Source organism: Petromyzon marinus, chromosome 65 (genome assembly GCF_048934315.1).
Source record: "Petromyzon marinus isolate PM22_M1 ecotype Great Lakes invasive population chromosome 65, UKy_Petmar_22M1.pri1.0, whole genome shotgun sequence".
NCBI classification, from domain to species: Eukaryota; Metazoa; Chordata; class Hyperoartia; order Petromyzontiformes; family Petromyzontidae; genus Petromyzon; species Petromyzon marinus.
The window spans coordinates 3,038,413-3,110,015 of NC_133731.1; the positions used below are offsets into that span (position 1 = coordinate 3,038,413).

At 49.1% G+C, this 71,603-nt stretch overlaps 2 protein-coding genes across 5 annotated transcripts; both read right to left on the reverse strand.

Moving 5' to 3' along the window:
• Positions 1-418: 418 nt before the first annotated feature.
• Positions 419-8,667, reverse strand: LOC142906463 (uncharacterized). Of its 4 annotated transcripts, none has more exons than XM_076054241.1 (2): positions 2,994-8,667; positions 419-2,963 (listed from the first exon to the last, which is right to left on the reverse strand). In XM_076054241.1, exon 1 carries the CDS (start codon positions 8,665-8,667, stop codon positions 7,519-7,521), a length of 1,149 nt encoding a protein of 382 aa, XP_075910356.1. In that variant the 3' UTR covers positions 419-2,963; positions 2,994-7,518. The 4 variants fall into 4 exon arrangements, with proteins under 4 accessions (XP_075910356.1, XP_075910355.1, XP_075910357.1 ...); XM_076054240.1 differs by having other exon boundaries at positions 419-2,481; positions 2,627-8,667; XM_076054242.1 differs by having other exon boundaries at positions 419-2,194; positions 2,253-8,667.
• LOC116956421 (uncharacterized) lies at positions 419-37,743 on the reverse strand. Its single transcript, XM_076054244.1, has 5 exons — positions 36,985-37,743; positions 17,373-17,928; positions 11,152-13,316; positions 10,844-10,967; positions 419-10,396 (listed from the first exon to the last, which is right to left on the reverse strand). The coding sequence occupies exons 2-5, from the start codon at positions 17,473-17,475 to the stop codon at positions 10,287-10,289; spliced, it is 2,502 nt and encodes an 833-aa protein (XP_075910359.1). The 5' UTR covers positions 17,476-17,928; positions 36,985-37,743; the 3' UTR covers positions 419-10,286.
• Positions 37,744-71,603: the final 33,860 nt, after the last annotated feature.

Genomic DNA, 71,603 nt, shown 5'->3' on the forward strand with positions numbered 1-71,603 from the left:
ATGATTTTCATTCTTTCGTGGGCAATGTATCGCGTAGCGTAGTGGGGAGCGGCGGTGCGACGATTATCTGAACCGGTCCTGGGGCCTCCCCCTAGGTCGACTCAGCCTCACGTGGGAACCCCGGCGAACATCGCCACTGGGAAGACAAAGGCGGCCGGGCGTGGTGCTGGCCACGTCCACCCAGCGCGTGTGCCACAGTGCAGGCCCCTTCGTAGGTACTGCTCGCTGACAGCACTTGCCCCAAGCAGTCCGTCAAGACTATACGGGAGGGGGGGAGAGGCGGGGAATCTTCGTCTTTGTACCGTGGCATTCTGAATACATTTGGCTCACGATGTACCCTTGGGCCAGCGGATTCATTAACGCAGATTTCATTGATGTGTTCGTCACACACACAGACACACACGCAGACAAACGCACGCAAATTTTGCAAATATATTTTCGTTTCCTTCACATCTCTTCACTTTGCCACACACACACACACAATTTAAATAATAACCCATTGATTTATCCGTTTCGGGTTTACGATATTCTGCGGATTATAAAGATGATCTGCAAAGCAAGACTCCACCTAAACCGACCGATCCGCGACCACCCCCTTGGCCAACGAAGCTGCTCCCATTCATGAGATGCACCCCGAATAGAAGTCGCACAAGTCTGGTCTCAAAACAGAAAGTGAGGCCGTCCATAAATGACGTCACGAGATTTTTGACGATCTTTCACTCACCCCCACCCCCTCCATCGTCACACTGCGTCACAAAAAGTCAGACACCCCCCCCCCAACACACTCCTCAAATATGACGTCACAAAGCTCTGCCCCATCCACGCCCCCCCCCCAAAAAATATATAAAACATGCTTCAAATCGCTTTAAACTATTGTCACATTGTAGTGCGTGTTTAATGTGGCGCTGCACTCTGACGTTGTAGGAGAAAACATTTATGAACAAGTCTATTTAAATTTCGATTGAAAGCTTTCGTGACTGCAGGGATTCATCTTCTTTGGTTCTTTCGGTAAAGTCACCACCACGTAGAATGAGAATAAAATAATAAATTGATAAAATAAAATAACACAATAAAATTCTCACGACGTTTCGGCCACAACAAAGTCTATTGAGTTAAGTAGAACGTGACGTCTATATTTATTTGATGTGACGTCACATTTATTTGATGTGACGTCACATTCCTCACCCCCGGCCCCCTTCCTCGTCACACATCGTCACAAATGTCTGACCCCGCCCCCCGCCCCCCCAGGTGCGTGACGTCATTTATAGACGGCACCAAAGACAAAGGTCACCCCCGCCCCGCATGTAGCCTCTCACAGCCCCTAGGGGCAAGTGCTGCTAGCGAGTAGCAGCACCCGATGAAGGCTACCGGCACTGTGGCACACGAGGGGGGGGGTGGTTGGTGGTTGGCGAGCACCACGCCCGGCCGCCTTTGTCTCCCCATCGCTGATGTTCTTGCATGCCACACTCATTTAAGGCCGAGTCGACCTAGCGGAGGGGGGGGGGGCGGGGGGGCCAAGGAACCGGATCAGATAATCCCCCACCAGATGTTAACTACCTCGCCTGGTACGCGGGAGGTCGTGGGTCCCATTGAGACCCTGATGCCTGCTGCATATTTGGAATCTGCGTCTCTCTCCGTGGCCACGTGGACTTTTCTCCCAGATGACGATTGCTGTGGTTGTCCCACCTGATGACGATTGCTGTGGTTGTCTCACAGCTGATGACGATTGCTGTGGTTGCCTCCCGCTATAAAATGTCCACACGATGACGAGGATGACGACGAGGATGATGATGATGATGTCGATGAAAGCCGACGTTTTGTGGAACAGCTATCATGTTGTGAATTGTGGGCAGGTCGCGTCAAATAAACGAGCTCATGCATAGTTCAGTGGTGGTGGCCTTACGCCTGCTAAAATAAATATATATTTTTTAATGGTTTATTAATGCTCGCCGGTTCTTTCGGTAAAGTCACGTGGGTAGAAAAATAACAGATCACGACAGCAGGAAAAAAACTGCTGACGCAAGCGCGAGATTTTCTTGCTGTGGCTGTCTCGCCTGATGACGATTACTGTGGCTGTCTCGCCTGATGACGATTACTGTGGCTGTCTCGCCTGATGACGATTGCTGTGGTTGTCTCGCCTGATGACGATTGCTGTGGTTGTCTCGCCTGATGACGATTGCTGTGGTTGTCCCACCTGATGACGATTGCTGTGGTTGTCTCACAGCTGATGACGATTGCTGTGGTTGTCCCACCTGATGACGATTGCTGTGGTTGTCTCGCCTGATGACGATTGCTGTGGTTGTCCCCACGTGATGACGATTGCTGTGGTTGTCCCCACGTGATGACGATTGCTGTGGTTGTCTCACAGCTGATGACGATTACTGCGGCTGTCCCACCTGATGACGATTGCTGTGGTTGTCTCGCCTGATGACGATTGCTGTGGTTGTCCCCACGTGATGACGATTGCTGTGGTTGTCTCGCCTGATTACGATTGCTGTGGTTGTCCCCACGTGATGACGATTGCTGTGGTTGTCCCCACGTGATGACGATTGCTGTGGTTGTCCCCACGTGATGACGATTGCTGTGGTTGTCTCACAGCTGATGACGATTACTGCGGCTGTCCCACCTGATGACGATTGCTGTGGTTGTCCCACCTGATGACGATTGCTGTGGTTGTCCCACCTGATGACGATTGCTGTGGTTGTCCCACGTGATGACGATTGCTGTGGTTGTCCCGCCTGATGACGATTGCTGTGGTTGTCCCAACTGATGACGATTGCTGTGCTTGTCCCCACGTGATGACGATTGCTGTGGTTCTCTCGCCTGATGACGATTGCTGTGGTTGTCCCACCTGATGACGATTGCTGTGGTTGTCCCACCTGATGACGATTGCTGTGGTTGTCCCACCTGATGACGATTGCTGTGGTTGTCCCACCTGATGACGATTGCTGTGGTTGTCCCACCTGATGACGATTGCTGTGGTTGTCCCACACCTGATGACGAGTGCTGCGGCTGTCTCGCCCGATGACGATTGCTTGCGTTGCGATCGAAACGCCACGATCTATTATTATTATTATTTTCCTACCCACGCGACTTCGCCGAAAGCACCACAGAGCGTGGATTCCTGCGGCCACGAAAGCTTCCAATCAAGAATTGAATTAGCGGCCGTGAGCGGCAAGTGGAACTCGGGGTAGCCGCAGTGCGCCAACCACTGCACCACCGCTCCCCACGATGCGACTCCCGCAAGAGACCCCGGCGGAGGGCAGAGCCCATTCTCGAATCCCTCCCCTCACTCTCGCCCCACGACGAAAACGCCCACGGCAACAAACGGCGGACGACGAGGAGGAGGAGGAGGAAGAGGCGGAGGAGGAGGAGGGAGGAGGAGGAGGAGGGAGGAGGAGGAGGAGGAGGAGGAGGGAGGAGGAGGAGGAGGAGGGAGGAGGAGGAGGAAGAGGAGGAAAAGGCAACCTCCTCCAAAAAAAAAGTCACGAAACATTGACGTACATTTCACACACATATATATAAAATATCTCTCTCGCTCTCTCTCTATAGAGATATATATCAGTGATTGTCATAACTCGAAAGCTAAAGCAGATTTTTTTCGTTTAAAAAGCCTCGACAGAGCGGGGTGCAAGCGGTGCGCGTTAGGGGGGGGGGCGGGGAGGGGGGTACGGGGGGGTACGGGGGGGGGGGCTTGCCACGAGACGCGGCCACAGGGCACCCGGCAACATTGCTGGGACGAGGCGGGGGGGGGGGGGGTCTCATCCAGCAGCGGAGTTGACGGGGGGACGGTCGGCTCACGTGCGGGGTTTAACAAGGGGGGGAGGGGGGGGGATGTTGTACAGCACTGACGAGGCGTCCTCCCGTAGAGACGGCGACGAGGCCGTCCGGCCATCGGAGACACGAGCACGGACACACGGCTAGAGTCAGAGAGTCAGAGAGCACTGGGGGGGGGGGGGGGGGTGGTGAGGGGGGTTCGTGGATGTTGTGTTTCGCAATGCACGTGGACCGCAGCGTCGGCATCGCCATCATCATTGTCACCATCGCCATCATTGTCAGCATCGCCATCATCATCGTCATCGCCATCATCATCGTCATCGCCATCATCATCGTCATCGCCATCATCATTGTCACCATCGCCATCATTGTCAGCATCGCCATCATCATTGTTACCATCGCCATCATCATCGTCATCGCCATCATCATCGTCATCGCCATCATCATCGTCAGCATCACCATCATCATCGTAATCGCCATCATCGTCGTCATCGCCATCATTATTGCCATCATCGCCATCACCACCACCATCGCCATCACCACCACCATCGCCATCACCACCATCACCATCGCCACCACCACCACCACCATCGCCATCACCACCATCACCACCACCATCGCCACCACCACCACCACCATCGCCACCACCACCATCGCCACCACCATCGCCACCACCATCGCCATCACCATCACCACCACCATCGCCATCACCACCACCATCACCACCACCACCATCACCACCACCATCGCCACCACCACCACCATTGCCATCACCACCACCATCGCCATCACCACCATCACCACCACCACCATCACCACCACCATCACCACCACCCACGATGGACAGATCGGGGGCCCGCAAGCAATAGCGGCGGTTAGTCAGTCCACTGGCACGTGTCGTCACTTCCACTTCCCTGTAGTGCTCCAATATGCTAAAGTAGTGGCCACATTATGGTCGTCTATTGTATCGTGTGTAGTGTATCATGTATTATAGTGTAGTGTATAGTGTATTGGATAGTGTATCATGTATTATATAGTAGTGTATAGTGTAGTGTATAGTGTATTGTAGTGTAGTGTATAATGTATTATATAGTATAGTGTAGTGTATAGTAGTATAGTGTAGTGTATCGTGTGTAGTGTATCATGTATTATAGTGTAGTGTATAGTAATGTAGTGTATAATGTACTATATAGTGTAGTGTATAGTAGTATAGTGTAGTGTATCGTGTGTAGTGTATCATGTATTATAGTGTAGTGTATAGTAGTGTAGTGTATTGTAATGTAGTGTATAATGTATTATATAGTGTAGTGTATAGTGTATAGTAGTGTAGTGTATTATATAGTGGTGTAGTGTATAGTGTATTGTATAGTAGTGTATAGTGTATTATATAGTGTAGTGTATCATTTATTATATAAGTGTAGTGTATAGTGTATTATATAGTAGTGTAGTGTATAGTGTGTTATATAGTAGTGTAGTGTATTATATAGTGTATTGTATAATGTATTATATAGTAGTGTAGTGTATCATTTATTATATAGTAGTGTAGTGTACAGTGTATATAGTGTAGGGTATTATATAGTAGTGTAGTGTATAATGTATTATATAGTAGTGTAGTGTATCATGTATTATATAGTAGTGTAGTGTATAGTGTATATAGTGCAGTGTATTATATAGTAGTGTAGTGTATAATGTATTATATAGTAGTGTAGTGTATAGTGTATTGTATAGTAGTGTAGTGTATTGTATAGTAGTGGTGTATAATGCATTTTATAGTAGTGTATAATGTATTATATAGTAGTGTAGTGTATAATGTATTATACAGTAATGTAGTGTCTCATGTATTATATAGTAATGTAGTGTATAATGTATTATACAGTAGTTTAGTGTATAATGTATATAGTAGTGTAGTGTATAATGTATTATATAGTAGTGTAGTGTATAATGTATTATATAGTGTGTAGTGTATCATGTATTATATAGTGTAGTGTATAGTGTATTGTGTCGTGTGTAGTGTATAATGTATTATATAGTGTAGTGTATAGTGTATTATATAGTAGTGTAGTGTATAGTGTATTGTATAGTAGTGTAGTGTATAATGTATTATATAGTAGTGATGTATAATGTATTGTATAGTAGTGTAGTGTATAATATATTATATAGTACTGTATAGTGTATTATATAGTTTAGTGTAGTGTATAATGTATTATATAGTAGTGTATAGTGTATTATATAGTAGTGTAGTGTATCATGCAGTGCAGGGGGTCCCCAACCCCCGGGCCTGTTAGAAACCGGGCCGCACAGCAGCAGCAGCACGAGGAGGTGAGAGTGGTGAAGTCCGATCACGTGGCCCGGCCCCCCGTTATTTTATTATTTACCACTTCCATCCGCGCCTCTTTCCCAGTGCACTGCGCACTCAGTCTCAGTCACGTGGTGTTGGTAAGCCCGCAAGCTGCTAACCCCCCAGTAGCCACGATGAGTCAAAGACAAACGTCGCTGGAGAGCTCCCTTTGAAAAGGGGGAAAGACCCAATGATGACTCCCCCCTCCTGGTCCGTGAACAAATTTATCTTCCACGAAACCGGTCCCTGGTGCCCAAAAAGGTTGGGGACCGCTGATTTTGTAGCGTATAGCGAAGTGTATAATAATATAGTGTAGTGTATTAGTTAGTAGATAGTAGTGTAGTTTATAGTGTGGTGTATAATAATGTGGTGTCTGGGGTAGTGTATAGCATTGAGTAAAATAGCATAGTGCAAAATAGTGTATAATTGTGTAGTGTATAGTGTATTGTATATTAGAGGTGAATAGTGTAGTGTATATAAGTGTAGTATATAGAGCAGTGTATGAGAGTGTCGTGTTTAATAGTGTAGCGTATAATAGTGGTGTATAATAGTGCAGTGTATTATAGCATCGTGTATAATACTGTCGTGTATACTAAACGGTGTAGAGTGTCGTGTATAATAGCGTAGTACATAGTGTAGTGCATAATAGCGTAGTGTATAATACCGTGGTACGTTATAGTGCTGTGTACAACAGTGTAGTGTATAATCGTGTAGTGTATAGTGCAGTGTATCATCATCACTGTAGTAGTAGTAGTAGGTGCGTCCACTGCACGTTGCGTCATTTGTTGTTTCCACTGCCCTCTTCCCCGTCTTGCGGTGCCAACACGTCCAAGCAGTGACCACAAAACTTTCTGCCACCGATCTCCTGCGATGTCGTCGTCATTGTCAAGCCGTTCCCTGTAGAAGGTCTTCCATTCCCCCCACCCCCCCCCCCCCCCGAATAACATCAACAACTTTGAATCGCCGGTGTTGTTGTCCATCCCACAACAGGGACACCCCTCTACTTACGAACCTTCGACTTAGGAACTTTCAGAGACGCGAACAAACCTGCAACCGTATTGTTGAGTTGAGCGTTCGGACCGAGAGTCGTAAGTTCAACCCGCCGCAGAACAGATGGCGCTGGTGGCATCTACATCTGCAGAACGTGTAGAACCAGTGACATCTACATCTGCAGAACGTGAAGAACCAGTGGCATCTACATCTGCAGAACGTGAAGAAGCAGTGGCATCTACATCTACAGAACGTGCAGAACCAGTGGCATTTACATCTGCAGAACGTGAAGAACCAGTGGCATCTACATCTGCAGAACGTGAAGAACCAGTGGCATCTACATCTGCAGAACGTAAAGAACCAGTGGCATTTACATCTGCAGAACGTGAAGAACCAGTGGCATCTACATCTCCTTAACGTGAAGAACCAGTGGCATCTACATCTGCAGAACGTGAAGAACCAGTGGCATTTACATCTACAGAACGTGAAGAACCAGTGGCATCTACATCTGCAGAACGTGACGAACCAGTGGCATTTACATCTGCAGAATGTGAAGAACCAGTAGCATTTACATCTGCAGAACGTGAAGAACCAGTGGCATTTACATCTACAGAACGTGAAGAACCAGTGGCATCTACATCTGCAGAACGTGAAGAACCAGTGGCATCTACATCTGCAGAACGTGAAGAACCAGTGGCATCTACATCTACAGAACGTGAAGAACCAGTGGCATTTACATCTGCAGAACGTGAAGAACCAGTGGCATCTACATCTACAGAACGTGAAGAACCAGTGGCATTTACATCTGCAGAACGTGAAGAACCAGTGGCATTTACATCTACAGAACGTGAAGAACCAGTGGCATCTACATCTGCAGAACGTGACGAACCAGTGGCATTTACATCTGCAGAATGTGAAGAACCAGTAGCATTTACATCTGCAGAACGTGAAGAACCAGTGGCATTTACATCTACAGAACGTGAAGAACCAGTGGCATCTACATCTGCAGAACGTGAAGAACCAGTGGCATCTACATCTGCAGAACGTGAAGAACCAGTGGCATTTACATCTGCAGAATGTGAAGAACCAGTAGCATTTACATCTGCAGAACGTGAAGAACCAGTGGCATTTACATCTACAGAACGTGAAGAACCAGTGGCATCTACATCTGCAGAACGTGAAGAACCAGTGGCATCTACATCTGCAGAACGTAAAGAACCAGTGGCATTTACATCTACAGAACGTGAAGAACCAGTGGCATTTACATCTACAGAACGTGAAGAACCAGTGGCATTTACATCTACAGAACGTGAAGAACCAGTGGCATTTACATCTGCAGAACGTAAAGAACCAATGGCATCTACATCTGCAGAACGTGAAGAACCAGTGGCATCTACATCTGCAGAACACGAAGAACCAGTGGCATCTACATCTGCAGAACGTGAAGAACCAGTGGCATCTACATCTGCAGAACGTGAAGAACCAGTGGCATCTACATCTGCAGAACGTGAAGAACCAGTGGCATCTACATCTAGAGGAGATTTTACAACTTTTAACGACATTCCCCTGCGTTTAGTGTACACGCCGTACAACACGTTAGGAATCGACAGGATCGACTTACGAACACAGACCTCTGGAACCTAACTCGTTCGTAAAGTAGAGAAGTCCGTGTATGTGTGTGTGTCCAAATCGCTCCAGTTTCCTTCTCGTCACCGCCCGCGTGCATGCAACATCATCACCATCATCATCAGGTCGTTTTCTTCTTCTACGTTGCAACCTCTTTCTTACCCCGACGTCGATTAAATCTTTGGGTCCAGCTCAGATGCGGCAGCAATCCTTCCGCGGCAATGACGCTCCGAGCGGCGACATCCTTATCGCCGCCCGTCTGTTGCAACGTCCAAGTCACGCAGGCGTACACAGCTGCTGCTGAACGTTCCTAAGACGTTCGCTTTGGTCTCGTAGCCGACTTGCTCGCTTCTCCAGCTGCGGGAGAATCCTGCGGCCCGCCCCCTTTCGCCTCCGAGATCGTCGCTGCTCCCGTTGCCCGAACGTCAGCGTGGAATTTGGGAGAACCGCTCTTTTCTGACGTGGACGCTTATGGTCCACGCACCACAGAACGGTGAGCAGAAGCGGCCATCACAGAGCTACTTCCGAGATGGCTTTCTTCTTCAAGTGAGCACTCTGGTCCACGCAGAACGGCCCGCGGAACAGCCCGCGGAAGCGTATATCACAGAGCTGTGTCTGAGATGGCTCCTTCTAAAAGTGCCGCTCTGGTGCACGAAGAACGGCCCACAGAAGCGGATGTCACAGAGCAACGTCTGAGATGGCTCCTTCCAAAAGTGACGCTCTGGTCCACGCGGAACGGCCCGCAGAAGCGGACATCACACAGCTGCCTCCGAGATCCATCCATCTTCTTCTTCAAACCGCCGCCTCCGATCCACACAGCCAGGAGAGGGCAGCACCTCCTGACCCGCTCTGCCGTATCCCGTCTCGCGCGGCGGGAGAGCCGACCCTCTTATGTTTTTTTTATCCTCAGGAGGAGTTCAGCCGAATTTGAGCGCGGAACCGAAATTGCCCGCGGTCGTCGCTGTTCCATTGCAGTCAGTGGTGACCGGCCTGAGACATCCAACTCACGACACCTGAGAACCCGGTTTAATCACAGCTTTAGTGCGAGTCTATGGGTCTCTGTGCGAGCCTATGGGTCTCTGCATGAGTCTATGGGTCTCTGCGTGAGTTTATGGGTCTCTGCGTGAGTCTATGGGTCTCTGTGCGAGTCTATGGGTCTCTGTGCGAGTCTATGGGTCTCTGTGCGAGTCTGTCTCTTTGTGCGAGTCTATGGGTCTCTGCATAAGTTTATGGGTCTCTGCGTGAGTCTATGGGTATCTGCGTGAGTCTATGGGTCTCTACGTGAGTCTATGGCTCTCTGTGCGAATCAATGGCTCTCTGCGTGAGTCTATGGGTTTATGCGCGAGTCTATGGGTCTCTGTGCGAGTCCATGGCTCTCTGTGTGAGCCACCACCGCCACCGCCAAAACGGCCGCCGCTACCACCACCACCACCACCACTGAAGGCCGATCGACGCAGGACAATGAACTCCACCCTCAGCGCTCCCTGGCAGTGAGGGCGGTAGGGGGGGGGGGGTCTTCGCCTCCGTGACGTCGCACGTCACAAGTCGCACGACGTCACACGTAGATGCCATCCGGGTTGGCGTAGTGGGGGTTCTGGAGGGCCCGGGGATTCGAGGGGAGGGGCCGTGCGGGCGGAGGGCGTCGCGGGGGCTCCGTCGCGTCGCCTGCGGGAGTTGGGGGGGGGGGCAGGGGGGGGCGGGGGGGGGCGGGAGACACAAAGGCAGAGATGGCGCTCCCCCCCCATGTCAGATGCCGGGGGGGGGGGCACGAAGGGTGGGAAGCTTCGCGAGCCGGGACTACGACCGCAGCGGTGCCCCCCACTTCTCCCTCCTGACTCCGCCCCCCCCCCCTTTGTCTCCCCAATACAGCGATGCGGCATTCACTTATTCAGCCCCCCAGATTACTGTTGCCCCTCCCGCACCACCCACCCACCCAGGCTACGACCGGGCCTATCCCAACCCCGCCTTGTCAATGCCTCTTTGTTTTACTCTCATCGGAAGTACACCGCCACCACCGCCACCACCGCCACCACCGCCACCATCACCTCCGCCTGCCACCCTGTGCCACCCTCCTGCCACCCTGTGCCACCCTCCTGCCACCCACGTGCCTACCTGCGTGATTGTCACTGGCGTCGGCTGGCAGGGTGGACACCTTGACGCCCGTCTGCAGGATGAAGTGTTGCAGGTTCACCTGGCGCAGCTCCTTGTTCAGCAGCTCCAGCTCCTGCTCCTTTTCCTGCGGGAGCGAGGGGGCACAGCGGGCGCGGTGGGCGAGGGCACGGAGGGCGAGGGCACGGAGGGCAAGAGAGACGATGAGTGGGCGAGTCGAGTCGAGTTGATTTTGTCGAGCGACGTGAGACGCCTGGGGCACCCGGGTACCGCCGCATACCTGGGGACCCCCCCCCCTGCCCCCCGCGTACCTGCATGCACTTGTTGGCCTCCTGCATGGACGCCTCCACCGCCCTCAGGGCCCCCTCCAGCCTCCGCGCCTCCTGGATGCGCGCCGAAATCCTGCGGTGGAGACGTGCGATCTCCGCTCCCAGCACCGCGCCCTCCCCCTCCTCTCCCTCCCCCTCCTCCTCTCCCTCCTCCCCCTCCTCCTCCTCCCCCCCATCCCCCTCCTCCTCCTCGCTGCCAGCCGGGACACCGGCGCCACCGCCCAAGCCCGTTCGGTTCCCTCCAGCCGCGTTCGCTCCGGACGCTCCGTTGGAAACCGCGGAAACTTCCGGGTCGTCGCCGACGACGACGACGCCGCCGCCGCCGTCGCCGCCATCGACGTCGTCGTCGTCGTCGTCGTCGTCACGGCGACGCCGCCGACGCCGCCGTTGCCGCTCGTGCCGGATGCGGGCTCGCAGGAGGCCGGCCCGGTCGGCGCAGGCCGCCAGCCGGCGCTCGCACTCCAGCGCCCCCTCCGTGACGGTGGAGAGACCCGCGAGGAGCGACCTCTCCCTCTCCCCCTCCCCCTCCCCCTCCACCCCCTCCACCCCCCCCACCTCCTCCTCCGCCTCGTCGATCTCCCGCGAGATTCGAGCGATCTGCTCCTCCAGCTGCCTCGCCGCTCGGTCGTCGCCCTGCTCCTCCTCCGCCTCTGCCTCCTCCTCCGCCTCTGCCTCCTCCTCCGCCTCTGCCTCCTGCTCGCCGTCCTCCTCCCCCGGGGGTCGAGGCTCCGGGTCGGGCCGCGGCAAGTGCCGGGCGCCGCCGCGGCCTCGCGACGCCGCCGCTCCCTCCGAGCCGGCGTCGCCCACGCGCCGCTCCCGCCGCTCCCGCCGAGCGTCGGCCATCGTCGCCCTTCCATCCTCCTCGTCGGCGGGGTTGCCCACGAACGCCAACCGAGTGTCGCCCTCGCCTCCTGATTGTCCACCTCCTGCTCCTCCTCCTGCTCCTCCTCCTCCTGCTCCTGCTCCTCCACCATCGCCTCCCGCGAGTTTCCGCTCCCAGTGGCGGACGTCCGAGCTCACGGCCTCGATCCGCGCCTCCAGCGCCGCCACCGTCCGCTGCTGCAGCTGCGTCAGCCTCAGCAGCTTCACCTCCTCCTCCTCTTCCTCCTCCTCCTCCTCCTCCTCCGACTCCTTCCCGCCCCGCCACTGCCGCTGGCACCGCCGCTGCTCCCCCTGCGAGGCTGCGGTGAAACCCGCGGTGAACCCCGGGGTGAAACCCGCGGTGAACCCCGGGGTGAAACCCGCGGTGAACCCCGGGGTGAACCCCGCGGCACCGCCAGTGAAGGTGAGCGACTTGCGCTTCCCCTGGCCGCGCGCCGAGCGGCGGAGGAAGGCCCCGTCGGCACGCCCGCACTCGGCCTCATCCCTCTCGCTCCGGCGCTCTCCTCCTCCTCCTCCACCTCCTCCTCCACCTCCTCCTCCTCTTCCCCTGTCGTCCCCGGCCTCCTCCCCCTCTTCGTTGCCGTTCCTCCTCTCCGGCGGGGCGCGCTCCTTCAGTCCCCCACCGCAGCGTCCGTCACGATTTCCGCCCCAAACCCTTTGGAGATCGTCACCGCCACCTCCTCCTCCTCCTCCTCGTCCTCCTCCTCCTCCTCCTGATCCTCCTCCTGCTGCTCCCGCGCTTGCCGCGGCCCGCGACAAGACGGTCAGCGGCCCCCTCCCGCGGCCCTCCCCGACGGCCGACGTCTCCCGCGGGCACCGGAGGTTCGCGCGGTCGCCTCGGGCCTCCCCGCCGCCGCCGCTCGCCGACCGCTCCGCCTCCTCCTCCTCCTCCCCCACCTCCTCCTCCACCTCCTCCGCCTCCTCCTCTTCCGCCGCCGCCGCCGCGTTGGCGACGCGGCGTCCCCGCTCCCACGTCGACGACGTCGGCGACGGCGGCGACGGCCGGAACTTGGCCCGGGGCGGGAGGCTTTGCCTGCAGAAGAAGGCCCGCTCGGGGGGGGGCCTCCTCGCCGCCGCGGGGACGTAGCCGGCGCCGTCGGAGGTGGGGCGCTCGCCCAGGCTGGGCCCCGTGCGCCGCAGGACCAGCGTCACGTCGCCCGCGTACTGGCCCCAGCGGGCGAGGGCGGCGAGCGGGCGCTCGTCGGGAGCCAGAGCCCGCTCGGAGCCCTTCCACCGCTCCACGAGGGCGTAGCGGCCGGCGCGGCCTGCAGCCGCCCACGGGGCGGAGAGAGGGGGGGGAGGGGGGAGATGCACCGATGACCGGGACTCACCGATTATTGACCAGAGAGACTCACCGATAACGACCGAGACTCACCCATTATTGACCAGTGAGACTCACCGATTATTGACCGGAGAGACTCACCGATTATTGACCAGAGAGGCTCACCGATAACGACCGAGACTCACCCATTATTGACCAGTGAGACTCACCGATTATTGACCAGAGAGACTCACCGATTATTGACCAGAGAGGCTCACCGATAACGACCGAGACTCACCCATTATTGACCAGTGAGACTCACCGATTATTGACCAGAGAGACTCACCGATTATTGACCAGTGAGACTCACTGATAACCGGGACTCACCGATTATTGAGCAGTGAGACTCACCGATTATTAACTAGAGAGACTCACAGAATATTGACCAGTGAGACTCACCGATCATTGACCAGTGAGACTCACTGATTATTGACCAGAGAGACTCACCAATTATTAACCAGTGAGACTCACCGATTATTAACCAGAGAGACTCACCGATAACCGGGACTCACCGATTATTGACCAGAGAGACTCACCGATTATTGACCAGAGAGACTCACCGATTATTGACCAGTAAGTCTCACCGATTATTGACCAGTGAGACTCACCGATTATTGACCAGTAAGACTCACCGATAACCGGGCCTCACCGATTATTAACCAGTGAGACTCACCGATTACTAACCAGAGAGACTCACCGATAACCGGGACTCACCGATTATTGACCAGTGAGACTCATCGATTATTGACCAGTAAGACTCACCGATAACCGGGACTCACCGATTATTAACCAGTGAGTCTCACTGATTATGGACCAGTGAGACTCACCAATTGTTGACCAGTGAGACTCACCGATTATTGACCAGGGAGACTCACCGATTATTGACCAGGGAGACTCACCGATTATTGACCAGTGAGACTCACCGATTATTGAGCAGTTAGACTCACCGATTATTGACCAGAGAGACTCACCGATTATTGACCAGAGAGACTCACCGATTATTGACCAGTGAGACTCACCGATTATTGACCAGGGAGACCCACCGATTATTGACCAGGGAGACTCACCGATTATTGACCAGGGAAACTCACCGATTATTAACCAGAGAGACTCACTGATAACCGGGACTCACCGATTATTAACCAGTGAGACTCACAGATTATTGACCAGTAAGACTCACCCATAACCGGGACTCACCGATTATTAACCAGTGAGACCCACCGATTATTTACCAGTAAGACTCACCGATAACCGGGACTCACCAATTATTAACCAGTGAGACTCACAGATTATTGACCAGAAAGACTCATAGATAACCGGGACTCACCGATTATTAACCAGTGAGACTCACCGATTATTGACCATAGAGACTCACCGATAACCGGGACTCACCGATTATTGACCAGAGAGACTCACCGATTATTGACCAGGGAGACTCACCGATTATTGACCAGTGAGACTCACCAATTATTGACCAGTGAGACTCACCGATTATTGACCAGTGAGACTCACTGATTATGGACCAGTGAGACTCACCGATTATTGACCAGTGAGACTCAGCGATAACCGGGACTCACCGATTATTGACCAGGGAGACTCACAGATTATTGACCAGTGAGACTCACCGATTATGAACCAGTGAGACTCACCGATTATGGACCAGGGAGACTCACCGATTATTGACCAGTGAGACTCACTGATTATTGACCAGTGAGACTCACCGATTATTGACCAGTGAGACTCACAGATTATTGACCAGGCAGACTCACCGATTATTGACCAGTGTGACTCACCGATTATGGACCAGGGAGACTCACCGATTATTGACCAGGGAGACTCACCGATTATTGACCAGGCAGACTCACCGATTATTGACCAGTGAGACTCACCGATTATGGACCAGGGAGACTCACCGATTATTGACCAGTGAGACTCACTGATTATTGACCAGTGAGACTCACCGATTATGGACCAGGGAGACTCACCGATTATTGACCAGGGAGACTCACCGATTATTGACCAGTGAGACTCACCGATTATGGACCAGTGAGACTCACTGATTATTGACCAGTGAGACTCACCGATTATGGACCAGGGAGACTCACCGATTATTGACCAGGGAGACTCACCGATTATTGACCAGTGAGACTCACCGATTATTGACCAGGGAGACTCACCGATTATTGACCAGTGAGACTCACTGATTATTGACCAGTGAGACTCACCGATTATGGACCAGGGAGACTCACCGATTATTGACCAGGGAGACTCACCGATTATTGACCAGGGAGACTCACCGATTATTGACCAGGGAGACTCACCGATTATGGACCAGGGAGACTCACCGATTATGGACCAGGGAGACTCACCGATAACCGGGACTCACCGATTATTAACCAGTGAGTCTCACCGATTATGGACCAGTGAGACTCACCAATTGTTGACCAGTGAGACTCACCGATTATTGACCAGGGAGACTCACCGATTATTGACCAGGGAGACTCACCGATTATTGACCAGTGAGACTCACCGATTATTGAGCAGTTAGACTCACCGATTATTGACCAGAGAGACTCACCGATTATTGACCAGAGAGACTCACCGATTATTGACCAGTGAGACTCACCGATTATTGACCAGGGAAACTCACCGATTATTAACCAGAGAGACTCACTGATAACCGGGACTCACCGATTATTAACCAGTGAGACTCACAGATTATTGACCAGTAAGACTCACCCATAACCGGGACTCACCGATTATTAACCAGTGAGACCCACCGATTATTGACCAGTAAGACTCACCGATAACCGGGACTCACCGATTATTAACCAGTGAGACTCACAGATTATTGACCAGAAAGACTCATAGATAACCGGGACTCACCGATTATTAACCAGTGAGACTCACCGATTATTGACCATAGAGACTCACCGATAACCGGGACTCACCGATTATTGACCAGAGAGACTCACCGATTATTGACCAGGGAGACTCACCGATTATTGACCAGTGAGACTCACCAATTATTGACCAGTGAGACTCACCGATTATTGACCAGTGAGACTCACTGATTATGGACCAGTGAGACTCACCGATTATTGACCAGTGAGACTCAGCGATAACCGGGACTCACCGATTATTGACCAGGGAGACTCACAGATTATTGACCAGTGAGACTCACCGATTATGAACCAGTGAGACTCACCGATTATGGACCAGGGAGACTCACCGATTATTGACCAGTGAGACTCACTGATTATTGACCAGTGAGACTCACCGATTATTGACCAGTGAGACTCACAGATTATTGACCAGGCAGACTCACCGATTATTGACCAGTGAGACTCACCGATTATGGACCAGGGAGACTCACCGATTATTGACCAGGGAGACTCACCGATTATTGACCAGGCAGACTCACCGATTATTGACCAGTGAGACTCACCGATTATGGACCAGGGAGACTCACCGATTATTGACCAGTGAGACTCACTGATTATTGACCAGTGAGACTCACCGATTATGGACCAGGGAGACTCACCGATTATTGACCAGGGAGACTCACCGATTATTGACCAGTGAGACTCACCGATTATGGACCAGGGAGACTCACCGATTATTGACCAGTGAGACTCACTGATTATTGACCAGTGAGACTCACCGATTATGGACCAGGGAGACTCACCGATTATTGACCAGGGAGACTCACCGATTATTGACCAGTGAGACTCACTGATTATTGACCAGGGAGACTCACCGATTATTGACCAGTGAGACTCACTGATTATTGACCAGTGAGACTCACCGATTATGGACCAGGGAGACTCACCGATTATTGACCAGGGAGACTCACCGATTATTGACCAGGGAGACTCACCGATTATTGACCAGGGAGACTCACCGATTATGGACCAGGGAGACTCACCGATTATTGACCAGGGAGACTCACCGATTATTGACCAGGGAGATCCCACCGAGGACGACCGAGGAAACTCACCGATGGCCTGAGCCAGCACGATGACCACCTCCTGGCAGGTGGTGGTGCCTCCCACCCCACACACCACGCGCTGCAGGCCGTCCACCCACACCTTGAGCTCCATGGCCGGATCCCCACCGGGGCACCCGCCGGTGGGAGCTGACGGTGGGAGCTGACGGTGTTCTCGTCGCTTGCCTCCTGCCACCGGCCCGGCGACGCCGAGGACGACGGCGTTGGTGACGGAACTGATGACGTTGGCGATGTTGTTAACGACGTTGACGACGTCGACGATGTCGATGTCGAAGCTGCAGCCACCCACGGCTCTGCCGACGAACCGGACGATGCTGCCGGTGCCGGTGGTGGTGGTGGCGCTGGTGGTGCCCGGTGGTGGTGGTGGTGGTGGCTCTAGTGCCCGGTGGTGGTGCCCGGTGGTGGTGGTGCCGGTGGCAGTGAGGAGGAGGTCACCTGACCACTCGGTGGACGGTGCACGCCGGACGCCGCTCCCCGCGCCTCACCCCCCGGCGCCGAACGCTCGTGGCTCCACCAGCGCCAACGCCGCCGCCGTCATCGCAGCCAGCTGCGGTGCCACCGTCATCATCATCGTCGTTAACATCGTCATCATCATCATTGTCATTAACATCGTCATCATCATCATTGTCGTTAACATCGTCATCATCATTGTCATTAACATCGTCATCACCATCGTCACCACCATCGTCATCACCGTCATCATCATCATCATCATCACCATCGTCGTCACCATCATCGTCATCGTCACGGTCATCACCAACCAACATCGTCACCATCATCATCATAGCCACCGTCATCGCCATCATCGTCGTCAACGCCGTCGTCATCATCACAACCCGTCATCGTCACGATCGTCACCGTCAATGCCACCGTCACCGCCATCATCACCACCATCACCACCATCGCCAGCATCTCGCGCGAGGTTCAATCTGGCGAGCGAAGCTTGCGGGCATCTCCACGGAGGATCCTACCGAGGGCGTTACTACTCCGCACGCCCGATAAGGATAAGTTCTACCCGTTCTGGCTATGAAACAGGAACTCGTGTCGAGACGTCTAGAACTCCAAACTGAAACCTCCTGCATTCACCACGCACAAGAGCACTTGTGGTGAACACTGCAAACGAACACCGCTCCTTCATCACGGGACCCCTCCGTCGCCAGGAACAAAAACATGACAACAGGTTTCATACCCTTAGTTTTTTCGGTAAAGTCACGTTGAAGAGAAACAACAAAATAACAAAATATATATAAAACAATAAAAAATTCTCACGACGTTTCGACCATAACTCAAACGGTCATCTGATGATGATGACGTTTCGACCATAACTCAAACGGTCATCTGATGATGATCATCAGATGACCGTTTGAGTTATGGTCGAAACGTCGTGAGAATTTTTTATTGTTTTATATATATTTTGTTATTTTGTTGTTTCTCTTCAACGTGACTTTACCGAAAAAACTAAGAATATGAATTACTGCAGTCACGAAAGCTTTAAATCAAAATTTAGGTTTCATACCGTGACCGCAAGGATTCGTCTTCTTCGGTTCTTACGGCAAAGTCACCACGTAGAATGAGAATCAAATAATAAAATAACGCGGTAAAATTCGCACGACGTTTCGGCCACGAACGTAAGCTTGCGTTCTTTATTTTTCTACGTGACTTTACTGAGTAGAACCAAAGAGTTTGGATCCTTGCAGTCACCAAAGCTTTAAATCGAGAAGAGGTTTTCCGCATTTTTTTTCTGGCAACGAAAACAGCTGCGTCAAGATGTTAAAACAACAAATTGAAAATTATATTGCGAGGAATCGTGTTGCTGCGTTAACCGCAATGATTGTGGTCAGAATGCAAACACTCTCTGTTTGCATTCTGAACAGAGATTGTTTGCATTCTGAACACAAGTATCTCTGCCCGTGTCTCTCTCTCCCACTGCCCGTGTCTCTCTCTCCCACTGCCCGTGTCTCTCTCTCTCTCGCTCTCTCTCTACCCGTGTCTCTCTCTCGCTCTCTCTCTCTACCCGTGTCTCTCTCTCCCTCTCTCTGCCCGTATCTTTCTCTCGACAGGAAGCTAAAACGAGCCTGAAGCAAAACCAGTGTCACCTTTTGCTCCTCTGTAAATCGTCCCACCCTGAGCAGGCAAAGTTCCCTTGACCCCAATTCCGAAGATTTGGCTCAACAACTCCCTCCATCCCCTCCTTCTACACCCCCTCCTCCTCCTCCACCCCCTCCACCCCCTCCTCCTCCACCCCCCTCCTCCTCCACCCCCTCCTCCACCCCCTCCTCCTCCTCCTCCACCCCCTCCTCCACCACCTCCTCCTCCACCTCCCTCCACCGCCTCCTCCTCCATCCCCTCCTCCTCCACCCCCTCCTCCTCCTCCACCCCCTCCACCCCCCTCCTCCTCCACCCCCTCCTCCTCCCCCTCCTCCTCCACCCCCCTCCTCCTCCACCCCCTCCTCCTCCACCCCCTCCTCCTCCACCCCCTCCTCCACCCCCTCCTCCTCCACCCCCTCCTCCTCCTCCACCCCCTCCTCCTCCACCCCCTCCTCCTCCACCCCCTCCTCCTCCACCCCTCCTCCTCCTCCACCCCCTCCTCCTCCACCCCCTCCTCCTCCACCCCCTCCTCCTCCACCCCCTCCTCCACCCCCTCCTCCTCCACCCCCTCCTCCTCCTCCACCCCCTCCTCCACCCCCTCCTCCTCCACCCCCTCCTCCTCCACCCCCTCCTCCTCCACCCCCTCCTCCACCCCCTCCTCCTCCACCCCCTCCTCCACCCCCTCCTCCTCCACCCCCTCCTCCTCCACCCCCTCCTCCACCCCCTCCTCCTCCACCCCCTCCTCCTCCTCCTCCTCCTCCACCCCCTCCTCCTCCTCCACCCCCTCCTCCTCCTCCACCCCCTCCTCCACCTCCTCCTCCGAGGGGCTGTGGCTCCCTGCCTCTCTCCGTGCGTACTGTGCACCCCCCCACCTCACCCCCCCACCTCACCCCCCCCCCATCCCCCATCCCCCCTCACCCCACAGCGTCTAAGAGGCTTAAGGAAGCGGCGGTGGCGGGGGGTGGCGGGGGGTGGGGTGGGGGGGGCACCTCCGGCTTAGCATCTCGAGAGATTAAATGACGGGAAGCACGAAGTGCCCCAGGTCGACGTGGCCCTCAAAGGCTTGGGACACATCCCTGCAGACGGTGCTGGATCTGAAATCGCTGCCGTCCTCGGAAAACGCCAGGAAACCACCCACCAGCAACGTCGGCAAGCGACGAGCGTGTTTAACTCTCTCGATTTAAAAAAAAAAAAGAGTTGACATTGTCATCCTCTCTCTCAGCCGACAAGGGCAATGCCACTGTCATCACGGATAAAACCACTTGCGACAACAAAATTCAGGACCTTCTTAATGATGGCGGCTATGCCAAAATCAACGGAGATCCCACCAACCGCCTAGCCACTGAAACCAACAATATCATCGCTAAATGGAATTCTCCAATCGATCAGACCAAGCAGAGCTCCCTGAAACCTTCGGCCGCTAGACCACCCAGATTTTATGGCCTTCTACAGGTCCACGAAGGTGGTACCCCGCTCCGTCCAATCGTCTCCACCATTAACTCGCCCACCTACAAACTGGACAGATTTCTTTCTGAGACTCCGCTTCCTTTCACTGGCAAGTCCACCTCAGCTGTACTTACCTCAGCTCACTTGGTTTCTCTAATCAAGGACACCCCACTGTCTCCAGATGATTTGCTTGTCAGTTTCGATGTAGGCTCTCTGTTCACCAATGTACCTGTACTTGACACCACTGCAATCATTGAAGACTTGGTCCAACAAGGACTGAATCCAGATGTGCCATCTTTGGTAAGGCACTGCCTTACCGACACATACTTCACCTGGAATGGCACATTCTACAAACAAAATGAGGGTACCCCAATGGGTTCTCCCTTATCGCCAGTGGTAGTGGATGTTTTTACGTGGAAATTTGAGACAGATGCCATCCAGACATCCACCCTACGTCCTTCCTTGTGGAAGAGATACGTGGATGACACGTTCGTCATCTGGCCACATGGCCTGCCACCACTGAAACAATTTCTCAACCACATCAATTCCATACACCCGTCTATCAAATTCACCATGGAAGTGGAAAAGGATGGCAAGCTGATATCCCTGGATGTTTTGATCGAGAAGAGACCTGATGGCTCGTTGGGACACTCGGTCTACAGGAAAGCCACCCACACGGATGCCTATCGAAAGCCTGACTCCCACCACCATCCAGCCCAGAAGAACTCCCTCATCAAAACACTACACCATAGGGCCCGTAGCATCTCCTACCAGCACCACCTAGCCAGTGAGTTGGAGCACGTACACCAAGCCCTCAGGATGAACGGATGCTCGGACCGTACAATCCGCAAAGCTGCCTCCCCCAGCCATGGGGAGACATCCATCTGAGGATCCAACCAAAACCATCACTTTACCATACAGAGCAGGGGTTACCAAAAAGATTTCCAAAATCTTAAACAAACACAAGATCCAGGTTCGTTTCAACACGGTACAAAAATCCGTGATTTAATCCCATCTGTAAAGGATGTGATTCCTGACATGCAATACCCTGGTGTCTACAAACTGAGTTGTGGTTGCAGCAGCAGCAGTTACATTGGGGAAACAAAACGACATGTCTCGGACCGCGTTCGTGAACACAAGGCGGATCTGAAACACGGTAGGACCAATACCTCTGCCGTTGCCGATCATTGTTTTAACGCTGTGGGCTCACACGAAATTGATTTTTCCAAGACGGAGGTACTCTGCAAACCTACCGGCTACCTTCAGAGATTTGTTCATGAAGCCATCCAGATATATAAACACAGAGACAACTTCAACCGAGTTGATGGGTACAAACTGAGCACTCATTGGAAGGATGTTATTAACCAGGTAAAGTCTTAACTGACTGTGATGTTTCCATCCTACCTGCCTATGTCAGCTGTTATTTCCGACTCTCTGTCTCTCTCTCTCTATGCCTCTCTCTTAGATCGCTCATGCTCACACGTCCTTTGGATTACACTCTCATACTCACATGTCACTAGGATTACACTCTCATACTCACATGTCACTAGGATTACACTCTCATACTCACATGTCACTAGGATTACACTCTCATACTCACATGTCACTAGGATTACACTCTCATACATGTCACTAGGATTACACTCTCATACTTACATGTCACTAGGATTACACTCTCATGCTCACATGTCACTAGGATTACACTCTCATACTCACATGTCCTTTGGATTACACTCTCATACTCACATGTCACTAGGATTACACTCTCATACTCACATGTCACTAGGATTACACTCTCATGCTCACATGTCATTTGGATTACACTCTCATGCTCACATGTCACTAGGATTACACTCTCATACTCACATGTCACTAGGATTACACTCTCATACTCACATGTCACTAGGATTACACTCTCATGCTCACATGTCACTAGGATTACACTCTCATGCTCACATGTCCTTTGGATTACACTCTCACACTCACATGTCACTAGGATTACACTCCCATACTCACATGTCACTAGGATTACATTCTCATGCTCACATGTCACTAGGATTACACTCTCATACTCACATGTCACTAGGATTACACTCTCATGCTCGCATGTCACTAGGATTACACTCTCATGCTCACATGTCACTTGGATTACACTCTCATACTCACATGTCACTAGGATTACACTCTCATACTCACATGTCACTAGGATTACACTCTCATACTCACATGTCACTAGGATTACACTCTCATGCTCACATGTCACTAGGATTACACTCTCATACTCACGTCACTAGGATTACACTCTCATACTCACATGTCACTAGGATTACACTCTCATACTCACATGTCACTAGGATTACACTCTCATGCTCACATGTCACTAGGATTACACTCTCATGCTCACATGTCACTAGGATTACACTCTCATACTCACATGTCACTAGGATTACACTCTCATACTCACATGTCACTAGGATTACACTCTCATACTCACATGTCACTAGGATTACACTCTCATACTCACATGTCACTAGGATCACACTCTCATGCTCACATGCCCTTTGGATTACACTCTCATGTTCACATGTCACTAGGATTACACTCTCATGTTCACATGTCACTAGGATTACACTCTCATACTCACATGTCACTAGGATTACACTCTCATGCACACATGTCACTAGGATTACACTCCCATGCTCACATGTCACTAGGATTACACTCTCATGTTCACATGTCACTAGGATTACACTCTCATACTCACGTCCTCTGGATTACACTCTCATGCTCACATGTCACTAGGATTACACTCTCATGTTCACATGTCACTAGGATTACATTCTCATGTTCACATGTCACTAGGATTACACTCTCATACTCACGTCCTCTGGATTACACTCTCATACTCACATGTCACTAGGATTACACTCTCATACTCACATGTCACTAGGATTACACTCTCATACTCACATGTCACTAGGATTACACTCTCATACTCACATGTCACTAGGATTACACTCTCATACTCACATGTCACTAGGATTACACTCTCATACTCACATGTCACTAGGATTACACTCTCATGCTCTGTAACACTGCTGCTGTGTCACTCTGTGTCACTGCTGATGTGTCACTCTGTGTCACTGTTGTTGTGTCACTCTGTATCACTGTTGATGTGTCACTCTGTACCACTGCTGCTGTGTCACTCTGTATCACTGTTGATGTGTCACTCTGTACCACTGCTGATGTGTCACTCTGTGTCACTGTTGATGTGTCACTCTGTGTCATTGTTGATGTGTCACTATGTGTCACTGCTGATGTGTCACTCTGTATCACTGTTGATGTGTCACTCTGTATCACTGTTGATGTGTCACTCTGTATCACTGTTGATGTGTCACTCTGTGTCACTGATGATGTGTCACTCTGTGTCACTGTTGATGTGTCACTCTGTGTCACTGTTGATGTGTCACTCTGTGTCACTGCTGATGTGTCACTCTGTGTCACTGCTGATGTGTCACTCTGTGTCATTGTTGATGTGTCACTCTGTGTCACTGTTGATGTGTCACTCTGTATCACTGCTGATGTGTCACTCTGTGTCACTGCTGATGTGTCACTCTGTGTCATTGTTGATGTGTCACTCTGTGTCACTGTTGATGTGTCACTCTGTATCACTGCTGATGTGTCACTCTGTGTCACTGCTAATGTGTCACTCTGTACCACTGTTGATGTGTCACTCTGTATCACTGATGATGTGTCACTCTGTATCACTGTTGATGTGTCACTCTGTATCACTGTTGATGTGTCACTCTGTGTCACTGCTGATGTGTCACTCTGTATCACTGTTGATGTGTCACTCTGTGTCACTGTTGATGTGTCACTCTGTGTCACTGCTGATGTGTCACTCTGTGTCACTGATGATGTGTCACTCTGTATCACTGTTGATGTGTCACTCTGTGTCACTGTTGATGTGTCACTCTGTATCACTGCTGATGTGTCACTCTGTGTCACTGTTGATGTGTCACTCTGTGTCACTGATGATGTGTCACTCTGTGTCACTGTTGATGTGTCACTTTGTACCACTGTTGATGTGTCACTCTGTGTCACTGTTGATGTGTCACTCTGTATCACTGTTGATGTTTCACTCTGTGTCACTGCTGATGTGTCACTCTGTGTCACTGTTGATGTGTCACTCTGTATCACTGTTGATGTGTCACTCTGTATCACTGTTGATGTGTCACTCTGTGTAACTGTTGATGTGTCACTCTGTATCACTGCTGTGTCACTCTGTCACTGCTGATGTGTCACTCTGTGTCACTGTTGATGTGTCACTCTGTGTCACTGTTGATGTGTCACTTTGTGTCACTGCTGATGTGTCACTCTGTATCACTGTTGATGTGTCACTCTGTGTCACTGATGATGTGTCACTCTGTATCACTGCTGATGTGTCATTCTTTATCACTGATGTGTCACTCTGTATCACTGATGATGTGTCACTCTGTATCACTGTTGATGTGTCACTCTGTGTCACTGCTGATGTGTCACTCTGTACCACTGTTGATGTGTCACTCTGTACCACTGCTGATGTGTCACTGTATCACTGTTGATGTGTCACTCTGTATCACTGCTGATGAGTCACTCTGTGTCACTGTTGATGTGTCACTCTGTATCACTGTTGATGTGTCACTCTGTGTCACTGTTGATGTGTCACTCTGTATCACTGTTGATGTGTCACTCTGTATCACTGTTGATGTGTCACTCTGTATCACTGCTAATGTGTCACTGTATCACTGTTGATGTGTCACTCTGTATCACTGCTGATGTGTCACTCTGTGTCACTGTTGATGTGTCACTCTGTATCACTGTTGATGTGTCACTCTGTATCACTGTTGATGTGTCACTCTGTATCACTGCTGATGTGTCACTCTGTACCACTGTTGATGTGTCACTCTGTGTCACTGTTGATGTGTCACTCTGTGTCACTGTTGATATGTCACTTTGTGTCACTGCTGATGTGTCACTCTGTATCACTGTTGATGTGTCACTCTGTGTCACTGATGATGTGTCACTCTGTATCACTGCTGATGTGTCACTCTGTATCACTGATGTGTCACTCTGTATCACTGATGATGTGTCACTCTGTATCACTGTTGATGTGTCACTCTGTGTCACTGCTGATGTGTCACTCTGTACCACTGTTGATGTGTCACTCTGTACCACTGCTGATGTGTCACTCTGTATCACTGTTGATGTGTCACTCTGTATCACTGCTGATGAGTCACTCTGTATCACTGCTGATGAGTCACTCTGTGTCACTGTTGATGTGTCACTCTGTATCACTGTTGATGTGTCACTCTGTGTCACTGTTGATGTGTCACTCTGTATCACTGCTGATGTGTCACTGTATCACTGTTGATGTGTCACTCTGTATCACTGCTGATGTGTCACTCTGTGTCACTGTTGATGTGTCACTCTGTGTCACTGTTGATGTGTCACTCTGTATCACTGTTGATGTGTCACTCTGTATCACTGTTGATGTGTCACTCTGTGTCACTGCTGATGTGTCACTCTGTATCACTGTTGATGTGTCACTCTGTATCACTGCTGATGTGTCACTCTGTATCACTGTTGATGTGTCACTCTGTGTCACTGTTGATGTGTCACTCTGTGTCACTGTTGATGTGTCACTCTGTGTCACTGTTGATGTGTCACTCTGTACCACTGCTGATATGTCACTCTGTATCACTGTTGATGTGTCACTCTGTGTCACTGTTGATGTGTCACTCTGTGTCACTGTTGATGTGTCACTCTGTACCACTGCTGATGTGTCACTCTGTATCACTGCTGATGTGTCACTCTGTACCACTGTTGATGTGTCACTCTGTATCACTGTTGATGTGTCACTTTGTGTCACTGCTGATGTGTCACTCTGTATCACTGTTGATTTGTCACTGTGTCACTGATGATATGTCACTCTGTGTCACTGTTGATGTGTCACTGTGTCACTGCTGATGTGTCACTCTGTACCACTGTTGATGTGTCACTCTGTATCACTGCTGATGTGTCACTCTGTATCACTGCTGATGTGTCACTCTGTGTCACTGTTGATGTGTCACTCTGTGTCAATGTTGATGTGTCACTCTGTGTCACTGTTGATGTGTCACTCTTTATCACTGTTGATGTGTCACTCTGTATCACTGCTGATGTGTCACTCTGTATCACTGCTGATGTGTCACTCTGTGTCACTGTTGATGTGTCACTCTGTGTCACTGCTGATGTGTCACTCTGTAACACTGCTGTGTCAATCTGTATCACTGTTGATGTGTCACTCTGTACCACTGTTGATGTGTCACTCTGTGTCACTGTTGATGTGTCACTCTGTGTCACTGCTGATGTGTCACTCTGTACCACTGTTGATGTGTCACTCTGTGTCACTGCTGATGTGTCACTCTGTACCACTGTTGATGTGTCACTCTGTATCACTGTTGATGTGTCACTCTGTATCACTGTTGATGTGTCACTCTGTGTCACAGTTGATGTGTCACTCTATCACTGCTGATGTGTCACTCTGTATCACTGCTGATGTGTCACTCTGTGTCACTGTTGATGTGTCACTCTGTATCACTATTGATGTGTCACTCTGTGTCACTGTTGATGTGTCACTCTGTACCACTGCTGATGTGTCACTCTGTATCACTGTTGATGTGTCACTCTGTGTCACTGTTGATGTGTCACTCTGTACCACTGTTGATGTGTCACTCTGTATCACTGTTGATGTGTCACTCTGTGTCACTGTTGATGTGTTACTCTGTGTCACTGTTGATGTGTCACTCTGTGTCACTGTTGATGTGTCACTCTGTGTCACTGTTAATGTGTCACTCTGTGTCACTGATGATGCGTCACTCTGTATCACTGATGATGTGTCACTCTGTACCACTGTTGATGTGTCACTCTGTGTCACTGCTGATGTGTCACTCTGTACCACTGTTGATGTGTCACTCTGTATCACTGTTGATGTGTCACTCTGTATCACTGTTGATGTGTCACTCTGTATCACTGTTGATGTGTCACTCTGTGTCACTGTTGATGTGTCACTCTATCACTGCTGATGTGTCACTCTGTATCACTGCTGATGTGTCACTCTGTGTCACTGTTGATGTGTCACTCTGTATCACTATTGATGTGTCACTCTGTGTCACTGTTGATGTGTCACTCTGTACCACTGCTGATGTGTCACTCTGTATCACTGTTGATGTGTCACTCTGTGTCACTGTTGATGTGTCACTCTATCACTGCTGATGTGTCACTCTGTATCACTGTTGATGTGTCACTCTGTGTCACTGTTGATGTGTCACTCTGTACCACTGTTGATGTGTCACTCTGTATCACTGTTGATGTGTCACCCTGTGTCACTGCTGATGTGTCACTCTGTACCACTGCTGATGTGTCACTCTGTGTCACTGTTGATGTGTCACTCTGTGTCACTGTTGATGTGTCACTCTGTACCACTGTTGATGTGTCACTCTGTATCACTGTTGATGTGTCACTCTGTGTCACTGTTGATGTGTCACTCTTGATGTGTCACTCTGTGTCACTGATGATGTGTCACTCTGTATCACTGCTGATGTGTCACTCTTTATCACTGATGTGTCACTCTGTATCACTGATGATGTGTCACTCTGTATCACTGTTGATGTGTCACTCTGTGTCACTGCTGATGTGTCACTCTGTACCACTGTTGATGTGTCACTCTGTACCACTGCTGATGTGTCACTGTATCACTGTTGATGTGTCACTCTGTATCACTGCTGATGAGTCACTCTGTGTCACTGTTGATGTGTCACTCTGTATCACTGTTGATGTGTCACTCTGTGTCACTGTTGATGTGTCACTCTGTATCACTGTTGATGTGTCACTCTGTATCACTGTTGATGTGTCACTCTGTATCACTGCTAATGTGTCACTGTATCACTGTTGATGTGTCACTCTGTATCACTGCTGATGTGTCACTCTGTGTCACTGTTGATGTGTCACTCTGTATCACTGTTGATGTGTCACTCTGTATCACTGTTGATGTGTCACTCTGTATCACTGCTGATGTGTCACTCTGTACCACTGTTGATGTGTCACTCTGTGTCACTGTTGATGTGTCACTCTGTGTCACTGTTGATATGTCACTTTGTGTCACTGCTGATGTGTCACTCTGTATCACTGTTAATGTGTCACTCTGTGTCACTGATGATGTGTCACTCTGTATCACTGCTGATGTGTCACTCTGTATCACTGATGTGTCACTCTGTATCACTGATGATGTGTCACTCTGTATCACTGTTGATGTGTCACTCTGTGTCACTGCTGATGTGTCACTCTGTACCACTGTTGATGTGTCACTCTGTACCACTGCTGATGTGTCACTCTGTATCACTGTTGATGTGTCACTCTGTATCACTGCTGATGAGTCACTCTGTGTCACTGTTGATGTGTCACTCTGTATCACTGTTGATGTGTCACTCTGTGTCACTGTTGATGTGTCACTCTGTATCACTGCTGATGTGTCACTGTATCACTGTTGATGTGTCACTCTGTATCACTGCTGATGTGTCACTCTGTGTCACTGTTGATGTGTCACTCTGTGTCACTGTTGATGTGTCACTCTGTATCACTGTTGATGTGTCACTCTGTATCACTGTTGATGTGTCACTCTGTGTCACTGCTGATGTGTCACTCTGTATCACTGTTGATGTGTCACTCTGTATCACTGCTGATGTGTCACTCTGTATCACTGTTGATGTGTCACTCTGTGTCACTGTTGATGTGTCACTCTGTGTCACTGTTGATGTGTCACTCTGTGTCACTGTTGATGTGTCACTCTGTACCACTGCTGATGTGTCACTCTGTATCACTGTTGATGTGTCACTCTGTGTCACTGTTGATGTGTCACTCTGTGTCACTGTTGATGTGTCACTCTGTACCACTGCTGATGTGTCACTCTGTATCACTGCTGATGTGTCACTCTGTACCACTGTTGATGTGTCACTCTGTATCACTGTTGATGTGTCACTTTGTGTCACTGCTGATGTGTCACTCTGTATCACTGTTGATTTGTCACTGTGTCACTGATGATATGTCACTCTGTGTCACTGTTGATGTGTCACTGTGTCACTGCTGATGTGTCACTCTGTACCACTGTTGATGTGTCACTCTGTATCACTGCTGATGTGTCACTCTGTATCACTGCTGATGTGTCACTCTGTGTCACTGTTGATGTGTCACTCTGTGTCACTGTTGATGTGTCACTCTGTGTCACTGTTGATGTGTCACTCTGTATCACTGTTGATGTGTCACTCTGTATCACTGCTGATGTGTCACTCTGTATCACTGCTGATGTGTCACTCTGTGTCACTGTTGATGTGTCACTCTGTGTCACTGCTGATGTGTCACTCTGTAACACTGCTGTGTCAATCTGTATCACTGTTGATGTGTCACTCTGTACCACTGTTGATGTGTCACTCTGTGTCACTGTTGATGTGTCACTCTGTGTCACTGCTGATGTGTCACTCTGTACCACTGTTGATGTGTCACTCTGTGTCACTGCTGATGTGTCACTCTGTACCACTGTTGATGTGTCACTCTGTATCACTGTTGATGTGTCACTCTGTATCACTGTTGATGTGTCACTCTGTATCACTGTTGATGTGTCACTCTGTGTCACAGTTGATGTGTCACTCTATCACTGCTGATGTGTCACTCTGTATCACTGCTGATGTGTCACTCTGTGTCACTGTTGATGTGTCACTCTGTATCACTATTGATGTGTCACTCTGTGTCACTGTTGATGTGTCACTCTGTACCACTGCTGATGTGTCACTCTGTATCACTGTTGATGTGTCACTCTGTGTCACTGTTGATGTGTCACTCTATCACTGCTGATGTGTCACTCTGTATACTGTTGATGTGTCACTCTGTACCACTGTTGATGTGTCACTCTATATCACTGTTGATGTGTCACTCTGTGTCACTGCTGATGTGTCACTCTGTACCACTGCTGATGTGTCACTCTGTGTCACTGTTGATGTGTCACTCTGTGTCACTGTTGATGTGTCACTCTGTACCACTGTTGATGTGTCACTCTGTATCACTGTTGATGTGTCACTCTGTGTCACTGTTGATGTGTTACTCTGTGTCACTGTTGATGTGTCACTCTGTGTCACTGTTGATGTGTCACTCTGTGTCACTGTTAATGTGTCACTCTGTGTCACTGATGATGCGTCACTCTGTACCACTGTTGATGTGTCACTCTGTATCACTGTTGATGTGTCACTCTGTATCACTGTTGATGTGTCACTCTGTATCACTGTTGATGTGTCACTCTGTGTCACTGTTGATGTGTCACTCTATCACTGCTGATGTGTCACTCTGTATCACTGCTGATGTGTCACTCTGTGTCACTGTTGATGTGTCACTCTGTGTCACTGTTGATGTGTCACTCTGTATCACTATTGATGTGTCACTCTGTGTCACTGTTGATGTGTCACTCTGTACCACTGCTGATGTGTCACTCTGTATCACTGTTGATGTGTCACTCTGTGTCACTGTTGATGTGTCACTCTATCACTGCTGATGTGTCACTCTGTATCACTGTTGATGTGTCACTCTGTGTCACTGTTGATGTGTCACTCTGTACCACTGTTGATGTGTCACTCTGTATCACTGTTGATGTGTCACTCTGTGTCACTGCTGATGTGTCACTCTGTACCACTGCTGATGTGTCACTCTGTGTCACTGTTGATGTGTCACTCTGTGTCACTGTTGATGTGTCACTCTGTACCACTGTTGATGTGTCACTCTGTATCACTGTTGATGTGTCACTCTGTGTCACTGTTGATGTGTCACTCTTGATGTGTCACTCTGTGTCACTGTTGATGTGTCACTCTGTGTCACTGTTAATGTGTCACTCTGTGTCACTGTTGATGTGTCACTCTGTGTCACTGATGATGTGTCACTCTGTGTCACTGCTGATGTGTCACTCTGTGTCACTGTTGATGTGTCACTCTGTGTCACTGCTGATGTGTCACTCTGTGTCACTGTTGATGTGTCACCCTGTGTCACTGTTGATGTGTCACTCTGTGTCATTGTTGATGTGTCACTCTGTGTCACTGTTGATGTGTCACTCTGTACCACTGCTGATGTGTCACTCTGTGTCACTGTTGATGTGTCACTCTGTATCACTGCTGATGTGTCACTCTGTGTCACTGTTTATGTGTCACTCTGTGTCACTGTTGATGTGTCACTCTGTATCACTGCTGATGTGTCACTCTGTGTCACTGTTTATGTGTCACTCTGTATCACTGCTGATGTGTCACTCTGTGTCACTGTTGATGTGTCACTCTGTATCACTGTTGATGTGTCACTCTGTGTCACTGCTGATGTGTCACTCTGTATCACTGTTGATGTGTCACTCTGTACCACTGCTGATGTGTCACTCTGTGTCACTGTTGATGTGTCACTCTGTATCACTGTTGATGTGTCACTCTGTTTCACTGTTGATGTGTCACTCTGTGTCACTGCTGCTGTGTCACTCTGTGTCACTGTTGATGTGTCACTCTGTATCACTGTTGATGTGTCACTCTGTATCACTGTTGATGTGTCACTCTGTGTCACTGTTGATGTGTCACTTTGTGTCACTGCTGATGTGTCACTCTGTGTCACTGCTGATGTGTCACTCTGTGTCACTGCTGATGTGTCACTCTGTATCACTGTTGATGTGTCACTCTGTATCACTGTTGATGTGTCACTCTGTGTCACTGTTGATGTGTCACTTTGTGTCACTGCTGATGTGTCACTCTGTGTCACTGCTGATGTGTCACTCTGCATCACTGCTGATGTGTCACTTTGTGTCACTGTTGATGTGTCACTGTGTGTCACTGTTGATGTGTCACTCTGTACCACTGTTGATGTGTCACTCTGTGTCACTGTTGATGTGTCACTCTGTGTCACTGTTGATGTGTCACTTTGTGTCACTGATGATGCGTCACTCTGTGTCACTGTTGATGTGTCACTCCGTGTCACTGTTGATGTGTCACTCTGTGTCACTGATGATGTGTCACTCTGTATCACTGTTGATGTCACTCTGTGTCACTGTTGATGTGTCACTCTGTGTCACTGCTGCTGTGTCATTCTGTGTCACTGCTGCTGTGTCACTCTGTGTCACTGTTGATGTGTCACTCTGTATCACTGCTGCTGTGTCATTCTGTGTCACTGCTGCTGTGTCACTCTGTACCACTGATGATGTGTCACTCTGTATCACTGCTGCTGTGTCTGTGTCTCTCAGCCAGCAGTGGATCAACGCTGATCTTGTCTCGCCATGAAGTTGTCAATGTGTCCTCATCTGGTCCATGTACCAGTCTGTCTGTCTGTGCCTTCCCTCCTCCTCCTCGTCGTCCTTATGCACCTCCAGTCTGTCGACAACAGCTGACATTTGACTTTCAACCCTTCCATCTGTCTGCCTATCTAAACATCACAACACTTCACACAGACACACACAGACACGCACACACACAGATACACACACAGACACACACACACAAAGACACACACAGACACACACACAAACACACACACAGACAGACACACACATATACACACACACAGACACACACACACAGACACACAAAGACAGACACACAAAGACCCACAACATACACAACACACACACAACACACACACAACACACATCACAACACACACAACACATCACACACACAACATACACACAACATACACACAGCACAGACACAACATACACAACACACACAAAACACACACACAAACACAACATATACACACACACACAACACCACAACACAACACACCCCACAAACACAAGACAATAACGCAACAACACACAACCACACACAACAACAACACGTACAGCACACCCGCAACGCAATAACAACCCCACACATATAACACACCACAGTGCAACCCACACACTACACAACAACACACCCCACACACTACACAACAACACACCCCACACACAACACAACACACAACGCAACAACCCACACAATACCACAACAAACAACACACACAACACCACCACGCACAATACCACACCACAAAACACAACGCAACAACCCACACACAACACCACAACACACAACACCACAACAACACACAAAACACCACAACACAACGCAACAACACACAACACATCCAACACAACACCACAACACACACAACAACACACCACACTACGCAACAACCCACACACCACAACTCCACAACAACAAACCAGACAACAACACACCACACAACACCACAACAACACACCACACACAAAACACCACAACAAAACACCCCACACAAAACACCACAACACACAACACTCCAACACAACACCACAACAACACCACACAACACCACAACAACAACACCACACAACATCCCAACGCAACACACAACACCACAACAACACACACAACACAACACACACAACACATCCAACACACAACACATCACATAACGCAACAACCCACACACAACACCACAACACACAACACACAACAACACCAACACACAACACCACAACACCATAACACCAACACACAACACCACAACACCACAAGACCACCACAACACAACACCACTACAACATCAACACAACACCACCACAACACAACACCACCACAACACCACCACAACACAACACCAACACAACACCAGACAACAACAACACCACCACAACACCACACAACACCACCACAATACCACCACAACACCACACAACACCACCACAACACAACACCACAACAACAACACCACACACAACACCACACAACACAACACCACAACACAACAACACAACACAACACCACACCACCACAACACAACACCACACAACACCACCACAACACAACACCACACCACCACAACACCACCACAACACCACACAACACCACCACAACACCACACAACACCACCACAACACCACCACAACACAACACCACCACAACACCACACAACACCACCACAACACCACACAACACCACCACAACACCACACAACACCACCACAACACCACACAACACCACTACAACACCAGACAACACAACATCACAACACAACACCACACAACACAACACCACACAAGACCACAACACCACCACAACACAACACCACCACAACACCACCACAACACAACACCACCACAACACAACACCACCACATACCAACACAACACCACAACAACACCACACAACACCACACACCACACCACCACAACACAACACCACAACAACAACACCACCACAACACAACACACAACACCACAACACTATACCACAACACCAACACACAACACCACAACACCATAACACCAACACAAAACGACGACAACACCACAACACCACCACAACACAACACCACCACAACACCACCACAACACAACACCACACCACCACAACACCACCACAACACCACCACAACATCAGACAACAACAACACCACCACAACACCACACAACACCACCACAACACAACACCACAACAACAACACCACACACAACACCACACAACACACCACCACAACACAACACCACACAACACCACCACAACACAACACCACCACAACACCACCACAACACCACCACAACACCACACAACACCACCACAACACCACACAACACTACCACAACACCACCACAACACAACACAACACCACCACAACACCACCACAACACCACACAACACCACAACACAACACCACAACACACAACACCACACCACCACAACACAATACCACAACACCACACAATACCACCACAACACCGCATAACACCACCACAACACAACACCATACAACACCACCACAACACCACCACAACACCACACAACACCACACAACACCACCACAACACAACACCACAACACACAACACCACCACAACACAACACCACCACAACACAACACCACCACAACACAATATAACAACACACAACACCACAACCCACACAACACCACAACAACACCACACACAACACCACAACAACAACACCACAACACTACAACCCACACAACACCACCACATCACAACACCACCACCCACACACAACACAACACCATAACCCACACCCCACACACAACACCACAACACACAACACCACAACACACACACAACCCACACCACACCACAACCCACACACAACACAACACACAACACCACAACACACAACACAACACCACACACAACACCACCACACACAACAACAACACCACAACAATAACAACACCACGACCCACACACAACACCCCACACAACACAACACACAACACCACAACAACAACCCACACACAACAACAACACCACACCCCACACAACACCACAACAACACCACACAACACCACAACACTACAACAACACACAACACCACACAACACACAACACCACACAACACCACAACCCACACACAACACAACACCACAACCCACACACAACACAACACCACAACCCACACACAACCCACACACAACACAACCCACACAACACCACAGCACACAACACAACACCACACACAACACCACAACAACACCACACCCCACACAACACCACACCCCACACACAACACACAACACCACCACAACAACACCACACACAACACAACACACAACGCCACACAACACCACAACACAACACTACCACAACACAACACCACCACACAACACCACAACACAACAACACACCCCACACACAACACCACACACACAACACCATAACAACACCACCACAACACAACATCACACCCCACACACAACACAACACCACAAACCCACAACACCACCACAACACAACACCACAACACACGCACAACACAACACCACCACAACACCACACACAACACCACACACCACACAACAACACAGCAACAACACCCCACACACCACAACAACACCCCACAACAACAACACCCCACACATCACAACACCACACACCACACAACAACACAACACCACAACACCCCACACAACAACACACCACCACAACAACAACACCACAACACCAACAACCTTACCCGATGTTGCTCCTGCAGCTCAAGGAGGATCAAGGGCCCCCTTCCCCCCCAGAGTTGATCACAGCGGCCGGTGACGGCAAATCTCGACTCTTCGATTTGAGATCAATAACCTCAGCGCCGCCCTTAGACAACGATTCCTGAGATTTGGGGTCATTTGTTTAACTCACGAAATCTCAACGAGGCCACACCATCATCATCGTCACCATCATCATCGTTATCACCATCACACCATCATCGTCACCATCATCACCATCACACCATCACCATCATCATCATCGTCACCATCATCATCACACTATCATCGTTATCACCATCACACCATCATCACCATCACACCATCATCATCACACCATCATCATCGTCATCACCATCACACCATCATCATCGTCGTCACCATCATCGTCACCATCATCATCGTTATCATCATCACACCACCATCACCATCACACCATCATCATCAGCCACATCATCATCACACCATCATCATCGTCATCACCATCACACCATCATCGTCACCATCATCACCATCACACCATCATCATCATCAGCCACATCATCATCGCAACACCACCACTCTCCCCTCCACTCTCTCCTCTCTCTCCACTCTCTTTCCACTCTCCTCACTCCCCTCTACTCTCTCTCCCCTCTCTCTCTCCACTCTCTCCCCTCTCTCTCTCTCCACTCTCCCCTCTCTCCACTCACTCCCCTCCACTCCTCTATCTGAACTCTATCTCCACTCTCCCCTCTCTCTCTCTCCACTCTCTCTCCTCACTCTCCCCCTCCTCTATCTCCACTCTCTCTCCCCTCTCTCTCTCCACTCTCCCCTCTCTCCTCACTCCCCTCCACTCCTCTATCTCCACTCTCTCTCTCTCTCTCCCCTCTCTCCACTCTCTCTCCCCCTCCTCTCCCCATCCCCAGCTGAGCACTTCCACAAATTCCCGGCGCCTGTTGCCAGAGATGAGGGCACAGAAACCTCTGGGCGAGAGGAACAATCTGGAGATTTTATTATTCTGGCTTTTATTTATCTCCCTCTCTCTGACTATCTCCTTCTATCTCTCACTCTCTCTATCTCTCACTATCTCCCTCTATCTCTCTCTATCTCCCTGTATCTCTATATCTCCCTATATCTCTCTATCTCTCCCTATCTCCCTGTATATATCTATCTCCCTATATCTCTCTATCTCTCCCTATCTCCCGGTATCTCTCTATCTCCCTCTATCTCTCTCTATCTCTCTATCATCTCTATATCTCTCTATCTCCCTCTATCTCTCTCACTATCTCCCTCTATCTCTCTCTATCTCTCTATCATCTCTCTATCTCCCTCTATCTCTTTCTATCTCTCTCTATCTCCCTCTATCTCTCTATCTCTCTATCTCTCTCTATCTCTCCCTATCTCCCGGTATCTCTCTATCTCCCTCTATCTCTCTCTATCTCTCTATCATCTCTCGATCTCTCTCTATCTCCCTCTATCTCTCTCTATCTCTCTATCTCCCTCTATCTCTCTCTATCTCTCTATCTCTCTCTATCTCCCTCTATCTCCCTCTATCTCTCTATCTCTCTATCTCTCCCTATCTCTCCCTATCTCCCGGTATCTCTCTATCTCCCTCTATCTCTCTCGATCTCTCTCTATCTCACTATCTCCCTCTATCTCTCTATCTCTCTCTATCTCTCCCTGTCTCTGTCTATCTCCCTCTATCTCTCACTATCTCTCTCTATCTCTCACTATCTCACTATCTCTCTCACTATCTCTCACTATCTCTCTCTATCTCTCACTATCACCCTCTATCTCTCACTCTCTCTATCTCTCTCTATCTCCCTATCTCTATCTCTCTCTTCCTCTCATCCTTTCGACTGAAGATGTTATAAATATTGCTTGGATACGGTGGTGGTGGGGGTCTAATCTCATCCCGTGATCTATTTTTTTTTATTTTTGTTCTACCTACGTGGACTTTACCTATAGAGTATAGGTTTTCCTGCAGTCAATAAAGCTTCAAATCAAGATCTGAACACAGCTGTGGACCCATTATCAGTGCCCGACCCAATGACAGACAAATTCAGACCTCAATGGTCACCCCGAGCCACTCATAAATCTCAACGTTCATCCTACAAAGTCCCATCACAAGGAGAGAAACACAAACACAAATAGACAGTCGCAAACTGGTACACTCGCCACGACTACATTTGGTGTGTCTTAGGTCTCATCTCTCTCTCTCCCTTCTCGAGGCGTGCGTGTGCATGCGTGTGTGTGTGTTAGTGTGTGCGTGTGTCCGGCAAAACAACCCCCTATCTCCTCGCGGTGCCGGACGGGCAACTCTGTCGTGGACAGTGCTGTGGGGGGAAGGCCAATTCAGATTGGTTCCTCCCCTCATGGCGTCTGTGACCACCACAGGGGCTAAACGGGGGATCTGGACGGGTGCGAGGGGCTGGTAACCCCTCCACCTTCAAAAAATTACCACGAAACTACGACTTAAACTTAAATATGTAACAAATAAGCTTGTGCCGGAGGCCCCGGGGGGACAGACGTCTATGACGTCTCCTGGCCAAACCCCAATTGGCAGAGCCAGGCGATTTAATCTCAACCCTCGGGGCTCCTCCAGAAACAATGAAAAGCCACTTCGTTTGGCCACGTGGAATGTTCGAACGCTCACTGCGGAGGAGAGGCTGCCACTCCTCTGTCGGGAGCTGGACCAGTACCGCCTGGATCTCTGTGGCATTCAGGAGGTCCGGTGGACCGGTTCTGGCTCCTGCCACCATGAGGGGTGGACAGTCCTCTACTCGGGGCAGCAGACTGCCGAACAACAGGGTGTGGCTCTTCTTTTGAACAAAATAATGAAGGGGGCGTGGGAGCGTGGCGGTGAGGTGTGGGAAGCTGTAAGACCCAGGTTACTTTGGGCTCGCCTTCCCATCAATCGGAGGCGAGGAGTGGTGGTCGTGGTTACTTATGCCCACACCGAAGACGAACATCCGTGGAGGGATGCAGGCAAAGCCGATGAGGCAGATGCCTTCGATGACCTCCTGTCACAGGTGCTGGCTAAAGGGATAGAGTCATCTTGTTGGGTGACTTCAATGCCCGAGTTGGTCATGATGCTGGCACCTGGTCTGGAGTGATTGGAGGGCATGGGCCAGATCAGCTCAATAACAACGGTAGGAGGCTGCTAGATTTTTGTGCAGCCCATGGGCTTGTAATTACCAACACGCTGTTCTGGCATCGGCGCGTCCACACATCATGGATGCATGCTGGGAACAAGCAAAAACATCTGCTGAACTACATAGTGATGGACCAGCGAATGCGAGCCCATGTCCTTGACACCAAGACCTACCGTGGAGCTGATATGCCCTCTGACCATCGACTAGTCATCTGTAAGATGCGCCTGCCATTATTCCGCTCCGGTGGTGGGTGTACACCCAGGACCCCATTCCAACCTAAAGTAGCCTGGTCTCAGTGATCGGATGAAAGTTCCAACCGAGAATTTCATCATCGTCTGCGGCTGGGGTTGGCATCGTCCCCCACTCCTCCTGATGTCGAGGGTAAATGGGCGAGGTTTAGGACTGTCACTCATGCAGCTGCATTGGCTGCATTGGGTACGCGGTCCAGACCTCCGCAGAGACCCTGGCTGACAGAGGAGGTTTTCAGGATGGTTGAGAAAAAGCGACAGGCCCACTGTCATCGGCTACAGAATCCCACGTCAGAGAATGAGGAGGCTTACCGCAGCCTTCGCTCGGAGGTTCAGAGAGCCGTGAGGTGCTGCAAGGATGGTGGTCGCGGGTTGCTGAGGAGATGGAGTCTACCTCAGTGGCCCGCAATCATAAATTTCTATTTAACTCCATCAAAAAAGTAACCTGCAGCGCCACACCTATTACCATCATTAGGGGAAAAAACGGTGATCCAATCTTCGACCCCCAGGAACAGATTTGCAGATTTGCTGAGCATTTCTGTGAGGTCCTGGGGGAGGGAAAATCCCTCAGCCAGGAAAACATCGTGACACAAAGTGAGGATGACCCTGCTGAGGCTGCGGTGCCTCAAATATTGGAAGAAGTCACCCCCTGTGAGTGGCTGGCTGAAGTGCCATCTGTTGAGGAAGTACTGAAGGCGATCCGGAGTCTGAGACCAGGAAAGGCGGTGGGCAGAGATGATCTCCAAAGCGAATTTCTGAGGGAGGGTGGCGTTTGTGCACAGACTGCCCTATATGACATCATAACAACAGTCTGGACCACTGGACGGGTTCCGCAGTATTGGAAGGATGCCCTGGTGGTCCCCCTCTTTAAGAAGGGGGACCGCACAGACTGTAACAACTACAGGGGCATCTCACTCCTCAGTGTACCGGGAAAGGTCCTGGCAAGGATTATTCAACATCGCCTTGCCAGGCACGCTGAGGAGAGGCTTGCGGAGCCCCAATGCGGTTTCAGGAAAGGGCGGTCCTGCACAGATGCCATATTTTCTGTCCGTCTGCTACAGCAGAGGGGTAGGGAATTCCAGCAAGACCTACATCTCTGCTTTATTGACCTGATCAAGGGCTATGATACCATCAGTAGGCCTCGGCTCTGGGTTGTTCTTCGTGCTTTTGGAGTACCTGACCCTCTGCTCATGATCATTAAGGACCTTCATGATGGTGAGCGGACCCGGGTAAAACTACGTGGCCGGGAGTCAGAGCCATTCCCTGTACACCTTGGGGTGCGCCAGGGATGTCCTCTGGCTCCCACATTATTTAACATCTATTTTGACCACGTAGTTCGTGAAGCCTTCAATAACTGTACCGGGGGAATCTCCATATGGTACAGATATAATGGGAGGCTGATCGATGCCCGGGTGCGGTCAAGGGACGGCTCCCTATTGCTCAACTACGTTATGTATGCCGATGATTTGGTAATAGCTACTCATTCAGGAGGAGGAGTTGGAAACGCTGCTGCTGAGACTGGAGCATGCCACTAAGAGATGGGGCCTTACCATCAGCCCCACCAAAAATAAGCACCTGCCTGGGTATTTAGTACCATCGGACACTCCACCCCCACAACTCCGAATCGGTGATGGGGCAGTTATGGAGAGAGTGGAGAGTTTCCCATACCTGGGCAGTGTGCTTATGACCAGCTCCAGTTTAACAGCAGAGGTCTCGCTCCGAATCGGTCGAGCGGCAATATCTTTTCATCGGTTGCTTAACGCTGTGTGGAAGCTACCTGGTCTGTCACTCCGCACTAAGCTTCAGGTCTTCTCGGCCACGGTCATTCCCTCCCTTCTCTACGCTTGCGAAACGTGGACCCCCCTAATAGAACATCTTCGCCGGTTAGAAACATTTAGGCTAGCCTGCCTACGATCCATGCTGGGTTTAACCAGGCAAGATTATGTGAGGAGTTCACAAATCCTTGAAAGATCTGGGCAAGGTCCCATCGGTGAGCTTCTCCGACAGGCAAGGCTGCGTCGGCTGGGTCATGTAGCCCGCATGCCCAGCCACCGCATGCCGAAAAAACTTTTGTTCGGCCGGATCGAGGGGGCTAAACAGGTGCGGCACGGGCTAGAGAAGAGATGGAGTGATGTGGTACAGGAGGACGTGGAGCTGAGTGGACTTACCGATGACTGGTACCAGTGGTGTCAGAATCGGCCTCTGTGGAGGAGGCTCGTGAAGGACGCTACTGGGCAGTTGGAGGAAGTCGCCCTCCAACAACAACGGAGGGCGGAGGAGCGACGCTCACAACAACGAGCGGAGCGCCGGGTGGCTAAAGCACAGCAGGTTGGCACAGTAGGGGGCACAGGTGGTGCATCAGCCACTAATCTCAGTCATCTTAGTCAGCCGACCCGTGGCACCTGGGTCTTCCCCGTGACCTCCTGCCCGCGGGCGTTCGACACTTCACGTGGCCTCAAGGTGCACATGGCCTGGCACAAGCGTCGTGGTGACGTCACCGCCACTTAGTGGCGAATGGCGGTTGTTGTGTGTGCGTGTGTATGTGCGTGTGTGTGTGTGCGTGCGCGTGTGTGTGTGCGTGTGCGTGTGTGTGCGTGCACGTGTGTGTGTGCGTGTGCGCGTGTGTGTGCATGTGCGTGCGCGTGTGTGTGCGTGTGTGTGTGCGTGTGTATGTGTGGGGAGCGATATTGTAGCGGTTAGCGCTACGCTGCGCTATGAACCTGGCGACCCGGGTTCGATTCCCGCTCACAGTCAACACCAGTGACGATTATCTGAACCGGTCCTGGGCCTCCCCTAGGTCGACTCAACCTCAAATAAGTACCTGGTGCGGTGTGTAAACATTGCCACTAGGGAAACAAAGGCGGTCGGGCGTGGTGCTGGCCACCCACCCCCTCGTGTACCGTTCCGGCCTTGATAGGTGCTCGCTAACAGCACTTGCCCCTACAGTCTGTTAAGACTATACGGGGGATCTTTGTCTTTATGTGAGTGCGTGTGTGTGCGGCGCATGCACACGCACTCAGTCAGAGGCGAGGTGGACGCAGGAGGCACCTTCCTTCGTTAAGTTCATGCCACAAACTCCGGCCCACTTTCCCTCTCGTCTTTTTTTTTATTAATGATCAGAGAGGAAACAAGAAGATGCTCGGTGTAGTCGGAACTTTGCTTCGTTCATCATTTCGTTTTTTTTTAATGCTTTGCTTTATGTAACCCCCCCCCCCCCCTTTTAGATGAAAGATTTAACAAAAGATTTCTCGCTCTGCTCTCCTTACCCGTCCCTGTCTCTCTACCCCCCTCTCTGCCCCCCCTCTCTCTCTCTACCCCCTCTCTTCCTATTCCATGGCTCTCTCTCTCGCTCTCTCTCTCTTTTTTTATAACTACAACAAGTGCTGCATCTGTACCCAGCCCTTCCCACAGTCCTACGGCCTCCGACGGGGTAGCTCAGATCTGCACGCACAGAGCTCTCTACCGTCATCTGCCACCGAGCACACGGCCTCCTCCAGCGCCCACTGCTCCTTGAAGGCCGGCACGGCGTGGGTCAGCCGCGCACGGCGAAACTCCGGCCCACTCACCCTGGCTCCGACCAGAGCGCGGAAGATGCCCAGGCTGCTGGCCGCACGTTGCCCCTCCAGGGCCACCTTCCTCGCCCTGTATACGGCGAGCTTGGCGTAGCCGAAGAGCACGTTGACCAGCTCCTGAAGATGTTGGGGTCCGTCGCCCTTCGGGTATTCAACGATGAGCTCTCCCTTGGCCACGCTGCCAAACAGCCCGGCACAGACACGAACCCTGCCCGCCTTGCACCGGCGGCGGCGACCGAGACGGCCAGCCGCTGCAAGGCCGCGCAACGATCGGCCGAAGGCAAAGACGGCGGCGGCGACGACGAAGACGAGTCCACTCCCAGAACCGGCAGCCCGGAGCTCCCCGCTCTCCGCTGCTTTTATTCCCCTCGGCGCGGCTTGGCTCCGCCCTGGCCGCGCCTCCCTTCTGGAACCCTCTAGAGGGCTCCAGGGGCCTCCCTGTAAGGCAGGGGGGGGAGGGGAACCTTTTTTCTGCCAAGGGCCATTTGGACGTTAATAACATCATTCGAGGGGCCATGCAAAAGTAGCAACTTACAGAATCAGCCCGTTACAATTCGATCAAACATTTCATTAACTCGCCCCTAATGTGATGGCTGGAACTGCCAAGTGATTTTTGCGAGCCTTGCACGGCCCGCGGGCCGCACGTTCCCCACCCCTAGCGAGTGTGAGGTCTCCCGTGACCCTTGGCCCAGTTCCTCCGCCCTGCCGGCACCACACACAGCCGGGTGTATGCTCAGCGGCGCGTGTGCTGAGTGTCCACCTGCAGTTGCAGCCGCTGTACAGCAGTCAGCGCTGTGTCACTACGACTCCTTATCAGTGCCCTACCTTACGTTGGTAGGAACCTCCTGGTTGGTTACACCAGCAGCCCACAGCAGAGGGTTATTGTTGTGTCCGTCCGTCCGTCGTGCATCCAAAAAATTGGAGGGGTGGGGCTGGGTGGGGAGGGGAGGGTGGGGAGGGGCTGGGTGGGGAGGGGGTTCGATCCCGACCCTGACACCACGGTGGCTATGAGATGTTGACCACCTCACCTGGTACGCAGGAGGTCGTGGGGTCGATCCCGACCCTGACACCATGGTGGCTAGGAGATGTTAACAACCTCGCCTGATACGCAGGAGGTCATGGGTTCGAGCCCGACCCTGACACCACGGTGGCTATGAGATGTTAACTACCTCGCCTGGTACCCAGGAGGTCGTGGGGTCGATCCCGACCCTGACACCACGGTGGCTATGAGATGTTAACTACCTCGCCTGGTACGCAGGAGGTCGTGGGTTCGATCCCAACCCTGACACCACGGTGGCTACGTAGATGTTGACTACCTCGCCTGGTTACGCAGGAGGTCGTGGGTTCGATCCCAACCCTGACACCACGGTGGCTACGTAGATGTTAACAACCTCGCCTGGTACGCAGGAGGTCGTGGGTTCGATCCCGACCCTGACACCACGGTGGCTATGAGATGTTGACTACCTCGCCTGGTACGCAGGAGGTCGTGGGTTCGATCCTGACCCTGACACCACGGTGGCTACGTAGATGTTGACTACCTCGCCTGGTACGCAGGAGGTCGTGGGTTCGATCCTGACCCTGACACCACGGTGGCTACGTAGATGTTGACTACCTCGCCTGGTTACGCAGGAGGTCGTGGGTTCGATCCCAACCCTGACACCACGGTGGCTACGTAGATGTTGACTACCTCGCCTGGTACGCAGGAGGTCGTGGGTTCGATCCCGACCCTGACACCACGGTGGCTACGTAGATGTTGACTACCTCGCCTGGTACGCAGGAGGTCGTGGGTTCGATCCTGACCCTGACACCACGGTGGCTACGTAGATGTTGACTACCTCGCCTGGTACGCAGGAGGTCGTGGGTTCGATCCTGACCCTGACACCACGCGTCTAGAGTATTTGTCTGCCGCTCTAAATGTCCACACGATGATGATGATGGCGGTGATAAGCCGCTACTTTTTTGAGCAGCTATCATTTGTGATCGCCAAGGGTCGCTTCTGAAAAATAGCCACACAGCTCAGTAATGGGCCTTACCTGGTAAGAAACAATTTGTACTTTTAAAATAGTGTCATATTTGGATTTGGCGTGTCTCTCTGATTTTGTTTTCCCGCTCCACATTTAGAATCCACATCATAGCGCTTGGGAGTATGCTGCTATAAATTTGCACGTGATGACGATGATGATGGTAAGCCACTTCGTTGAGCTTCCTATCGATTGTGACAGGCCAGGTCGCTTCTGATAAAATAAGTACACAGTAGACAAAGCTGGGCCTGAGCTGGTAAGACAAAAATAGCAGTCTTTTTAAAATAGTTTATATTTGGAGTTTGAGTCTCTCTCTCTCTCTCTTTCTCTCTGTCTTTCTCCGGATCATCTTCGGGCACTCCCCTCACATTTTGGCGTCATCTGGTCCAACACAATGTGAGACTCGGCTCTCAGAAAAGCTGTCTCGGGCGTGGACCAATCAATTTCAAGGACAACAGGGCATACATTTATATTCTTGGTTCTTTCGGTAAAGTCACGTTGAAGGGAAACAATAAAATAATGAAAAATATATATTAAATCACTGCAGTCACGAAAGCTTTAAATCAAAATTTAGTGCATACATTATCAGAGTTGTCTTTTTTGTTTGCATTTTGCCCGTCAAGCGTTGAGGTTAATGCAAACATGATCCCTAGTATAAAGGTGCCAGTGTTGTCGCCAGGTGAAAGGGTACAAACCTATAACTAACGCTCGTTGAGATAAGTATTTGTCTGCAATACATTTCCACGTGGTAAGCCACTTCGTTGAGCTTGCTATCGGTTGTGACAGGCCAGGTCGCTTCTGATAAAATAAGTACACAGTAGTCAAAGCTGGGCCTGAGCTGGTAAGATAAAAAAATAGGAGTCTTTTTAAAAACAGTTTATATTTGGAGTTTGAATCTATCTCTCTTTCTCTTTTTTTACACACTTTTATTTAACTCTGTTGTTGTTGTTTCCTCAAATCTTGTAACTCAATTGTAACCCACTTCCCAATGTGGTATCGACTGCAAACTTGATATACTTATGTCATACTGATGACAATACTAGATTATATCATACAAAAAAAGATATTTTTAAACATTATTTTTATACGTTTTGTTTCGGCTTGGGTCTGATTGTCCACGCTCAACTCACGTTGGCTGTAGTTGGCCACGGTCCCCCTTACGTTGTGGCAAGCTTCGGGGCCACTTCCTGGAGTCGTGGAGTTCTGACATTACTAGTACGGTACATTTCATTCATTATAGCACACACATTATATTATGAATGTGTGGGTTTTTCATAATAAAGGGGTTTTTTTGGGGGGTTAGATCGCGTTATTTATAAATGTGTCGTAACCCTCCACCACCCGACACGGCCAATCAGCAAAAAAAGTGTCACGTTGACAAAAGACAAAATAGTTTGCTACTTTAGCCCACCGGTGTGTTGAAGAGTGAATCCCCTTCAACGTGACTTTACCGAAAAAACTAAGAATATGAATTACTGCAGTCACGAAAGCTTTAAATCAAAATTTAAAAGACAAAATAGTTCGCTACTTTAGCCCACCAGTGTGTTGAAGAATGAATGAACATAAATTTACAATGTTGATGACGACGTTTCACTGGTAATTACAAACAAACAAAAAACCTAGAAATAGGTTTCACCCTTTTAACTGGCACAAAAAAACTGACACCTTTATTCAAGGCATCATGTTTGCAATAACCACAACACAAGCAGTCAAAATGCAAACAAAAGAGACAACTCTGATAATAATAATATTGGCACTGTCCTTGAATTTGATTGGTCCACACCCGAGACGGCTTTTCTTAGAGCCAAGTCTTCAGTCAAATCGGATGTGATTGTTGTATTTTAAATCGCAATATAAGCAGTGCCGGATTAAGCTAAGTGTAGGGCCTGGAACATCTGTTGTTATAAAGGGGCCCTAAATATTCAAAAAACACGTAAATATTAAAACACGTTAATTGTTAACTTGCATAGAAAAGTAATTGTATTTTGATTTAAAGCTTTCGTGACTGCAGATATTCATATTCTTTTATAAATAAATAAATATACATTTTTTTTTTAAAATAAATAAATTTATGCAAACTGACACACCTGATGACGACCGTTTGTGTTATGGTCGAAACGTCGTGAGAATTTGTATTGTTTTATTATATATTTTATTATTTTATTGTTTCCCTTCAACGTGACTTTACCGAAAGAGCTAAGAATATGAATAAGTAATTGCATTTTTAAATTTGCTATACAGCCCAGAAAATACCACAAATCGCGAACCTTAAACACCCGGTCGTTCATAAAAGTTGAAGGGCAGTATAGTACTATAGTAACAGAGCAAGTGCAGAATCACTGAACCGGAATTGATAGCTTTCAATTTAAACATCGTTTAAATTTAACTTTAAACATCGTTTAAATTTAACTTTAAACATCGTTTAAATTGAAAGCCGGAAACCCCCCCTCCCTCCTCCTGCTGCTACAGGCCACGCCCATGACTATGACGTGGCACCAGCGGAACACGTGAGAAACGAGGTGAGATTTAATTGGATAACCCGACTGCATGACAACAACAACAACAACACAATCGATTTAAATTATCGATGACAACAACACGAGTTGCACGTCACCATCGGCCGTGGCCAATCCACTGCTGGATGGAAGCAACTACCAACAAATATGCGCGCAGCTTTGCGCAGAAGGGAATTTTATGCATTTTACTCCCGTGCGAAGTGTAAAAAAAAAAATCAATTCTGAGGGAAAATACCCTCCGCTCAATCGGAATCGAACGTTTAAACGCGAATTTTAAAGAATAATAATAACGCGATAACAATAAAGGTATTTTTTTTATTTACCCAGAGGTAAAAACCCTCCGTAACCTGGCATCGGTTATTCAGGGGGGCGGGGCATGCAACGCCTCCCCTCTCAAGAATCTCAGGAATGGTCGGCACGTGGTCACGTGTCGGGGGGGAGGGGTTGAGAGACGATAAGAAAACGTAGAGTGTATTGGCTGATACTTCGGGGGGGGGGGGTGTGAATATTCCGCAGTTGCCAGATCTAGAGGTAAAATCTCTGTGACAGATCTGGAGATTAAACCTCTGTGTCAGATCTAGAGGTAAAACCTCTGTGACAGGTCTAGAGGTAAAACCTCTGTGTCAGATCTAGAGGTTAAACCTCCGCGTCAGATCTAGAGGTAAAACCTCTGTGACAGGTCTAGAGGTAAAACCTCTGTGACAGGTCTAGAGGTAAAACCTCTGTGTCAGATCTGGAGGTAAAACCTTTATGACAGGTCTAGAGGTAAAACCTCTGTGTCAGATCTAGAGGTAAAACCTCTGTGACAGGTCGAGAGAAAAAACCTCTGTGACAGATCTAGAGGTAAAACCTCTGTGATAGGTCTAGAGGTAAAACCTCTGTGTCAGATCTAGAGGTAAAACCTCTGTGTCAGGTCTAGAGGTAAAACCTCTGTGACAGGTCCAGAGGTAAAACCTGTGTGACAGGTCTAGAGAAAAAACCTCTGTGACAGATCTAGAGGTAAAACCTCTGTGACAGGTCTAGAGGAAAAACCTCTGTGTCAGGTCTAGAGGTAAAACCTCTGTTACAGATCTAGAGGTAAAACCTCTGTGTCAGATCTAGAGGTAAAACCTCTGTGTCAGATCTAGAGGTAAAACCTCTGTTACAGATCTAGAGATAAAACCTCCGTATCAGATCTAGAGGTAAAACCTCTGTGACAGGTCTAGAGGTAAAACCTCTGTGACAGGTCTAGAGGTAAAACCTCTGTGTCAGATCTAGAGGTAAAACCTCTGTGACAGATCTAGAGGTAAAACCTCTGTGACAGATCTAGAGGTAAAACCTCTGTGACAGATCTAGAGGTAAAACCTCTGTGACAGGTCTAGAGGTAAAACCTCTGTGACAGGTCTAGAGGTAAAACCTCTGTGTCAGATCTAGAGGTAAAACCTCTGTGACAGGTCTAAAGGTAAAACCTCTGTGTCAGATCTAGAGGTAAAACCTCTGCGACAGGTCTAGAGGTAAAACCTCTGTGACAGATCTAGAGGTAAAACCTCTGTGACAGGTCTAGAGGTAAAACCTCTGTGTCAGATCTAGAGGTAAAACCTCTGTGTCTCAGGTCTAGAAGTAAAGCCTCTGTGACAGATCTAGAGGTAAAACCTCTGTTACAGATCAAGATGTAAAACATCTGTGTCAGATCTAGAGGTAAAACCTCTGTGTCAGATCTAGAGGTAAAACCTCTGTGACAGGTCTAGAGGTAAAACCTCTGTGTCAGATCTAGAGGTTAAACCTCCGCGTCAGATCTAGAGGTAAAACCTCTGTGACAGGTCTAGAGGTAAAACCTCTGTGACAGGTCTAGAGGTAAAACCTCTGTGTCAGATCTGGAGGTAAAACCTTTATGACAGGTCTAGAGGTAAAACCTCTGTCAGATCTAGAGGTAAAACCTCTGTGACAGGTCGAGAGAAAAAACCTCTGTGACAGATCTAGAGGTAAAACCTCTGTGATAGGTCTAGAGGTAAAACCTCTGTGTCAGATCTAGAGGTAAAACCTCTGTGTCAGGTCTAGAGGTAAAACCTCTGTGACAGGTCCAGAGGTAAAACCTGTGTGACAGGTCTAGAGAAAAAACCTCTGTGACAGATCTAGAGGTAAAACCTCTGTGACAGGTCTAGAGGAAAAACCTCTGTGTCAGGTCTAGAGGTAAAACCTCTGTTACAGATCTAGAGGTAAAACCTCTGTGTCAGATCTAGAGGTAAAACCTCTGTGTCAGATCTAGAGGTAAAACCTCTGTTACAGATCTAGAGATAAAACCTCCGTGTCAGATCTAGAGGTAAAACCTCTGTGACAGGTCTAGAGGTAAAACCTCTGTGACAGGTCTAGAGGTAAAACCTCTGTGTCAGATCTAGAGGTAAAACCTCTGTGACAGATCTAGAGGTAAAACCTCTGTGACAGATCTAGAGGTAAAACCTCTGTGACAGATCTAGAGGTAAAACCTCTGTGACAGGTCTAGAGGTAAAACCTCTGTGACAGGTCTAGAGGTAAAACCTCTGTGTCAGATCTAGAGGTAAAACCTCTGTGACAGGTCTAAAGGTAAAACCTCTGTGTCAGATCTAGAGGTAAAACCTCTGCGACAGGTCTAGAGGTAAAACCTCTGTGACAGATCTAGAGGTAAAACCTCTGTGACAGGTCTAGAGGTAAAACCTCTGTGTCAGATCTAGAGGTAAAACCTCTGTGTTTCAGGTCTAGAAGTAAAGCCTCTGTGACAGATCTAGAGGTAAAACCTCTGTTACAGATCAAGATGTAAAACATCTGTGTCAGATCTAGAGGTAAAACCTCTGTGTCAGATCTAGAGGTAAAACCTCTGTGACAGGTCTAGAGGTCAAACCTCTGTGTCAGATCTAGAGGTAAAACCTCTGTGACAGATCTGGAGGTAAAACCTTTGTGACAGGTCTAGAGGTAAAATCTCTGTGACAGATCTAGAGGTAAAACCTCTGTGACAGATCTGGAGGTAAAACCTCTGTGTCAGATCTAGAGGTAAAACCTCTGTGACATGTCTAGAGGTAAAACCTCTGTGTCAGATCTAGAGGTAAAATCTCTGTGACAGATCTAGAGGTAAAACCTCTGTGACAGATCTGGAGGTAAAACCTCTGTGTCAGATCTAGAGGTAAAACCTCTGTGACAGGTCTAGAGGTAAAATCTCTGTGACAGATCTAGAGGTAAAACCTCTGTGACAGATCTGGAGGTAAAACCTCTGTGATAGGTCTAGAGGTAAAACCTCTGTGACAGGTCTAGAGGTAAAACCTTTGTGACAGGTCTAGAGGTAAAACCTTTGTGACAGGTCTAGAGGTAAAATCTCTGTGACAGATTTAGAGGTAAAACCTCTGTGACAGATCGGGAGGTAAAACCTCTGTGTCAGATTTAGAGGTAAAACCTCTGTGACATGTCTAGAGGTAAAACCTCTGTGACAGGTCTAGAGGTAAAACCTCTGTGTCAGATCTAGAGGTAAAACCTCTGTGACAGATCTAGAGGTAAAACCTCTGTGACAGGTCTAGAGGTAAATCCTCTGTGTCAGATCTAGAGGTAAAACCTCTGTGACAGATCTAGAGGTAAAACCTCTGTGTCAGGTCTAGAGGAAAATCCTCTGTGACAGATTTAGAGGTAAAACCTCTGTGTCAGGTCTAGAGGTAAAACCTCTGTGACAGATTTAGAGGTAAAATCTCTGTGACAGTTCTAGAGGTAAAACCTCTGTGACAGGTCTAGAGGTAAAACCTCTGTGTCAGGTCTAGAGGTAAAACCTCTGTATCAGATCTAGAGGTAAAACCTCTGTGACAAGTCTAGAGGTAAAACCTCTGTGTCAGATCTAGAGGTAAAACCTCTGTGACAGATCTAGAGGTAAAACCTCTGTGTCAGGTCTAGAGGTAAAACCTCTGTGTCAGATCTAGAGGTAAAACCTCTGTGACAAGTCTAGAGGTAAAACCTCTGTGACAGATCTAGAGGTAAAACCTCTGTGATAGGTCTAGAGGTAAAACCTCTGTGTCAGGTCTAGAGGTAAAACCTCTGTGTCAGATCTAGAGGTAAAACCTCTGTGACAGGTCTAGAGGTAAAACCTCTGTGTCAGATCTAGAGGTAAAACCTCTTTGATAGGTCTAGAGGTAAAACCTCTGTGTCAGATCTAGAGGTAAAACCTCTGTGACAGGTCTAGAGGTAAAACCTCTGTGACAGATCTAGAGGTAAAACCTCTGTGACAGGTCTAGAGGTAAAACCTCTGTGTCAGATCTAGAGGTAAAACCTCTGTGATAGGTCTAGAGGTAAAACCTCTGTGTCAGATCTAGAGGTAAAACCTCTGTGACAGGTCTAGAGGTAAAACCTCTGTGACAGGTCTAGAGGTAAAACCTTTGTGACAGGTCTAGAGGTAAAACCTTTGTGACAGGTCTAGAGGTAAAATCTCTGTGACAGATTTAGAGGTAAAACCTCTGTGACAGATCTGGAGGTAAAACCTCTGTGTCAGATTTAGAGGTAAAACCTCTGTGACATGTCTAGAGGTAAAACCTCTGGGACAGGTCTAGAGGTAAAACCTCTGTGTCAGATCTAGAGGTAAAACCTCTGTGACAGATCTAGAGGTAAAACCTCTGTGACAAGTCTAGAGGTAAATCCTCTGTGTCAGATCTAGAGGTAAAACCTCTGTGACAGATCTAGAGGTAAAACCTCTGTGTCAGGTCTAGAGGAAAATCCTCTGTGACAGATCTAGAGGTAAAACCTCTGTGTCAGGTCTAGAGGTAAAACCTCTGTGACAGATTTAGAGGTAAAATCTCTGTGACAGTTCTAGAGGTAAAACCTCTGTGACAGGTCTAGAGGTAAAACCTCTGTGTCAGGTCTAGAGGTAAAACCTCTGTGTCAGATCTAGAGGTAAAACCTCTGTGACAGGTCTAGAGGTAAAACCTCTGTGTCAGATCTAGAGGTAAAACCTCTGTGACAGATCTAGAGGTAAAACCTCTGTGTCAGGTCTAGAGGTAAAACCTCTGTGTCAGATCTAGAGGTAAAATCTCTGTGACAGTTCTAGAGGTAAAACCTCTGTGACAGATCTAGAGGTAAAACCTCTCTGACAGGTCTAGAGGTAAAACCTCTGTGTCAGGTCTAGAGGTAAAACCTCTGTGACAGATCTAGAGGTAAAACCTCTGTGACAGATCTAGAGGTAAAACCTCTGTGATAGGTCTAGAGGTAAAACCTCTGTGTCAGGTCTAGAGGTAAAACCTCTGTGTCAGATCTAGAGGTAAAACCTCTGTGACAGGTCTAGAGGTAAAACCTCTGTGTCAGATCTAGAGGTAAAACCTCTGTGATAGGTCTAGAGGTAAAACCTCTGTGTCAGATCTAGAGGTAAAACCTCTGTGACAGGTCTAGAGGTAAAACCTCTGTGACAGATCTAGAGGTAAAACCTCTGTGACAGGTCTAGAGGTAAAAGCTCTGTGTCAGATCTAGAGGTAAAACCTCTGTGATAGGTCTAGAGGTAAAACCTCTGTGTCAGATCTAGAGGTAAAACCTCTGTGACAGGTCTAGAGGTAAAACCTCTCAAACCTGGCAATTTACACATCCATCTATAATCCATGTCAGGCCCTGGTGGTAAAAACCTCTGAAACTTTAAAATTATTTTCGTAATAACCGGAATATCTTGACTTAAAGCTTTCGTGACTGCAGGAATTAATATTCTTTGGGTCTTTCGGTAAAGTCACGGAGATACGTATTTTTTATGTTTGTTATTTTCTTTGAACATATCTACGTGACTTTACCGAAAGGCACAAAGAACAAAGAATACCCCTTTATACAGGACGAATCTGATGAGCTATGAAGCTCTTTCTTCACAGATGTCCAGTAGGGAGCACGGGGGTCAGAACAACATCAAATAGTCCAAAAAACACGACGGGTATGCAAATTAAGGTAAGCGAATCACTAAACACAATGCAAATACAACAAAAAAAAATTTTTTCAGGTAAAGCCCACTGAGTTGAAATATCTGAAAACTTGCGTCACCCCCACCTATCTTAAGCTGATAGAATTCGAAGATTAAAATCCTTCCTCAAAAAAAGAATGCCCCGCCTCCTTTCCCTCGTGCCCCGCCCTATTTTCTTCGGTGCCCCGCCCCTTTCTTCTCTCTGCCCCGCCTCCTTTCCTACATGCCCCACCCCTCACTCTCGTGCAACGCCACAGCACCGTGTACCCCCGCCTCCTTTTCTATCGTGCTGCCCCCGCCCCCCTCGTGCTCCGCGACCCATTCTCTAGTGCCCCGCCTCTCTCTCTATTACCCCGCCCCTTCCTTTCTCGTGCCCCGCCTCCTTTCCATCATGCCCCGCCCCCCCCAACCCTCTCGTGCCCATTCCTCCCTCTCGTGCCCCGCCCTCGCTTTCCCTCGTGCCGCCCCCCCCCTACGCCACCCCCCCTCCCCCGCGGTTGCCAGGGGCGACGCGTGACGTCGCGGGGCCCTAAATAGCGGGGAGCTAAAAGCGTCGGGGTATAAATAGAGCGGAGCGCAGCGGCAGCGGCTCCACAGCTCGCGCTGGTGGGGGCGGGGAGCGGTGGGGGAGGCGGCGAGCTGGAGCCGGGGGAGGCAGCGAGCTGTAGGGGCTGTACAGGGCTGGCTGTAGGGGCAGCGGGCTGTAGGGGCTGTACAGGGCTGGCTGTAGGGGCAGCGGGCTGTAGGCTGTACAGGGCTGGCTGTAGGGGCAGTGGGCTGGCTGTAGGGGCAGCGAGCTGGAGGCTGTACAGGGCTGGCTGTAGGGGCAGCGAGCTGGAGGCTGTACAGGGCTGGCTGTAGGGGCAGCGGGCTGTAGGCTGTACAGGGCTGGCTGTAGGGGCAGCGGGCTGTAGGCTGTACAGGGCTGGCTGTAGGGGCAGCGGGCTGTAGGGGCTGGCTGTAGGGGCAGCGGGCTGTAGGCTGTACAGGGCTGGCTATAGGGGCAGCGGGCTGTAGGCTATACAGGGCTGGCTGTAGGGGCAGCGAGCTGGAGGCTGTACAGGGCTGGCTGTAGGGGCAGCGGGCTGTAGGCTGTACAGGGCTGGCTGTAGGGCAGCGAGCTGGGGGCTGTACAGGGCTGGCTGTAGGGGCAGCGGGCTGGCTGTAGGGGCAGCGGGCTGGCTGTAGGGGCAGCAGGCTGGCTGTAGGGGCAGCGGGCTGGCTGTAGGGGCAGCGGGCTGGCTGTAGGGGCAGCGGGCTGGCTGTAGGGGCAGCGGGCTGGCTGTAGGGGCAGCGGGCTGGCTGTAGGGGCAGCGGGCTGGCTGTAGGGGCAGCGGGCTGGCTGTAGGGGCAGCGGGCTGGCTGTAGGGGCAGCGGGCTGGCTGTAGGGGCAGCGGGCTGGCTGTAGGGGCAGCGGGCTGTAGGGGCAGCTAGCTGTAGGCTGTAGGGCAGCGAGCTGGGGGCTGTACAGGGCTGGCTGTAGGGGCAGCGGGCTGTAGGCTGTACAGGGCTGGCTGTAGGGGCAGCGAGCTGTAGGGGCTGTACAGGGCTGGCTATAGGGGCAGCGGGCTGTAGGCTGTACAGGGCTGGCTGTAGGGCAGCGAGCTGTAGGCTGTACAGGGCTGGCTGTAGGGGCAGCGGGCTGTAGGGGCTGTACAGGGCTGGCTGTAGGGCAGCGAGCTGGGGGCTGTACAGGGCTGGCTGTAGGGGCAGCGGGCTGTAGGCTGTACAGGGCTGGCTGTAGGGGCTGCGGGCTGTAGGCTGTACAGGGCTGGCTGTAGGGGCAGCGGGCTGTAGGCTGTACAGGGCTGGCTGTAGGGGCAGCGGGCTGTAGGCTGTACAGGGCTGGCTGTAGGGGCAGTGATCTGGAGGCTGTACAGGGCTGGCTGTAGGGGCTGCCAGGCATGTAGTGGTGAGTGTAGTGGTGAGTGTAGTGGTGAGTGTAGTGGTGAGTGTAGTGGTGAGTGTAGTGGTGAGTGTAGTGGTGAGTGTAGTGGTGAGTGTCTGTTTGTGTTTCTCTCCCTCTGTAGGATGATATTTGAGATGTATAATGGGCACGTGGTGACCAATGAGGTCTGAATAAGGAGAGACACGCGAACTGCAGTCTACAGCAGGCGTCAGGGTTGGGATAGCGCCCACGACCTCCTGTATACCAGGGAAGGGAGTTCACATCTGCTGGCCCAAAAATAACCCATCACTTGGCAGAACCCTCTTGATAAAGTGGTATTGAGACTCGGTGAGTCTTTCCTGATTAAGGTAAACACGATAACCGTGAGTGAAGAATATAAATAGATAATAGGTATTCCACACGTTTGTCCACACCTTGAAAATAATGAAAATAACCGTATAGTTTTACACATCCCAATGATATAATTAGATTATTACACGCTTTCTTTTAACTTACTCTCTTTTATTTTTCGATTTAAAGCTTTTGTGACTGCAGGGATTCATATTCTTGGTTCTTTCGGTAAAATCACATAGAAGGGAAATAATAAAACAATAAAAAATATAACAATAAAATTCTCACGACGTTTCGCTTGCAACACAAGCAATCATCATCAGGTGTGAAAACCACAAATCTTGTAACTAAATTTTAACGCACTTCCCAATGTGGTATCGACTGCAAACTTGACACACTTATGTCATACTGATGACAATACTATATTCTGTCATAAAAAATAAATTTAAAAAATCTTTATTTTTTTTAAACATTATTTTTTATACGTTAAGTTTCGGCTTGGGTCTGATTGTCCACGCTCAACTCACGTTGGCTGTAAATCACCACGGGACCCCGTACGTCGTGGCAAGTTTCGGGGACACTTCCTGGAGTCGTGGAGTTCCGACATGACTCGCACATTTCATAAAAGCTTGTTTAAAAAAAAAAGTTGTTATAAATATTACTTTTCGCTGGGCTGCCATGAGATGTTAACCACCTCTTCTCGGTGTACAGGAGGTCGTTGGTTTGATCCCAAACCCCTGACGTCTGTTGAGTACTTGGAGTTTGCGCGTGCATGCAATCCCGCGGGGGTATTCCCCTCCAAATTGAGAAAGCGACATCACGCGTTTCGAGTATTTGGCAACAATCCGTGTCCACGTGATGACGACGATGATGATGACTCTAAGCCACTCTGTTGAGAGCAGCTATCATTTGTGACAGGTCGCTTCTGAAAAAGAAGCTCGTAGCCCAGTGGGCCTTACTTGGTAAAAAAAAATGAAATACAAAATGTGTTTAGTTTGAACGGTGTACTTTTTTTTGCGCGCGATGTGCTTACCTTTTCCGACACAGGGTGCTTCGAATGGTTTTTTGAACGCTTCCACAGGGACTGTCGTTTTCAATGGAATAAGAACGGATAAGGGGCCGTCCATAAGTGACGTCACGCGATTTTAGGACGATTTTTTACCCCCCCCCTCCCCTCCCTCGTCACACGGCGTCACAAAAAGTCAGACACCCCCCCCCCCTCAAATATGACGTCACAAAGCTCTGCCCCCCCCCCCCCCCCCCGCAAAACGAGATTTCCATTTTGAAAATAAAACACGCTTCAAATCGCTTTAAACTATTGTTGTCATTGTAGGTACGTATTTAATGTGGCGCTGCACTCTGATGTTGTAGGTTCGAAAACATTTATTAAATAGTCTATTTAATTAAGCAGAACGCGTTGTGTCTATATTTATTTAAAGTTGCGCATTTTGATGTGACGTCACATTTCTCAACCCCCCCAACCCCCCCCCCTCGTCACAAATGTCTGACCCCCCCCCTACCCCCTAGTTGCGTGACGTCATTTATGGACGGCCCCTTACTTCGTGAAATTTAAAAAAAAAAATATTTTGATAAGTGTCCATTGTTTTGTGATGTGCTGACCTTCTCCTTCACAGGGTGCTGCAACTCCTTTGGTCCTTTCGGTAAAGTCACCACCACGTAGAATGAGAATAGAATAATAAAAATAAAGCAATCAAATTCTCACGACGTTTCGGCCACAACACAAGTGGCCTTCTTCAGGTGAAAGGAACGAACCTAGTCTGGACGACAGGTTTGTTCAAGTAGGTTTTTTTTTTCGAACACTCACATGGGACTGTCGTTTTCGGTGGGGGGAAAAGAATGGATAACACACCGCCACGTGATAACAAATGTGACGTCAATCGCTTCAAAAAGTCAAAAAGAAGTCTCCCCACGTGTTCGCCCTGAGCTGTCAACACGTGGCCTGGAATCTTCCCCCGGTGGTCTCGAGAGCCTTGGAGGCAGCGGCGCATGTCAAGTGGTGGTGGTGGTGGTGTTGTTACGAATTCTCAGAAAGCGTCAGCAAAAAATGTTAAGCACCCTGCACTTTAACATCCCGCTAATCCAACACATTAACACAGCTGTTTCAACGCTAAATCGTTCAGCTGATATGTAAACTCCTTTGTCAAGGCGCTCTGCCCCTCCCACCCAGCTTAAAAGACGCTGCCAAGCTTAACAGTGTTCAATGCTAAATCGTTCTGCTGATATGTAAACTCCTTTGTCAAGGAGCTCTGCCCCTCCCACCCAGCTTAAAAGACGCTGCCAAGCTTAACAGTGTTCAATGCTAAATCGTTCTGCTGATATGTAAACTCCTTTGTCAAGGAGCTCTGCCCCTCCCACCCTGCTTAAAAGACGCTGCCAAGCTTAACAGTGTTTCAATGCTAAATCGTTCTGCTGATATGTAAACTCCTTTGTCAAGGAGCTCTGCCCCTCCCACCCAGAATAAAAGACCCTGCCAAACTTAACAGTGTTCAATGCTAAATCGTTCTGCTGATATGTAAACTCCTTTGTCAAGGAGCTCTGCCCCTCCCACCCAGAATAAAAGACCCTGCCAAACTTAACAGTGTTCAATGCTAAATCGTTCTGCTGATATGTAAACTCCTTTGTCAAGGAGCTCTGCCCCTCCCACCCAGCTTAAAAGATGCTGCCAAACTTAACAGTGTTCAATGCTAAATCGTTCTGCTGATATGTAAACTCCTTTGTCAAGGCGCTCTGCCACTCCCACCCAGCTTAAAAGACGCTGCCAAGCTTAACAGTGTTCAATGCTAAATCGTTCTGCTGATATGTAAACTCCTTTGTCAAGGAGCTCTGCCCCTCCCACCCAGAATCAAAAGACGCTACCAAACTTAACAGTGTTCAATGCTAAATCGTTCTGCTGATATGTAAACTCCTTTGTCAAGGCGCTCTGCCCCTCCCACCCAGCTTAAAAGACGCTGCCAAGCTTAACAGTGTTCAATGCTAAATCGTTCTGTTGATATGTAAACTCCTTTGTCAAGGCGCTCTGCCACTCCCACCCAGCTTCAAAGACGCTGCCAAGCTTAGCGCAGTGTTCATTGGAGCGCTGTCTTCCCGACACCTCTGTTTCTTCACCTGAGGACGGCTACTTGTGCTGTGGCCACAAACGCCGTGAGGATTTTATTTTATTACGTTTTATTTTTAGTATTTTTTTACTTCCATTCTACGCGGTGGTGACTTTACCGAAAGAACCAAGAAGTTGAATCCCTGCAGTCACGAAAGCTTTAAATCGACATTTTCGTAAGCGTGTTTGTTGGTTTTTCTCTTTTTTAACCTTCTGACGCGCCCCCGTGCCCCTACTGGAACATCTGTGAAAAAGAGCTTCATAGCTCATCGGATTCCTCCTGCAGTAAAAAAAAAACATATTCAGATTCTGATCATCGGTGTGTGCCACCTGCTAATGCCACGGTACAGAGGCCTGACAGGTTATTAACGTAACATTGGCTGGCAAGTGTCCAAAGAAGTACGTCATCGGTGGAGTTACGCGTTGAGAAATTACGGAGAGACACGGAGGCTTTCGCGACCTATATCATTCATAATGAAGGGTTTTTTTTGGGGGGGGGGGGATTTAGAGCACGTAAGTATTAATTAATGTGTTGTTGACACAGCTGTCAACCCATATGGTTCACCCCGTATTCTTGTACAGGGAAATTGAGTTATTAGGTCCATACGACGTACAGCCGTTTGAATACGGGCACAATTTTTTTTGTCTATTTATGTGTCTCTCCTTGTGATGGGACTTTGTAGGATGAACGTTGAGATTTTAAAGGGCACGGAGTGACCAATAAGGTCTGAATTAGTCTTTCATAATGTAGGCACCGATAAGGGGTTGACAGGTGTGTAGTGGTGAGTGTATAGTGGTGAGTATGTAGTGTTGAGTGTAGTAGTGGTGAGTGTAGTGATGAGTGTACTAGTGGTGAGTGTACCAGTGGTGAGTGTAGTAGTGGTGAGTGTAGTAGTGGTGAGTGTACTAGTGGTGAGTGTACTAGTGGTGAGTGTACTAGTGGTGAGTGTAGTAGTGGTGAGTGTACTAGTGGTGAGTGTAGTAGTGGTGAGTGTACTAGTGGTGAGAGTAGTAGTGGTGAGTGTAGTCGTGAGTGTACTAGTGGTGAGTGTAGTAGTGGTGAGTGTATAGTGGTGAGTGTAGTAGTGGTGAGTGTAGTAGTGGTGAGTGTACTAGTGGTGAGTGTACTAGTGGTGAGTATAGTGGTGAGTGTAGTAGTGGTGAGTGTACTAGTGGTGAGTGTACTAGTGGTAAGTGTAGTAGTGATGAGTGTAGTAGTGGTGAGTGTACTAGTGGTGAGTGTACTAGTGGTGAGTGTAGTGGTGAGTGTATAGTGGTGAGTGTGTAGTGGTGAGTGTAGTAGTGGTGAGTGTACTAGTGGTGAGTGTAGTGGTGAGTGTACTAGTGGTGAGTGTAGTGGTGAGTGTAGTGGTGAGTGTACTAGTGGTGAGTGTAGTAGTGGTGAGTGTATAGTGGTGAGTGTAGTATTGGTGAGTGTAGTAGTGGTGAGTGTACTAGTGGTGAGTGTACTAATGGTGAGTGTAGTGGTGAGTGTAGTGATGAGTGTAGTGGTGAGTGTAGTAGTCGTGAGTGTGGTAGTGGTGAGTGTACTAGTGGTGAGTGTAGTAGTGGTGAGTGTAGTAGTGGTGAGTGTACTAGTGGTGAGTGTAGTAGTGATGAGTGTACTAGTGGTGAGTGTACTAGTGATGAGTGTAGTAGTGGTGAGTGTACTAGTGGTGAGTGTACTAGTGGTGAGTGTAGTGGTGAGTGTACTAGTGGTGAGTGTAGTGGTGAGTGTAGTGGTGAATGTACTAGTGGTGAGTGTAGTAGTGGTGAGTGTAGTGGTGAGTGTACTAGTGGTGAGTGTACTAGTGGTGAGTGTACTAGTGGTGAGTGTAGTGATGAGTGTACTAGTGGTGAGTGTAGTAGTGGTGAGTGTACTAGTGGTGAGTGTAGTGATGAGTGTAGTAGTGGTGAGTGTACTAGTGGTGAGTGTAGTGGTGAGTGTAGTGATGAATGTACTAGTGGTGAGTGTACTAGTGGTGAGTGTAGTGGTGAGTGTACTAGTGGTGAGTGTAGTGGTGAGTGTAGTGGTGAGTGTACTAGTGGTGAGTATAGTAGTGGTGAGTGTAGTGGTGAGTGTACTAGTGGTGAGTGTAGTGGTGAGTGGAGTGGTGAGTGTAGTAGTGGTGAGTGTAGTGGTGAGTGTAGTGATGAGTGCACTAGTGGTGAGTGCAGTAGTGGTGAGTGTACTAGTGGTGTGTACTAGTGGTGAGTGTACTAGTGGTGAGTGTACTAGTGGTGATTGTCTTTTTGTTTGTGTTTCTCCCTTGTGATGGGACTTTGTAGAATGAACGCTGAGATTTATAAGGGGTACGGGGTGACCAAGACAGTCTGAATTGCTCTGTAATAACGTAGGCCACTGATAAGGGGTGGACAGGAATGCGTTAACACCATCACCACCCAACACAGCCAAGCGGTAAGGTTTGTCACGTAAACAAAACGTGCCAATGAGTTTCTACTTCAGATCCACACCGGTTGTGCGATGTGGTGCTGGAGAGTAAATCCACGACATTTACAATCCGAGTACCGCTTAGCAGGTAATTACAACCGGTCTCATTAGGCGATTTTTGCCAGAATTGTGAAGAGATCTTTCCCTGTGCCCGGTCTTAAGCTGGATCTAATTATACCGGTCTACAGCCAATCTGATTCCGAAATAAATGTAGATTTTTTTTAAAAAAAGTGTTACATGAACAGGACAGGTGACATGTTATCATGTAAAGCAACCATAAACACATGAAAAGACCAAGGTTTACAATTTATGACTGACACTCGACCATCTAAATCTTGGCTTAAAGCTTTCGTGACTGCAGGGATTCATATTCTTTGGTTCTTTCGGTGAAGTCACCACCACGTAGATAGGTTCCTGACGATAGATCGGTTCCTGATGACGACCGCTTGTGTTGCGATCGAAACGTCGTGGTATTTTACATTTTATTTTCTTTGAACATATCTACGTGATATTCTTAGTTCTTTCGGTAAAGTCACGTTGAAGGGAAACAACAAAATAATAAAATATATATAAAACAATAAAAAGTCTCACGACGTTTCGACCATAACACAAACGGTCGCCTTCAGGTGTGTTGGTTTGCATCAATTTATTTTAAACGGCGCATTTATTTATTTATAAAAAAATAAATGCACCGTTTAAAAATAAAAAAATAAATGCACCGTTTAAAAATAAATTTATGCAAACCAACACACCTGAAGACGACCGTTTGTGTTATGGTCGAAACGTCGTGAGAATTTTTTTATTGTTTTATATATATTTTATTATTTTGTTGTTTCCCTTCAACGTGACTTTACCGAAAGAACTAAGCATATGAATTACTGCAGTCACGAAATCTTTAAATCAAAATATCTACGTGACTTTACTGAGAGACCCAAAGGATGTACTCTACCGTCTACACAGCCTGCGGCAGGCCCCAACAGTCTGGTCAAGTAAATCCTCACGGTCCACTCGCACAGCGTGTGGTGGGCCTTCATCCAGCAGTGGATTTAAGCACGCAAAAAAAACTACAGTACTAATGTAATGGACAGACCACGGCTCTGCCTCAGGGCAGCAGTGGAGAGATCACGGCTCTCCCTCAGGGCAGCAGTGGATAGAGCGCGGCTCTGCCTCACTCTGACTCAGCCGCCTCCTCACTGTCTCTTGCTCGCGGTCATGTGACGCACTTCAACCAATCCGGGGGCGTGCATGTTTGGGAGGGGCGCACCTCTGGTTGGCTGCTTGCTCGCGGTCACGTGGCGCACTTCAACCAATCCGTGCCGCGTTAATCACAGTCACAGAATGACAGAGCTGGGTGTGCATATATGTATATACATAGACGTCAAATGTAAAAAAAGAATTTAATATCTTGGGAACTGTAGCCAATCATTTGGAAGCTTTCGTGACTGCAGGGATTAATATTCTTGGTTCTTTGGGTAAAGTAACGTAGAAGGGAAATAATAAAATAATAAAATGTAACAATAAAATTCTCACGTTTTGATTGCAACACAAGCAATCATCATCAGGTGTGAAAACCACAGCAAAAAAAGTCAAATTTTCTTGCTGTGGTTTTCATACCTGATGATGATTGAAAAACGTTGTGAGATATTTATTATTTAATTTTTATTATTTCCCTTCTACGTGACTTTACCGAAAGAACCAAGAATATGTAGACAATCGGTTGTTTTAATTGTCACGTAAGAATTCGGCACGTCAAAATCCATAACGAACAGCACATCTCATCTCTGAAGCAGACGGCGTCTGAAAAAATTGCAGACCAGTGTGATCAACGAAACGTCACACAGTTACCACGTTCACAGCTCGCTTCGCAAATAGTAATACCGAAGACCGATGTTTGTGATTCATGATGAGTTAAGTTTGAGGTTAAGATCGCAGTGTCTGTATGACTTAGTATGATTACAATATCTGACAAGTCTCGGTAATCCGCGCATAGGACGGGGAGGGCGGCTGCGGATAAGGGGTCGTCCATAAATGACGTCACGGACCTAGGAGGGGGGGGTCAGACATTTGTGACAATGTGTGACGAGGTGGGGGGGGGGAGGGGTGTTTGAGAAATGTGACGTCACATCAAAATGCGCAACTTTAAATAAATATAGAATTATCATAACAACACTAATTGTTATAACAACACTCCTACAACATCAGAGTGCAGTGCCACATTAAATACGTACCTACAATGACGATAGTTTAAAGCGATTTGAAGCATGTTTTATTTTCAAAATGGAAATATGGTTTTGGGTGTGGGGGTGGAGGCAGAGCTTTGTGACGTCATATCGCGTGACGTCATTTATGGACGGCCCCTAATTCAAAATCGCGGATCGTCGCAAAAAAAATATTACAATTTCCCGCGGATTTCTATGCCCCAAAAAATAACACCGATGTACGTTTAACAAGAAGGCTTTCGCGAGCAGTATTATCCGTGAGAGGTTTTGTGTTTTTTGGTCTTTCTCGCGTTCGATGGCGTAACTACAACTAGCACATGATGATGATGATGATACCGGTTGTAATTACTGGTGAAACGCCGCGGTGCTCAGCTAGTAAATGTTTGTTGTGGGTTTACTCTCCAACACACAACCAGCGTAAGTGCTGAAGCAGTAACGAACTGGCCACGTTCTGTTTACGTGGCAAAACCCCCGTACTCGTTGGCTGCGTCGGGTGGTGGCGGGTTTATCGACGCATTTATAGCCATTACACCAAGGCCGTAGCCATGAAGTCAACATTTGGGCGGATCGAATCTTCCAGGGGGTCTGGGGGTCCCAAACCAGAAAAAAAAAACTAATTTCCAGCCTAAAATATTTAGAAATTCACTAACACGTGGGATGGGCTTTTAATTTATTTATTTTCAATAATGTCTAATAGCGTATATTGTATTACATTGCTCTGTTTGAACTTTTTTTTACCATTTCTTGTTTCATTGTATGTAATGGCAGGGATTAGAGATTAATAAAGTAACAACCGTAACCACAATCATATAAACAGAAATCTATGCGTTGATTTAGATGAAGACAAGTCCAGATATTGTGGCCAAGGTTTAGCAAATTGTTGTGTTTATTTACATAGCATAGCAATTATTTTTCTTATAGCAATATATTGGGGGGGGGGGGACATTTTGAGCACATTTCTATTATAATTACGTCCTTGCATTACGCGATCTAAACCCGACGAAAAATCACCTCTATTATGGACAATATTGGTCGCGAAAGCCCCACAACTACTAAGCGTTAAACACACGAAGGTTTAATGACACTGATCTTTATCCGGCAATGCATAGACCATGACCCGAATGATTACAGGAGCTAAATTTTGATTTAAAGCTTTCGTGACTGCAGTAATTCATATTCTTAGCTCTTTCGGTAAAGTCACGTTGAAGGGAAACAATAAGAAAAGAAAATATGTATCAAACAATAAAAATTCTCACGACGTTTCGACCGTTTGTGTTATGGTCGAAACGTCGTGAGAATTTTTATTGTTTTATATATATTTTATTGTTTCCCTTCAACGTGACTTTACCGAAAGAGCTAAGAATATGAATTACAAGAGCTGTTTACAAATATTTTTTTACACACTTTTATTGAACTTGCCCTGTTGTTTGTTTGTATTCTTTAAAGAAAAAAAATGTTGACGCTTCATATCTTCGGATGTACGAATACCAAGCAAAGCTGACATTTCGTAGACACGGACTCGTCCTGCTCACGCGACAATTCAAGATTTCATTTAAAAGAACCGGTCCTGAGCCTCTTGGTGTTTTCTTAAACTTAGAGGTTTTATTGGGAGGGTTAGATCGCGTATATAAATGTGTCGTTAAAACCCGCCACCACCCGACACAGCCAACTAGTCAAGGGGTTGTTACGTAAACAGAACGTGGCCAATTCGTCACTAGTACAGCCACAGCGGTTGTGTGTTGGGGAGCCAAGCCACGAGGAAGTGGGATTGTTGTGATGATGGCTATCGCCTGATGAAGCTGGTTGTAATTACTGGCGAAACGTCGTACTCAGATTGTACATGTTGTGGCCTTGGCTCTCCAACACACAACCGGTGGTGCTGTACTAGTATACTACACTATACACTACACTACTATACACTACACTATACACTACTATACACTACACTACTATACACTACACTATACACTACACTATACACTACACTATACACTACTATACACTACACACTACACTATACACTACACTATACACTACACTGTACACTACACTATACACTACACTATACACTACACACTACACTACTATACACTACACATTAGTGCTGTACTAGTGACGAATTGGCCACGTCCTGTTGACGTGACAACCCCTTAACTAGTTGGCTGTGTCGGGTGGTGGCGGGTTTTAACGACACATTTATATATTTATGCAATCTGATCCAAATAAAACCTCTATAACGGATGATATTGGTCGCGAAAGCCTACGTGTTAAACTTCATTTTTTTACTTAACCTTTTCAAATATATGTTCGAATTATCCAGACAATAATGAACTGTTGTTATTGTCTGGGATTGAGATCTCAGAATGAAGTAAAAAAAAGATTTACAAACTCACATTCAAAAGATTATGTCATTTACTCGTTTTTGCACTCAAAAGTAGAACATACATTATTTTGACCCCAAAATTAATTACATTTAATGTGCTCAATAAAAGTGGGTGGTTCCCTTTCGATGCGTCTAATTTTGTTCATGCCAAGCCACCCAACTTTTATTGATCGCGTAAAAATTTGATCAATTCTGGGGTCAAATTCATTGCTTTTATACTGCTGAGCTCCAAGTAAAATTGTGCACATTGTAAGAAAAAAAACGTGTTTCTCACCAAATCTTTTGTTCTTCTTAACCTCATTTTCTTCTTCCTATTCGCTGGCACCTGAGATGGAAGGGCCCATTCTCATTTCTCCTTCACTGCGTGTGATCAGTGCATCTATAAACGAGGAAGTGTGATTGTCGTGATGGTATTTTAATGCAAATTAACTCTACGAGTCGGCCAGGTGCTGGCGGTGAGGGGGAGGGGTGGACGTTGTGGGGGAGCGGTGGTGCAGTGGTGAAGTGCACCGCGGTCTGAAAATCCCGTGTCTCGAGTTCCATCAGAACAGTGGCGAATATCTGAACCGTGGTCATGGTGGGCCTCCCCTAGGTCGACTCAGCCTTAAATGCCAGCGCTGGGGAGACAAAGGCGCCCGGGCGTAGTGCTTACCAAAATCAGCCCGTCGCGTGTGGCGTGCCGGTTCTTCATAAGTGCTCGCTAACGGCGCTTGCCCTAACAGCCTGTTTGAGGCCATAGCAGCCAGGGTCAATCGACTGCTGGATGAATGCCTCTCTCAGCCACCTCCACCACCACCATCACCATAGCAGCCAGGGGCAATCCACTGCTGGATGAATGCCTCTCTCAGCCACCTCCACCACCACCATCACCATAGCAGCCAGGGTCAATCCACTGCTGGATGAATGCCTCTCAGCCACCACCACCTCCACCACCATCATCACCATAGCAGCCAGGGTCAATCCACTGCTGGATGAATGCCTCTCTCAGCCACCTCCACCACCACCACCATCATCACCATAGAAGCCAGGGTCAATCCACTGCTGGATGAATGCCTCTCTCAGCCACCACCACCACCATCATCACCATAGCAGCCAGGGTCAATCCACTGCTGGATGAATGCCTCTCTCAGCCACCTCCACCACCCATCATCACCATAGCAGCCAGGGTCAATCCACTGCTGGATGAATGCCTCTCTCAGCCACCTCCACCACCACCATCATCACCATAGCAGCCAGGGTCAATCCACTGCTGGATGAATGCCTCTCTCAGCCACCTCCACCATCATCATCACCATAGCAGCCAGGGTCAATCCACTGCTGGATGAATGCCTCTCTCAGCCACCTCCACCACCCATCATCACCATAGCAGCCAGGGTCAATCCACTGCTGGATGAATGCCTCTCTCAGCCACCTCCACCATCATCATCACCATAGCAGCCAGGGTCAATCCACTGCTGGATGAATGCCTCTCTCAGCCACCTCCACCATCATCATCACCATAGCAGCCAGGGTCAATCCACTGCTGGATGAATGCCTCTCTCAGCCACCTCCACCACCATCATCACCATAGCAGCCAGGGTCAATCCACTGCTGGATGAATGCCTCTCTCAGCCACCTCCACCACCCATCATCACCATAGCAGCCAGGGTCAATCCACTGCTGGATGAATGCCTCTCTCAGCCACCTCCACCACCACCACCATAGCAGCCAGGGTCAATCCACTGCTGGATGAATGCCTCTCTCAGCCACCTCCACCACCACCATCATCATCACCATAGCAGCCAGGGTCAATCCACTGCTGGATGAAGGCCTCTCTCAGCCACCTCCCCCATCACCACCATCATCACCATAGCAGCCAGGGTCAATCCACTGCTGGATGAATGCCTCTCTCAGCCACCACCACCATCATCACCATAGCAGCCAGGGTCAATCCACTGCTGGATGAATGCCTCTCTCAGTCACCTCCACCACCACCATCATCATCACCATAGCAGCCAGGGTCAATCGACTGCTGGATGAATGCCTCTCTCAGCCACCTCCACCATCACCATCACCATAGCAGCCAGGGTCAATCCACTGCTGGATGAATGCCTCTCTCAGCCACCTCCACCACCACCATCATCATCACCATAGCAGCCAGGGTCAATCGACTGCTGGATGAATGCCTCTCTCAGCCACCTCCACCACCACCATCATCACCATAGCAGCCAGGGTCAATCCACTGCTGGATGAATGCCTCTCTCAGCCACCTCCACCATCACCATCATCACCATAGCAGCCAGGGTCAATCCACTGCTGGATGAATGCCTCTCTCAGCCACCTCCACCACCACCATCACCATAGCAGCCAGGGTCAATCCACTGCTGGATGAAGGCCTCTCTCAGCCACCTCCACCACCATCATCATCAACCATAGCAGCCAGGGTCAATCCACTGCTGGATGAATGCCTCTCTCAGCCACCTCCACCACCACCATCACCATAGCAGCCAGGGTCAATCGACTGCTGGATGAATGCCTCTCTCAGCCACCTCCACCACCACCATCACCATAGCAGCCAGGGTCAATCCACTGCTGGATGAATGCCTCTCTCAGCCACCTCCACCACCACCATCATCACCATAGCAGCCAGGGTCAATCGACTGCTGGATGAATGCCTCTCTCAGCCACCTCCACCACCACCACTACCATCACCATAGCAGCCAGGGTCAATCCACTGCTGGATGAATGCCTCTCTCAGCCACCTCCACCATCATCACCATAGCAGCCAGGGTCAATCGACTGCTGGATGAATGCCTCTCTCAGCCACCTCCACCACCACCACTACCATCACCATAGCAGCCAGGGTCAATCGACTGCTGGATGAATGCCTCTCTCAGCCACCTCCACCACCACCATCATCATCACCATAGCAGCCAGGGTCAATCGACTGCTGGATGAATGCCTCTCTCAGCCACCACCACCATCATCATCACCATAGCAGCCAGGGTCAATCGACTGCTGGATGAATGCCTCTCTCAGCCACCTCCACCACCACCATCATCACCATAGCAGCCAGGGTCAATCCACTGCTGGATGAATGCCTCTCTCAGCCACCTCCACCATCATCACCATAGCAGCCAGGGTCAATCCACTGCTGGATGAAGGCCTTTGTTGTCATTGACACAATTATTCGTGACGCTCGTGGTAACCAAGAGGGTGCCCCTGTGTGCACCGCGGAGTCTAAAGTCTGCCGCTCGTCGACGTGTTCTATGGACCCGGGTGGGAAGCCAAGAGAACAAGGGGTGTCTCGTTTGCATAGAATGAGGAGGACACGTTTAGTTTCTGGCGTTTTTAACGAGTGGACTGCGTATTCTTGGTTTCTTTCGGTAAAGTCACGCAGATCGAATTTTTTTTTAATAATAATAATAAAGTAAAAATAATAAAAGCGTTGAGATCGGTGTGGCGAGAGACGTGCAGAGAAGAATGGGCGGTGGGGAGGATTTGATGTAAAATGTAATTTGCTCTTATAGGTAAGAGGGGGGTTACCTGTAAGTGTATTAAACGGGGTGACGTCGGCGTGACCAACCTGACACTCTGCCCCGCCCACCTCTCCCTCTGCCCCGCCCACCTCTCCCTCTGCCCCGCCCACCTCCCCCTGCCTCGCCCACCTGCCCCGCTCCTCCCCCCACGGCCCCACCCCTTCATCCATCTCCCCCCCCCGCTTTTTTACGTCACTAACCGACACTGCACATTATAACTTCCTCGCGATTGGCTGTCGGAGATCACGTGAGGCAAGCTGGGGTGGGGGAGGCCCCCGCGTGCACAGAGTTCTGATTGGCTGTCGTTTGTTAATCGCGAATCCCCCACACCGCTTCTGGTTCCGGTGCACCGCACAAGGATATGCCTCGTTGCGATTGGCTGACAGAGATCACGTGAGGCAATCTGGGGGGGGTGGGGTGGTGTGGACCGCGTGCCACAGAGTCCATTTTAATTAATTATTTAACGATAATTATATTAATTCATCAAATATACGGCGCTGATATTCCATCCTAGGATCAAAAATGCGCAACGCATGAAAAAGCAGGAAACAAAACCAGCACCACCAGGGGCAACCAACCCAAACTAAAGTGGGAAGAAGGCCACTTTAAAGAGATGGGGTTTTCAAAGCAGACTATGAATGTCCCGATGTCAAGTGGCGAGGCGTTCCACAGCTTGTGGGTGCCACGCTCACAAAAAGCACCGATCACAAAAAGAGAGCAACCTATAGACCTGGGAATGCCGAGCACTTGAAGATCGGAAGATCTTAAGGACCTTGATGGAATATATAAATGTATCAGGTGCCTGCAAGTAATGTGGGGTAAGCCCTTTTGAAGCCTTAGTTCTGATTGGCTGTCACCGTCCATCGCGAGCACCCACCGATATATCGGATCGATATATCGGATCAGGTGAGATGGCTGTCGACCGATCGGAAGGTTGCGTTACCGACTTTACAGACAAGCCCAAGTAGAAACAAGCTCCTTAAAAACAGTTATTTAAAAAAAACGGTGTTATTAACAACTTCGTTCAACTGACGGTGGAGGAGTACGTCAATGATGCGGTGCCTGCTTCCACGTCAACGCTTACTTGGATTAATTGATTACTTTAAAAATGAATCTTCAGTGTACAACTTTTTATATTCTTAGTTCTTTCGGTAAAGTCACGTTGAAGGGAAACAATAAAATAATAAAATATATATAAAACAATCAAAAAAATTATCACGACGTTTCGACCATAACACAAACGGTCGTCACCAGGTGTGTCGGTTTGCATAAATT

Excerpts from the sequence above, each read along its gene's own strand:
- LOC116956421 (XM_076054244.1), bottom strand. The coding sequence starts at position 17,475 with ATGGAGCTCAAGGTGTGGGTGGACGGCCTGCAGCGCGTGGTGTGTGGG. Across the intron at positions 10,968-11,151 it reads AGGCCAACAAGTGCATGCAG|GAAAAGGAGCAGGAGCTGGA; the intron begins GTACGCGGGGGG and ends TCGCTCCCGCAG. Across the intron at positions 10,397-10,843 it reads CGCCAGTGACAATCACGCAG|GCGACGCGACGGAGCCCCCG; the intron begins GTAGGCACGTGG and ends CAACTCCCGCAG.
- LOC142906463 (XM_076054241.1), bottom strand. The coding sequence starts at position 8,667 with ATGTCGTTAAAAGTTGTAAAATCTCCTCTAGATGTAGATGCCACTGGT.